The sequence below is a fragment of the Scyliorhinus canicula genome, chromosome 9, assembly GCF_902713615.1.
Source record: "Scyliorhinus canicula chromosome 9, sScyCan1.1, whole genome shotgun sequence".
NCBI lineage: Eukaryota > Metazoa > Chordata > Chondrichthyes > Carcharhiniformes > Scyliorhinidae > Scyliorhinus > Scyliorhinus canicula.
The window spans coordinates 80,769,625-80,841,713 of NC_052154.1; the positions used below are offsets into that span (position 1 = coordinate 80,769,625).

The 72,089-nt window shown below is 46.0% G+C and overlaps 2 protein-coding genes across 2 annotated transcripts; both read left to right on the forward strand.

The window, feature by feature from the left end:
- Positions 1-3,732: 3,732 nt before the first annotated feature.
- On the forward strand, positions 3,733-40,513 carry LOC119970895 (tyrosine-protein phosphatase non-receptor type substrate 1-like). Its single transcript, XM_038806004.1, has 5 exons — positions 3,733-3,856; positions 36,527-36,847; positions 37,869-38,180; positions 38,867-38,979; positions 40,470-40,513. The coding sequence occupies exons 1-4, from the start codon at positions 3,733-3,735 to the stop codon at positions 38,971-38,973; spliced, it is 864 nt and encodes a 287-aa protein (XP_038661932.1). The 3' UTR covers positions 38,974-38,979; positions 40,470-40,513.
- A 17,869-nt stretch (positions 40,514-58,382) lies between these two features.
- LOC119971472 (tyrosine-protein phosphatase non-receptor type substrate 1-like) lies at positions 58,383-65,970 on the forward strand. The gene is made up of 7 exons (XM_038807042.1): positions 58,383-58,565; positions 58,758-59,078; positions 59,804-60,115; positions 61,662-61,772; positions 63,403-63,446; positions 64,043-64,150; positions 65,146-65,970. Exons 1-7 carry the CDS (start codon positions 58,505-58,507, stop codon positions 65,173-65,175), a joined length of 987 nt encoding a protein of 328 aa, XP_038662970.1. The 5' UTR covers positions 58,383-58,504; the 3' UTR covers positions 65,176-65,970.
- Positions 65,971-72,089: the final 6,119 nt, after the last annotated feature.

Genomic DNA, 72,089 nt, shown 5'->3' on the forward strand with positions numbered 1-72,089 from the left:
TTTAAAGACACTCAGTGATTTGACCTCCACAGCCTTCTGCGGCAAAGAGTTCCACAGATTCACCACCCACTGGCTGAAGAAATTCCTCCTCATCTCTGTTTTAAAGGATTGTCCCTTTAGTCTGAGATTGTGTCCTCTGCTTCTAGTTTTTCCTACAAGTGGAAACATTCTCTCCAAGTCCACTCTATCCAGGTCATGCAGTATCCTGTAAGTTTCAATAAGATCCACCCTCACCCTTTTAAACTCCAACAAGTACAGACCCAAAGTCCTCCACCGTTCCTCATACGACAAGTTCTTCATTCCAGTGATCATTTTTGTGAACCTCCTCGGGACCCTTTCCAAGGCCAGCACGTAGGAGAGTCATATTCGGCTGCAACCTGTTTCCCTCTCCACAGCTGCTGTCTGACCTGCTGAATTTTCCAGCAATTTATATTTTTATTGCACGTTTCCAGCATCCGCAGCATGTGATTTTAATTGAAATGGCAGAAGTATATCCGGGATCGTTTAAATAAATAATTTCGTGTACAGGTGGGATGTTGTTTCGGATCAGGTAAACGAAAGTGAACAATCAGGGAAGAAATTCTAACGATTTCTATTCTTTTTTGTTAATATACAGTCCACGTAATGGACAACTCAGGAAAACGAACTTCTTTCTATTGCCTCTGAACATTAACTGGGGGTTCCTCAGGCCATTAACTTTGTACCCGAGGACGGATCGAATAAGGATAAAGTAAACGATGACCGTATGCACAGAACAAGACAATTGTCACCACAGATATGTATTCAATTGCTATTTTGTTCAGGATAAGCCTCATTACAAGTTCACCTTCATGATTGTTCAAGTCGCATCTTGTGTTCCTGCCGTATACTGTCTTCTGCATCGCAGTTACCGTGTTTGGACTAGAGATCCTGCAATGAAAAGGACTAGCTCGAATTACTGGAAATCTTATTGCGATCTCAAAATTAATTAATTGTTGAAAAATAAAGCAGATTCTTACATGTTCAGCAAAACCTGTGAATCTATTTGAAAAACAAAATAGTGGTACTGTCCAAAAGAAAACCTCACACAACGTTCGCTATTTATTGGACTAGCCTTGAGAAATCGATACTGTCAGGTATCTCAGGTGTTAACCCAGGGCGCTACGATTCGACTGCTTTTCAAATTGCGCAGGTGTCTGTAAACCAAAGTAAATACATTATAGAAAAAAAGACCGGCTTTAACAAAACATGTATACTGTGCTGATATAAAAATACAAATGATAGTTATTTTCTTAAACAAAGCTTATCTTTCACGAGCATTAGATCAATGGTTGTTATTTTTATGGTTGCGAATTGCAAAGTGAACAAGCGAACTTGCACAATACTTTATCTCATTCAACTTGTTGCAGTGTCGGGGCGATTGTTTTACGGTCTGTTCAATTTAATTAGATACTTGAGTTATTTCTGTTCAGTAAAACGTATCCCAAAATAATGCCTATGTAATTAACCTTCTCTCCGTAAACAAAATAGGTTCATTTGGATTGGTCTGCCGGGTTGCGAGCATGAACTTTACGAAGAGCGACATTGTGTTACCCGCAGAATACGAACCTGCCGCTATCTGAGCGAGGAGTTTTAATAGATATGGTAGCGTTGTGGTTTATATTGTAAGCAGCTTTCAAAGCAGCTTGAGATGGGGAAATTAGGTTAAATATAAACCCCATTAATTAGAGAGCATGCACTTACATTGCTGTGCAAAACAAAAAGTTTCAGTTAATTCTAATAATATGACTGACGGTGTGCAAACTCGGAATAGCAGCTTACTTTCTCACTCATTCTTCTTTCTCTGCAAAGTGAACTTTAACTGACACCACTGCAGCACCATTGATCGAAATGACCATTCTTCATGCGACGATCCCAATGCGGATTCGGAGGCAGGATTCGGAGGCAGGGCTAGTTCTTAGAAAGACTTTGACATACCTTGTAGCAGAAGCTACGAGTGTATAGTAGATAGAGGTGAGAAAATAAACGTGAGCCCTGCCTCCTGGATAATCCTACTCTCCGGGCGGAGGATCCAAATATTTCCGAAATTGGTTCAGGGAATTCGCATAGCTGCTCATCTATCTGAATGTTCCTTCCATATGTTGACAATCACTGTGTGAAGATAACTCTTCCGGATATTAGTTTTAAAATATCTTGTACTCGTTTGCACTCGTCTCAAATTGCGCTACAGTCACCGTTGAACCACCAGTATTATTACGTTTATCATACAGTTGAATACATAAAGCCTCATTTCGGTTGACTGCTCGAGATGTGTGTCAGACGTTGGCGCAATTATATAATTAATAAAGCTTAATTTATCAAATCATACTGAACATTAGCTTAGTGATGAAACTTCTCAATTGGTATGTACTGTTGGGATAATTCGTGAATTTTTGTTAAGAAGTCTTAGAAGTCATAGAATCCCTACAGTGCAGATGGAGGCCATTCGGCTCATCGAGTCTGCACCGACCCTCTTAAAGAGTTCCAACCCCCCATCCTATCCTCCTCAGCCTACCTAACCTTTGGACACTAAGGGGCAATTTTATCATGGCCAATCCATCCAGCCTGCACATTTTTGGGCTGTGGGAGGAAACTGGAGAACCCGGAGGAAACCCACACAGACACGAGGAGAATGTGCAAACACCACCCAAGGCCGGAATTGAACCCGCGTCCCTGGTGCTGTGAGGTAGCCTTGCCTCGTTTAAAGTGGGCATTTAGCTTTAAGAGCAAAAATACCTGAAGTAATGGTGAGGAAGGTGGTCAAAGCTACAGGTGTTCCAGGATTTCCTGTCAAAAAGATATACTTTGTAGTTCGTGTTTAGAAGGGACACAAGGGTTGGGAAGCTGATTGATTCAAAGAAGGTGGGGAAGCTAGTTCCTATTGGTTAAGAGTTGCAAATGTTTGGTTCCAAGTTGTTAGTTGTGTTGACACATGGGGCTATGTATTGCAATACGATACGTAAAAAGGGCATAGAAAGAGGAGTGTATCACTTCATACTTCACACCACTCCACACTTGCCATGGGATAACATTCATCTAACGACCCTTCTGAGGGCGGGGACAATGCATTTGTCGGGAGAATCAAAGTTAGAAGTAAGGCAATACTGTACCAGGAAAATAAAAGCACATTACTGCGGATTCTGTAATATGAGACAAAAACAGAAAATGCTGGACAATCTCAGCAGGTCTGTCAGCATTTGTGGAGGGAAAAAGGAGCAAACGTTTCGAATCTGGATGACTTTGTCAAAGAGTACCAGGAACGTTGATCCAAATGACCAAATTTCATGAGACAATCCCAATGCTGATCGAAGGTAGAACTGGAGACAGAAATAATTTTTGGAGTCTTTGACATGCACTCATACATTGGAGCAGGGAGTTAGCAATTGCATAGCAATTACCCAGTTAATGGGTAATTGACATAGACTGACGGATTGCCATAAAACCCAAGTGACTAAAGTAATTGTCACAGATTTATGGTTGACATAATCATTGTCGGGATCAGTTAAGTACAGTTTTAGACATTTTGGGAAAGCTGGTTTTTGTTCGAAAGAGGGAGAGAGAGAGAGACTCAGCAGCAGGCAGCGGTTAAACGTGTCATTAGAGTGAATTAGATGATTCAGCAGTTAAGGTTGACTTGGAAACTAGGATAGGAATGTTAGAGCTGCGATTTAAAAAAAATATATGTCAAAGATAAGTCGACTAAGTTAAATATCAATGGGTGTCGTTAGTCGAGATCAGTTTCAAGGAACCAAGAAGACCCCCGCGTCCCAGGATCCACAACAGGACAGTCTGACACATGTTGAACTGATGTATCATGCCACGCCTCTGTCAATGGAATGTAAGTATCAGTATTTGTTGAATGAACCTTTTTAGTTTGCATTCTAAATCAGTGATTGCCTTTTTTAAAATAATGTTATTCCTCGACAAGAATTTTCTTACTCTGACGTTTAGTATGGAGCCAATATCGCAACATGTGGATAATGTGTCAAACTTAGTTGATGACTATTCTCCCCAGTGCAGAGAACTTAGTTTAATTGTGCTAATAATCTCATTGCTCTCTCGAAAATCTCATTGAGTAAAATAAGCCAAGCCGATACAATACCCTAAGACCATAAGAAAAAGTAGCAGAGCAGATCATTTGGTCCATCGAGCTTTCCACCATTCAGTTGGATCAGGAGTTCTCAACCTTTTTTAACCCATGGACCCCTTTTCCTCTTAATTTTTTTTGTGGACCCCCATAGCCATTCCACAGAAAAAAAAGCTTCTTATATGCGTGGTAAACTAATCCTAAAGTCCATCTACCTTACCGTGAGGGTTGGAAACGGATTAGCGGTATTTTCGTACGTTGCCAAACTTATTCTAATATGAAAAGTAATGAAAAAAACATTTACTGACTAAATTGAATTAAATTACTCTAAAAATAACCAATTCATATCAAATATACACAGTTGCTAGTGATTACTGTGTTAAATCATTCATTTTTTTTATATAAATGTTTTTTTATTGAGTTTTCATATTTTATATATGACAAATTACAAGTTATTAGAGAGAGAGAAAAAAAAAAGGAAAACACAAAAATTTAACATGAATATTTACAGGTAAGCATCTTCATAACAATAATTGTGGCCGCCCCCTTTAGCCAGCATACATATTTTACATTCCCCAATATGGCCGAGGCACATGTTTATAGGCATTTATTTATAGTTTGGTTTTGGGCCTTGGCTTGCCATCAAACCCCCATACCGAGCCCGTAGCCCCCCCCCCCCTCCCCCCGGCTACCTTCCCCCGATTCCCGCCCATTTTCCCCTGGTTCTTGGCCACCCGACTATTCTTCCTCATGTACGTTGGCCACAAACAGGTCCCGGAACAGTTGCATGAATGGCTCCCACGTTCTGTGGAAGCCGTCGTCCGACCCTTGGATGGCGAATTTGATTTTCTCCATTTGGAGAGATTCCGAGAGGTCGGACAGCCAGTCTGCAGCTCTGGGTGGTGCTGCTGACCGCCAGCCAAACAGGATTCTACGGCGGGCAATCAGGGAGGCAAAGGCAAGGGCGTCCGCCCTCCTCCCCAGGAATAGATCTGGCTGGTCTGAAACGCCGAAGACCGCCACTATCGGGCATGGCTCCACCCTCACCCCCACCACTTTGGACATAGCCTCGAAGAAGGCTGTCCAGTACTCCACAAGTCTGGGGCAAGACCAGAACATGTGGGCGTGGTTTGCCGGGCCTCTCTGGCACCGCTCACATTTGTCCTCCACCTCCGGGAAGAACCTACTCATACGGTTTCTCGTTAAGTGGGCTCTCTGTACAACTTTTAGTTGCGTCAGGCTGAGCCTTGCGCACGTGGAGGTGGAGTTGACCCTATGCAGTGCTTCGCTCCAGAGTCCCCACCCTATCTCCATCCCCAGGTCGTCCTCCCATTTCCTTCTTGTTGCGTCCAGTACGGTGTCGTCCCTGTCTACCAGTCGGTCATACATGTCACTACAGTTCCCTTTCTCTAGGATACTTGCGTCCAGTAGGTCTTCCAATAATGTCTGTCGTGGCGGTTGTGGGTACGTCCTTGTCTCCTTTCGTAGGAAGTTTTTGAGCTGCAGGTACCGTAGCTCGTTCCCCCCAGCTAGCTGAAATTTCTCTGTCAGTTCATCCAGTGTTGCGATCCTGTCGTCCGTGTATAGGTCCCTGACTGTCAGTGTCCCCCCGTCCTGCCTCCACCTTTTGAAGGTGGCGTCGGTCAGTGCTGGTTTGAACCTATGGTTGTTGCAGATGGGAGCCTTGTCCGACATTTTGTACAGGCCAAATTGCTGCCGCAGTTGGTTCCAGGATTGGAGGGTGGCTGTCACCACTGGGCTGGTGGAGTGTTTTTTGGGTGGGGATGGGAGTGCTGCCGTGGCGAGGGCCCGGAGGGAGGTTCCCACGCAGGAGGCCTCCTCCGCATGCACCCACTCGGCTTCTGGCTCCTGGATCCATCCCCTTACTCGCTCGGCTGTTGCCGCCCAGTGGTAGAATTGTAGATTCGGGAGGGCTAGCCCCCCCCTGGATTTTGTTTTTTGTATGACCTTCTTTGGGATCCTAGCATTTTTACCCCCCCCATACGAATGCCATGATATGTTTGTCCAGCGCTTTGAAAAAGGCCTTGGGGATGTAGATCGGAATGGATCTAAACAGGAAAAGGAACCTGGGCAGTACGTTCATTTTGATCGTCTGGACTCTCCCCGCGAGGGAGAGCGGTAGTGTGTTCCATCTTTGCAGGTCCTTTTTAACTTCCTCCGTCAGGCTGGTGAGGTTCCATTTGTGGATCCCTTTCCAGTCATGGGCTATTTGGATCCCCAGGTAGCGGAATTTATTTCGGGCTTGTTTGAACGGCAGGCCCTTTAGTGCTGCCCCCCCCCCCCCCCCCCCTTGCGGGTGTACTGGGAAGATCTCACTTTTGCTCATGTTGAGTTTGTAGCCCGAGAAGGCTCCAAACTCTTTCAGGACCGCGAGGATTCCGTCCATGCTGCTTTGTGGGTCCGAGATATAGAGGAGCAGATCATCCGCATAGAGTGAGACTCTGTCCTCTCTACCTCCCCTTCGAATCCCCCTCCAATTTTTTGCTGCCCTGAGCGCGATTGCTAGCGGTTCGATTGCTAGTGCGAACAGCAGCGGGGACAGTGGGCATCCTTGTCTGGTGCCCCTGTGCAGCTGGAAGTATTGGGAGTTGGTATTGTTGGTCCGTACACTCGCCATGGGAGCGTTGTATAGGAGCTTTACCCAAGCGGTGAACCCTGTTCCAAGCCCGAACCGCTCCAGTACCTCTATGAGGTATTTCCATTCGACTCTGTCGAAGGCCTTTTCTGCGTCCAGGGAGACGATCACCTCTTGTGTTCTCTCCCCGGAGGGGGTCATTATCACGTTCAGCAGGCGCCTGATGTTCGCGGTAAGCTGTCTACCTTTGACGAAGCCCGTCTGGTCCTCTGTGACCACCTCAGGTACACAGTCTTCTAGCCTTTTGGCTAGGATTTTGGCCAGTATTTTGGCGTCTGCGTTCAGCAGAGATATGGGTCTGTATGACCCACATTCAGTTGGGTCTTTGTCTTTCTTAGGTATCAGCGAGATTGAGGCCTGTGCTAACGTGGGTGGCAGTGTGCCCCTAGCTAGCGAGTCTGTGTTAAATCATTCATTAAACTTGTCAAGGAGAAACGTGGCATAAGCGTCAGGTCCACCGAGGGTATTTAATAAGTACAATAAACCCATTTGTCATCAACTGGTATGGATTTTTTTTTCTCAGAATACAGTACCACAAAACTAAACACAGCAAATGCACCTTTTTGGTTCTGAGCCCCTTCAGCCCTCAAGGTAAATTAGATAGATTATAATCTCTCTTTGACCTTTGTCAGTGCGAGAGAGAGAGAGAGAAAGGTGAATATTCATCATGAAAACAAACATTGTTTTCTTCTACTTGATTCTCAGTAATAACAATTGTTCTGAAGTAGAATTGCTCGATGGACCACTAAAATATCACCGTGGACCCCCAATTCGATATTTTTTTTGTGTGGACCCACAGTAATGTTACATGGACCCCCAGGGTCCATGTGGACCCCGGTTGAGAACCACTGAGTTAGATCATGGTTGATTTGACTTAACTTCACATCCATACAAAAAAATAATAAGGCATTTATAAATAAACATCAAACGCAATCACAGCTAAGGTCAAGAAAGAAATCAAACAGGAGATCACATCATAACTAAATAAGTAACCAACAACCACAACCCGCCCTCTCTGCCATGCACCCCTCTCTTCCTCCACCGTTATTTGTTAGCCCCAACCCCCCCTCCCCCCGCTCAACACCCTGCTGACTTAGCTGTCCTGGAAGAAGTCAATGAATAGTTTGCATCTCCAGGTGAACCCTTCCATCGACCCCTTTAAGGCAAACTTAATTTTCTCCAGCCTAAGGAAATCTGCGTGGTCACTCACCCACACCCCTGGGTTCGGTGGCTCCGAGTCCCCCCACCCCAACAGTATCTGACTCCAGGCTACCAGAGAGGCAAATGCGAGAATATCGGCCTCTCTCGCCCCCTGGACTCCCGGGTCAGGCCCTTCCGCACACTGCCCACAACCATCCTCCACCCCCTCAAAGAACCTGCTCATTCTAGCCACCATCATATGCGCTCTGTGGACTACTTTAAATTGACTGAGACTCAGCCTGGCACATGAAGAGTGCGCATTGACCCTCCTCATAGACTCCTCGCAGCCTCCAACTCACCCCGAGCTCTTCCCCCAATTCCACTTAACTACTCCTAATGGGGCACCCTCCCAATCTATTAATTCTTTATATATATATCTCTGACACTCTGCCCTCACTAACCCCTGTTTTCGACAGCACCTTGTCCTGAAATCCCAGGGACGGCAGATCAGGAAAGGATGGCACCCGTTTTCTCACATAAAACCTGTACGTATCGGAACCCGTTTCTGCTGGCCAACTCATACTCCTCTACCAGTCCCTCCAAGCTCTGGAAGCTGCCACCGATGAATACATCCCCAAACTGCTCAATCCCCACCCACTGCAACCCTTAAACCCCGCGACAAGCCTCACACCCCCCCAGAACAAACCTGTGATTACCACAGATAGGAGCCCACACCGAGGCCCCTTCACCCTCTCCTTCCCTCTCGCCAAATTGGGAGACCTCATTCTTTCCCATGTTTAATTTGTACCCCGAAAACCAGCCAAATTCCACCAGTATTTCCATAATATCCCCTGTTTTCCAATGGGTCCGATATATACAGCAACAGGTTGTCAGCTTATAGCATAACCCTATCCCGCCCCCCCACCCCCCCCCCCCCACCCCGCAATATCCATTTCCAACCCCTTGATGCTCTAAGCATCATAAGCAGTGGCTCTATCACCAAGGTGAAGAGCAATGGCGAGAGTGGGCATCCCTACCTCATCCCAGAATACAGCCTAAAGTACTCGAAACTCACTCGATTCATTATTACACTCGCTACTGGCCCCGGTACAACAACCAAATCCAATCCACAAACCTTTGCCCAAACCCAAACTTCCCCAATATCTCCCACTATTTCTCCCACTCTACCCTATTAAAGGCCTGCTCTGCATCCATTGCGACCTCCGCCTCCACATTCCATCCCTCCCGGGGCAACATTACGACATTTAGTAGACGCCTGATGTTAGCCGGCATATGTCTCCCTTTTGGAAAATGCCGCATTTCCTCCCCCCCCCCCGGTCGGGGGATCTGATTCATAAAGCCTCCTGTAGAATTTCTCAAATGCCCCATTCACCCCCACTGGATCCAATACCACTCCACCCTTGCCATCCTTCACCCTACCAATCTCCCTCGTCCTACCAACCTTCTCCCTGAACTCATGCACTACCCCCTTGGCCCTTCGCAACTGCCCTACTGCCTTCCTTCTGGACACCAGCCCAAACTCCATCTGGCACTTCTGCTTCTCCTTCAACAATCCCAGCCCTGGGGTCTCTGGGTACCTCCTATCCACCAACCTTGCCATCTCTGCTCCCCCTTCCCCCTGTGCACCTGAATCGATATAAACTCCCCCCCTAATCACTGCCTTGTGTTCCTCCCACTGTGTGGCGGACGAGACCTCACCCGTGTTTCTTAGTTCCACGTATCTCTGGATGGCGGCCTCCACCGCCAACAATCCTCTTCATCCAGCCTCCACTATGGGCTCCACCCCTCCCCCCCCCCCCGGCGATGGGACCCCACCCTCCCGGGCGATGGGACCCCCCCACCTCAATTCACTTGCAAATACACTTAATGCGGCGTGTGGTCTGATACCAGGATCGCCGAGTATCCCGAACCCATCACCCACCAGCAATGACTTACCCAGCACAAAAAAATCAATCCGAGCGTACACCCTACAAAAATTATGAAAACTCTTTCACCCTCAGCCTCCCAAACCTTCACGGGTCCACTCCCCCCATGTGCTACATAAACCTCGTCAGCTCCTTCGCCACCACCAATGCCCTCTCCAACCTTGGGCTCGACCGGTCCAACCCCAGATCAATGTGTTAAAGTCCCCACCCATAATCAGCTGGGGCCAGTCCAGGTCCGGGATCTTCTCCAATACTCACTGCATAAATTCCACATCGTCCCAGTTTGGGGCATAAACATTTACCAGGACCTCAGGCATCCCCTCCAATTTTCCACTTACCATCACGAACCTCACCCTGAATCTGCTACTATATTCCCAACCTCAAACACCACATGCTTATTCACCAGCACCGCCACCCCCGCGCCTTCATATCTAACACCGAATGGAAAACGTGCCCTACACCCTTTCCTTAGCCTTGTCTGGTCCCCGATCCTCAAATGTGTCTCTTGTAGAAAGGCCACATCTGCCTTCAAACTCACCAAGTGCGTGAAAACACATAACCGTTTGACTGGCCCATTCAGCCCCCTAACGTTCCATGTGACCAGCCTAGTTGCAGGGCGGGGTGGGGGTACCCTGCCCCCTCCCCTGCCATTCAGCCATATCCATTCTTAGGCCAGTCCCCGGCCCATGCCACGCGACCCTCCAGGTCCACCCCTGGATGCCTACCATTGCCACTCCCTCCATAGAAGGCCACAGCAACAACACCTTTGTCAGCAGGACCCCTCCTCCATTCCTCTTGCCCTAAACAAAACAATCCTATCCCCCTCTACTTCACTAACCATCTGCTCACCCCCCACAGTGCTCCCATTAACTAGCCCGCCCAGCTAGTCTGGCAGCATCTGCCCAATGTGCCTAAACCTCCTACCCCACATTGATTCCCCTCCGCCCCTCTTGCACACCTCACAACAAACAGTGCAACAATAAAAAGCAAATGAGAAAGAAAACCCAAAAACACAAAAGGTGCACTCGCCCCCTCATTGCCTCGCAACATCTCAGAGGAGAAAAGTTCCCCAACCGCCAATAGAACAACATCAGGGACCAAAAAACAGGAAAAAAGACCCTACATTCATCTCTAGACCCTCCCCCACAGTTCAATGTCCACCTGAAACCTACCAGTCCATTGTCTCTCAAAAATTCCATCAATTCTCAAGCTCTACCTCTGGGAGCGGTTCTCAAGGTCCTCTACCTTCTCCTGCAGCCACCACTGGTTATCTAGCATTACTCCCACATCGGCCGCCAACAAAGCCAACTGCTCCTTACGCTCCCCCACCGCCTCCTCCACTTTCAGGGTAGCTTGGCCCTGGGACTCCAGCCTCTGCTCCACTCAATCGATTCCCAACTTCAGCAGATCTACAGCCTTGGCTAGGTCCTCATTGGCCTCTCTCCTCTGCTGTCTCAACTTCTATTTCAAGAATTCCACCAGTTGATCCATCGACCATTGGGTAGGCAGCACAGGACCTTTATCCTCCGTCATCTTGAGCTGCGAAGATTCTCCTGCTGCATCTGCTCCCGTCTCCTCGACCCACTTCTGGTCCATGGACTCATCCACCAGTCCCACCAGTGGAGTCAGACATTCCTCTGGCCAGCCGTACACCTTCTTGAACCACATATCCACCCTCTGAACGGGGAAGAGGTTCGAAAGTAACAACCTCGAGCGGGAGCTGCCAAATGTGCGACCGCTCACACCATGGCGGCCACCGGAATTCCCCACATTCATTTTTAAAAAACAAATTTAAAGTACCCAATTATTTTTTTCGAATTAAGGGGCAATTTAGCATGGCCAATCCACCTACCTGCACGTCTTTGGGTTGTGGGGGTGAGATCCGCACAGACACAGGGAGAATGTGCAAATTCCACACACCCAGTGATCCGGGGCCGGGTTTGAACCCGGGTCCTCGATGCTATGAGGCAGCATTGCTAACCACTGCACCACCATGCCTCCCATAACTGCACATTTGTAGCATCGCACCTCCCCCACATACCCCTCACTCAGCCTTGTAGATGCGTAGTCATCCAGCCTCCACTGATTACTGGGAAAGAGAATCCCAGATTAACCACCCAATAAGGGAAACAAATCTTCCTCCCCTAGAATCATCGAGTCATCCAGTACAGAAGGGGCCTTTCGACCCACCGAGTCTGCACCAACAAAACTACACTATATCTACACTTATCCCACTCTACAGAACGTGGCCCACAGCCTTGAATGTTATTACTTTCCAAATGCGTTTCCACATACTTTTTAAAGATTGTGATGTTTCCCACCTCTACTACTCTCTCAGGCTGTGCATTCCAGACTTCCACCATACTCTGCCCTCAAGACCGATCTAAACATCCTTCCTCCACCTTAAAATTATGCCCTCTCGTTATTCATCCTTCAACTAAGGGAAACAACTGCTCCCTATCCACCCTGTCCATACTCAAAATCTTATACACCTCAATCAGGTCCCACTCAGCATTTTCTCTTCTAAAGAAATAGAGCCTATCCAGCATCTCTTCTGCAGCTCAACCAAGTTGCATGATGGGAAATTTGTTTGAGTAAAGAAATGTTCTGACTCAAGCTAAAAACACAAAATGCACAATGATGAAAACCACAGGCTTCCCAGCACAAGGCCTGCCGTGGTAAACCACAAGGAAGGTTATGAACAAAACAGGAGTTAGTAGCGAACAGTGGGAAGGGACATTGGAACCAGACAGCCACAGACATTTGCAGACCCCGAGAAAGAGGGCCTATTGGCCTTTATGTTTGCAAAGGTTATTAAGATGGAAATCTGCTTGGGGAACAATTAAACAGATGTGTCCTATTTACCAGACTCTTTGGAAGGATAACCACAACCACATGGGAGTCTTACACATACATCATTGAACATTCCAGAAGGGGAACAAATGGAATAAAGGCACATGAGATCAATGCCTCAGGAGTGACAACTCTGGAGCGAAAACCCTAGGAACAACCATTGCAGAAGAAGACGCCGAGTTAGTGACTTGGAGATCAGTGAAGTACCAACTGGAAGTGCATGACCAGGTATTCTGCTAGGGTAATACTTGAGTTCGATTCATGAGTTGACTAATGGATATTAGTGCATTGAGTTATAGAGTCTGTGTGACATATATTGAGTTAAAGCGTCTGTGTGACATTCATTGAGTTAAAGAGTCTGTGTGACTTTTATCAAGTATACAGTCTATGTGACATATTAGTACAAATAATGATAGTATTAAGTGAATACTATCAGTCTTGCTGAGTTTGTATGTTGTGTCAGTTGAATTCCTTCGAGGAGTAGGGGTGTAGCACTTCATAGCTCAAATGCTCCTTTCTGGGTAACATCCTGGAGAATGACCTCTGGACTCTCTCATATTTCCTATAGTGAGGGCCCAGAACTTCACACAAAACAAAACAGGAGTTAGTAGCGAACATTGGGAAGGGGCATTGGAACCAGACAGCAACAGACATGTACAACAAAATGTTGTACAGCTGCAACATAACCTCCCTACTCTTATTATTAATATCACAGCTGATAAAGGCAAAGGTCCCGTATGTCTTCATAACTACCCTATTAACCTGTCGTGCTGCCATCAGAGATCCAAGGATAAGCACCCAAGATCCGTCTGTTTCTCTGAGCTCTCACGGGTTCTGTCACTCAATTAGTACTCCATTATTTCATTCCTCTTTCAAAGTGCATCAGCTCGCCTTTTTAGGGTCAAATTCCATCTGCCACTGAGCTGCTGATCTGACCAACCCGTCTAAACCTTACTACAACCTAAGACCTTCAGCGCACTATGAACCAATATGCTAAGCTTCATGTCATCCAGAAATATACGTATCATCGCCCCTCACATTCTCATCTATGACATTTATATCGTAAATGGAAGAAACCTTATTCTTGTTCTAGATTCCACCATGACAGTTAAATATCTTTTCGGCATCCTTCCCTGTCAAGGAACACCAAGTCAAACAGCGTCCCCCCTCCCCACCCCCCCCCCCCCCCCACCACCGCGAAATCGTACGCTGTTCCATAAGATCACATGCCAAAATCCATTGTGTCTAGGCCCAACCTGCTCAACCTTTCCTCATTATCAGGCCCTTTAATTCCAGAAATCAGTTTGATAAACTTTCTCTGAATTGCTTCAATGCAATAGAGCTCAATCCCTCCCCTCTGCCCCTATCTTACCGAAGATGACCATAGCTGCACACAATACTTGAGGTCCAGTCTCACCAATGCTCCCTACCGTTGGAACAAGACATTGCCATTTGTATACCTCATCCGTCTTGCAATAAAAAAACATTCCATTAGGCTAACTACTTGCTGTGCCTGCATTGGAACTTCTTGGGATTCATGTACATGGACAGTCAGATCCATCTGCACTTCAGCGCTATGCAGACTCCCCCCATTAAAATACAATTCTGCATTTCTATTCTTACAATAATTATGGACAATCACATTTCGTATATTATACTCCAGCTCCAAAGTGTTTGCCCAGTTACATTTTTTATTATTAATTCAAGGGATAAGGATTTTGACCAGCATTTATTGTCCACCTCTAATTGTCCTCGAGAAGGTGGTGCTGTACTTCTGGTGGTGGCATGTGAAGGAGAGGTCGCTCATTATGTAGCAACAAGGGTTCACGTTTTTTAGGTCTTTTTCCCGATTTGTCGGGAGACATTTGCAGGAAAACACTTTGGACCAGTACTACAGGGTTCCCGCACCGAACACATGCCAAAAAGAAAAGGGAAATGAATCAAAAACCCCAGAGTGAATAATTCTGCGGTCGTCTTGGAAGCTTCACGCTGTTCCTCAGCCGAGAAAATGGTGGCAGCAGCATTGCTGATGAAAGCCACTCCGATAACAGAAGACATGCTCTCGGGTCCAGCAACTCAAAACAGCCCATGAGGGGCTGTGGGCCATCAGCAGTGGCAGAATTGTATTCATCTGCAATCTGCAACCTCATGGCCCGACATACCATACGCTACCATTACCGTCAAGTCAGGGGATCAACCTTGGTTCATTGAGGAGTGCAGGCTAGCATGCCAGGTGCAATGCCAGGTACACCATAAATGAGGTGTCGACCTGGTGAAGCTACAACACAGGACTATTCGTCTGCGAAACAGCATAAGCAGCAAGTAATTGGCAGAGTTAAGTGATTCCACAACTAATGCATCAGATCTAAGCATTGCAATCCTGCCACATTCAGTCATCAATGGTGGTGGACTATTCAACAACTCACTGGTGGAAGAGGCTCCACAAATATCCCCATCCTCAATGATGGAGGAGCCCAGCACACATGTGCAAAAGGCAAGGCTGAGGCATTCACAGCAATCTTCAACCAGAAGTGCCGAGTGGATGATCCATCTCGGTCTCCTCCAGAAGTCCCCAGCATCACAGATGTCAGTCTTCGGCCAATGCAGTTCACTCAACGTGACATCAAGAAACGGCTGAAGGCACTGGATGCTGCAAAGGCTATGGGCCCTGACAATATTCCGGCCATAGTACTGAAGACTTGTGCTCCAGAACTTGCCGCACTCCTAGCCATGCTGTTCCAGTACAGCAACAACACTGACATCTACCCGGCAATGTGGAAAATTGCCCAGGTGCGTTGTGTACACAAGAAACAGGACAAATCCAACCCAGGCAATTACTGCCCTATCAGTCTACTATCCATCATCAGCAAAGTGATGGAAGGAGTCATCAACAGTGCTATCAAGTGACATTTTATCTGCAATAACCTGCTCATGGACACTCAGTTTTTGTTCTGCCAGGGTCACTCAGCTCCTGACCTCATTACAGCCTTGGTTCAAACATGGCCAAAAACGCTGAATGCCAGAGGTGAGGTAAAAGTGACTGCACTTGACATCAAGTCAACATTTGGCCGACTGTGAAATCAAGGAGCCCTAGCTAAACTGGAGTCAATGGGAAACAGGGGGGAAACTCTCTGCTGGTTGGAGTCACACCTGGCACAAAGGAAGATGGTTGTGGTGGGCGGAGGTTAATTATCTTGGTGCAAGACATCACTGCAAGGGTTGTTCAGGGTAGTGACCTAGACCCAAACGTCTTCAGTTGATTCATTAATGACCTACCTTCCATCATAAGGCCAGACGTGGGGATGTTTGTGGATGACTGCACAATGTTCAGCATCATTCATAACTCCTCAGATTATGAAGCAGTCCATGTCCAAATGCAGCAAGACGTGGACAATATCCAGGCTTCGGCTGACAAGTGGTAAGTTACATTTGTGCCACACAGATGACAATCTCCTACAAGAGAGGATCTAACCATCGCCCCTAATGGTAACCCCTAGGATGTTGATAATGGGGAATACAGCGATGGTAATGGCATTTAATGTCACAGGGTGATGGCTAGATTCTCTCTTGCAGGCAACGGTCATTGCCTGACACTTGTGTGGTGTGAATGTTACTTGCCAATTGTCAGCCAAGCCTGGGTATTGTCCAGGACCTGCTGCATTTGGACATCAGAAAACACAAATGGCGTTGAATCTTTGGCGATCACTCGGTACAAGTATGATTGTCCACTTAAAAAACTTGGTGTTCCTGATCATGGGTTCTGTGTGTGCTTTTGCATGGCTGATGGGCATGATCCAAGAGTCACATCTTTGACCGCATACTTGACAGGCGTTCCTGGGAGGTAGGATCGGTCCTTGTGTTGAATATTGTGCAAACATCAATGAACATCCCCACTTTTAATCTTCTGATGGAAGGAAGGCCATTGATGAAGCTACTGAAGATGGTTAGGCCTAGAACTCTATTTTGAGGAATTTCTGCCATGATGTCCTGGAGCTGAGATGACTGACCTCCAAAAACAGCAACCATCTTCCCAGGTGCTAGGTACTGTTCCAACCAGAGGAGAGTTTTCCACCTGATTCACGTTGGCTCCAGTTTTGCTTGGGCTCCTTGATGTCACCTCACCTCTGGAGTTCAGCTCTTTTGTCACTGTTTGAACCAAGGCGATAATGAGGTCAGGAACTACGTGGCCTGATTGAACCAAAACTGAGAGTCAGTGATAGATAATTGCTAAGCTTGTTAGCTGTGTTGACACCCTTTTCGTCACTTCATTGATGATTGAGAATAGCTTTATTGATAGTAGTTAGCCGGGCTGGATTGGTCTTGCTTTTGTGTGCAGGGCATACCTGGACAATATTTCAGACTGCTGCGTAGATGCCAGTGTTCTAGCTTGACCAGATAGTTGGTCAGTTCTAGAGAAGAAGTCTTCAGTACTATTGCCGAAATATTGTCAGGGTCCATAGCCTCGACCAATCCATATCCCTGTACAAATTCTGTGCCTTCGTTGCAATTTGTCTTCCTACCTATATTTATCTCAGCAGCACATCTGGCTCTATTACAAGTTACTACTATAGAGTATAAGTAGTTGAGGGCCTAGCACTGAACCCTGTGGCACGCCACGAGTTGCAGTTTGCCAACCTGAGAATTACCCATTTATGCTGATTTTTGTTTACTTTTAAATAACAAATCCGATATCCATGCTTATATACTACTCCCAACAGTATCAGAAGTAACATTGCAATCTAAAGCAATTAATTGAATGAGTTTGATGGCAGAATTAATGTACACTGAATGTCCATATGTAACTCAAACACACATAGATATTGTTTGTTTCGAGGCCACTCCTAATGGTGTGCTGTTAAATTGTGATTGACATTGCAACAATTTGTTAGATCAGCATATGTAAATTCAGGTAATCTGAAAACTCCGATCAGTCAGCGGATGGTGGGATTCTCAATCGCACCCAAAAGACGTTCATAGGAAACAGGATCGTAAGGTTAATAAGTGAGGTCAGCCAATAAATCCATCTGACATGTAACGATCATATCCCAATCAGATTTGCACAACCATGGACCAAACAGGCTCTTATACATATAGCAGTTTGTGTTTCACTGGGTCTTGATATATGCATTTAACGTTTTTAAGATGGCAAACTCAATTAGTTAGCACATGGTTCACCGGCACTCATTACATACGCTTGGTTTTTTTCATTACACTGATCACGATGTTCTGTTGGTAAATGCGGAACCAAATCCATTAGGCAAATCAATAACACTTTATCATCGCAAAAACAGAATGGGACAGTTACAGTCCAGTGTTGTGCCCAGACCGATGTGCAACGTCGCCATTTATGAACAAGTAGAGGTCATTTAGCGTCTCTAGCAGGTTTTCTGGTCAGTGAGCGCATGTCTAATCCATCAGCTAACTCCATATACCCGTGTCTGCCAATATCATTTCACATTGTTGATAGAAAAAGTCTATCAATATCAGATTTAAAATTAGCAATTGATCTAGTTCAAAAAAGCAAAATACTACCGATACTGGGTAGCTGAAATAAAAACAAAATGTGCAATGTTCTCCCCATGTCTAAGTGGGTTTCCTCCGGGTGCTCCGGTTTCCTCCCACAGTCCAAAGGTGTGCAGGTTAGGTGGATTGGCCATAATAAATTGCTCTTAGTGTCCAAAAAGGTTAAGTGGGGGTTACTGGGTTACGGGGACAGGGTGGGGGAGGGGTTTGAGTACGGTTCTTTTCCAAGGGCCGGTGCAGACTCGATGGGCCGAATGGCCTCCTTCAGCATTCTCGGATTCTATGCTTTCCTTCACCAGCTGGTTCAAAAGCTGCCACTGAAACCGGGCATTAAACTCTTCTAACCCAGAGCCTCGAGCAGGAGCCACGAAACGTGCTACATGCCATCACCTACATGCCGTCACCGGAAATCTTCACCCAACACTAGGTTTTGATCTTTACTGATTGTTTGTTGCAGCCTCATTATCAACTTCTCTGTCCTGTGTTTTCACCGATTTCCTTGGAACCAAAATAATAGTATTTCACACGTGAATGACGGGCTATTTTCTATTAAAATTTCCCCCCGACATTGAGTGTATCTTTGCTGTCCGTTTCCGTAACATTACAATTCTTTATTTTTAACCTTAACGTTTGGGAAGCTAATGGAATCGCGATCTTTCTCATTGGTCGGGATTTTCTGATAATCCTGGTGCCGACAGACATTCTTCTGGAGTACAAAGTCAACTTCTGCTAATGATGAAATGGCGAATAATTAATTCAAGAAATCGCCATTAAAATAGTTATTTGCTTCACCAATTTCCCCCAGGCCTCGCGGCTCCATTGCAGAATTCAGGAAGTCATCCGAAAGGTTCAAGTGACAACCACGCCAATGACGTTGAGCTATCGTCATTCGTCATTGAATATATTAATTACAGATGCAATCATGAGCTGGAACGTTAAATGCAATCCATACAAAGTCAAAGGTCGTCTAAAACAATTAGATTGTTGGCAATTCCTGGGCTGGAGGGGATTATTAAGTCAGTGCCACCGTATCAGTACTACGTGGTTCGACTTGTCTGGCGAGTAATTCAAAATCTTGGCAGTAATAGCACCGATAATATCGACCAAATGTCGATCCCCAGAAGGGATCTGAATGAGCTGTGTATAGAATATGTGGAATATGCGTAAAGGACAGAGGCTGCACTTTCGAATGGTACTCGGATAAGCAAATTGGCCGAATGTAAATCAGAATCGTGTTAACATAGAACAGTACAGCACAGAACAGGCCCTCCGGCCCTCGATGTTGTGCCGAGCAATGATCACCCTACTTAAACCCACGTAACCCGTATACCCGTAACCCAACAATCCCCCCATTAACCTTACACTACGGGCAATTTAGCATGGCCAATCCACCTAACCCGCACATCTTTGGACTGTGGGAGGAAACCGGAGCACCCGGAGGAAACCCACGCACACAGGGGGAGGACGTGCAGACTCCACACAGACAGTGACCCAGCCGGGAATCAAACCTGGGACCCTGGAGCTGTGAAGCATTGATGCTAACCACCATGCTACCGTGAGGCCCCTAAACTTATCTCAATAGTGCATAGTAACTAATCTCTAACAACTGTTATCAAAAGACCCAGAGAACCCATTTCCTCAATAATTCCCAGCTTACCTTCCGTTTGCACCATTCTGACCCCTCCTACATCGTACAATTTCATATTGTGATGAAGGTTATCTCTGTGTGTCTTGCAGCTCCGCTCTATTGCTTCATCCTCGTCCCGTCTCCTACAGCCCCAGGTCTCCTCACTGCGGCGACATTGGTCTCAGTCCTGTTAAGGTGCAACCCTTACGCTGAAGGAATAAAGACAGCTAAAAAGGAAATAAATTAATTATGAAAAAAAAACCAATTTTGCAGTACATTTACGGCAATTTAGTGTCTCACCTGAAATTCAATCTCCGACAGTTCTGCATTCCCTCAGGATACTACCGGGTTAGCTATCTAGATTATATATTTAAGTGGCTTGTGTTCTACATGAACTCACAATCGATTGAGATGAAAGAATACTACCAGTGAGAACGAAGGAGACCTAACAGCACTCTGGTTGAAGGTTGCAGTCTCAAATATGCTTCGCCTATTAGCCTTCTCCGCGTCCATCTACCTCCTGGCACTCCGAGGACATCATAATAACGTTAAGTAAAGTTAATCATCATCATGATCGATTGGGAAAAATATGTCGTGCTCCTCTAGTAGCGTGAGGAAGCTCTTGCTGATCTGAGTGCCCATGTACAGAAGCGGGATGACCACTACAAAGACTTTCATGAGGTCAAAGGAAGACTTGAAGGGCCTGGATAAAATGGCTCCGGACAACTGTCTTTCCTTCCCAAAACATGTCTGATCCTCTCCTGTCACCCCTGGCACATAGTCCCTAAGCCTTGACTGGGCTAAATCGCTGGCATTTAAAGCAGACCAAGGCAGGCCAGCAGCATGGTTCAATTCCCGTACCAGCCTCCCCGAACAGGCGCCGGAATGTGGTGACTAGGGGCTTTTCACAGTAAATTCATTGAAGCCTACTCGTGACAATAAGCGATTTTCATTTCATTTTCATTGCAAGTACCTTCGCCAAGAGCTTTCGATTGCGATATCAGGCAGTATGATCCACACTATTTCGGGTCCTAATCATTCTTTCAAATCAGGGAGATGGAAGCCTGTGACAGTGTGGGGGGGGGGGGGGGGGGAGATCCCCCCCCTTCCTTTCCTCATTGTACATCCTCACCAGCAGTGGTACCAGCTCTGCCCCAAACATTTTATAAAACTCTACTGGAACCCATCCGGCCCTGGAGCCTTCCCTGCCTGCATCGCACCCATTCCATCCATCACCTCGCTCTTCCCAATTGGGGCCCGTAGACCAACAACCTGTCCCTCCCTCATTTTGGGAAACCCCAACACATCCAGGAATCTCTCCATCCCTCCTTCACCTGTTGTGGGCTACGACTCATACAGCCTGCGATAAAAGATCTCAGATGCCCAATTCACCCCCTCTGGATCCATCACCTCCTTGTCCCTCTCATCGCTCACCTTACCAATCTCTCTCGCTGCTGCTTGCTTCCTTAGCTCATGGTCCAGCATCCTACTCACCTTCTCCCCATACTCATACGCTGCCCCTCTGGTCCACCACAACTGCCTGACCACCTTCCCCATAGGCACTAACACAAACTCCATCTTGAGCCTCTGCCTCTCCTTCAACATCACCTCTTCCAGAGCCACTGGGTACCACCGATCCACCCTCAGAATCTTGTCTACCGGTCTTTCCCTCCCCTCCTGCTCCTTGTGTGCCCAAATCAAATTAAACTCCTGCCCAACTAAAGCCTTGAGTGCCTCCCAAAGCATGGCAGCTTTGGCCTCTCCCATGTCATTTAATTTCACATAGCCGCGAAAGGCAGCCCTTACCCACTCACACACACCCTCATTCACCAACAACCCTACATTCAGCCTCCACTGCGGCCTTGGGCCTCCACCTGAACTATCCACAACTGCACCCAATGCGGCATGTGATGAGAAAACATAATCGGCAAGTATTCTGAGTCAGCCACCCCTGCCAGCAGCACCTTGTCCATCATGATAAAAATCAATCCGGGAATACCCCGCTGCATATGGAAGAAGTATAAAATCTCCTTCATCCTCGGCCTGTTAAACCACCACACGTCAGCTCTCCCCATGCGCGCCATGAACCCCTTCAGCTCTCTCGCTGCTGCCGATACCCTCAATGGCTTCGGACTCGAACGGTCCAGACCCGGGTTCAGACCATACGACAATACCCCAAATAATCAGCCAGGAATCTGTCCCAACATCCGCCTCAAAATATCCACATCACTCCAGTTCAGGGCATAAACGTTTTCCAGGACTACTGTTATCCCCTCGAGCTTCCCACTGACCATCACGTACCTACACCCAGGTTTGGTCACAGCGCTCCCCACCTCGAACATCACACTCTTATTAACCAACACCGCCATCCTGCTCATCTTCATATCCAGCCCCGAGTGGAACACGTGCTTGCCCGACTCAAACTTCCTCAGGCTCGTAACATCCCCCAAATTCTGCTGCGATCTTGTAAAAACACCACATCCACCTTCAGGCTCCTCAAATGTGACCGTTTAACCAGCCCATTCAACCCTCACACGTTCTACGTGACCAGACGGCTCAGGGAACTCCTGCACACCTAACCTGCCAATCAGCCATACCTCTTTTTGAGCCCCCCCCCTCCCGTCACGCGCCTCTCCAGGCCTGCCCTCAGATGTCCGCCTCCATCTCTCCCTTCCCAACTGCACCACACCAACCACTCCCATGTCAGCAAACCTCCCCCCTCACCTCCCCCCTCCACCCCCAAATAAAGAACCAACCCCTCCCCACGCCTTCATCCTGGAAACCCCCCACATCACTCTCATTTACTAGCCCGCCCAGCTAGCATGGTGGTCCCCACCCAAGGCCTCGAACTTCCACTCACCCCTCCAGCCCACCCCTCCCCCACCCAACCACCAAACAAATAAAGAAAACAAATGGCACACTCACCATCGCTGCTCCCTGTCGAAACCCACCACAGACTACCCACCCCATACACTTTACAATTAACACAAAATTCCTCTCCAAAGTTCAATGTCCTCATGCTCCTCCCAGTCCACAGTTCCTCATAAAGTTCATCACCTCCTCTGGCGAGTCAAAATCATACTCCTGTTTCTGATGTGTCACCCAGGAGTGGGCAGGGTATAAAAAAACAAACACCATCATTGTCATAAAGACGGCAGCCTATATCTGGCTGAACCCGGCCCTCTTATTTTCCAGCTCTGCACCCAATTCCTGGTTGACCCGCAGCTCACTTCCTTCCGAGGTGCATTTCCAGGCCTGTCTCGCCCATTTCAAGATCTTTTCTTTGTCAAAGAATTGATGCAACCACACCACCTTCGCCCTCAGCGGCTCCCCAACTGCAGCCTCCTGCTGTGCATTGGATCCAATTCAGGGGGTCGGTCGAAGGCCCCACTCCCCACAACATCTCCAGCATACTCGCCACATACCTGGTGGCCTCCACTCTCTCAATGTCCTCAGGCATCCTGACAATCCTCATGTTCCCAGATCCTCCAATTTCTCTCTCAGTCTTTTCTGGCTGTCCAAAACCAACTCCAACACTGTTTCCAATGAGACCACCTGCTGCTCATGCTCCCCCACTCTCTCCTCCACCTTCTGAATCGCCAGGCCCTGAGCCTCTCGTCTCTGCTCCACTCTCTCAGTCACAGCTCTGAGCAGCTGCATCATCTTAGCTCTGTTCCAAAGCCTCTCTCCTCTGTTGCTGGAATTTGCCATTGAAAAACTCCACTAGCTGTTCTGTCGCCTCTGGGTGGACAATGCTGCCCCCTTGCCCTCCGCCATCTTGACATGTGGCGCACCACAAAACCTTTCCTGTTCCAGCTGCACTCTATTTCTCGTAGCACTTCACATCCTCTGATCCATGCATCAGACTCACCAGAGTAGTATTACCTTCCCTGGACATTCGCACACCTTTTGACCTCAGAAAGCCCACTATACGGGTGTGGAAGGACGAACAAAATCCACCTTCACTGGGAGCCACCAAATGTTCTACCACTCACTCCATGGTCGCCACCGGAAGTCCCGAGGGTGCAGAATTCTTAAACCGCATCCTGAAGATCCACCTTAATTTAAGACAGTAAGGTGCAAACGCCAAATAGAAAATGGTAGATTTGGAATTAATTTTATGAAATAAATCGGGCAGGTGAAATGAATGTCAGTGGGTGAAAGGTTTGGCAGTGGTAACCACAATTAGATTTGGGTCGTTATGGAAAAGGTGCAAGATCGACCAAGAGTGAAAGCTTCACATCTGGGAAAGGCCCATTTGAAAAAGGTGGACTGGAAACAGCTTACTGAATGTAAATAGGTGTTTGAGCTGTAGGATGCATTCACGGAGGAGTTACAAATGATTCAAAACAACTACATTCCCATTAAAAAAATGACTCCCAGATGTAGGTCTCCCACATCATCCCGTTCTCCCGATGTCAAAGAGCACACAGTGCAGGATAAGGCGAAATAAGTGATGTCACTTATGGAAAGGTCTGTACTGCAGAAAGCCGGGAAGAGTGTGGATAATGCCTGAGTGAAAGATAAAAGGAAATTAAATAAGTAATAAGAGGGCATGCAAAATATTGACGCGTATTATTTAGGAAACCCGAAAAAGGCGTTATGAACACACAGATAACTTCGGAATGAGACAGACAAGAGAACAAAAACAGTGTTGTGGCCGAAGACCAGAACATGAGTCTCAATTAATATTTTTCAGTTGTCTTTACAAAAGGTAGGGTTTATATCGACGTGTAGTTAAGGAGGAAGAGTGCGAAATATTGGATGCTATAAGCAGTGTTATCTTTGAAAGTGGATAGATAGCTAAGCCCGGAAGAAATGTATGCCGGACTGCTCAGAGAATCAAGGTTGGAAATAATGCGAACTCCGGGTATCACCTTCAACTCTATTTGGTTACAGCCCTGGTGCCAGCGGACTACTAAAATTGTCTCATTGTTTAAAAAGGGGGAAGGATAGAGCTAGTAATTACAGACAAGACAGACTAACCGTGGCTGGAGTGGGGGGGGGGGGGGGGTAATTTACTGAAAAAAATCTGACAATTGTATAAATCTTCAATAAAAAATGCCCTTAATAATCAATGAGAACCCCGTGACATACAAAAGGAAGGATGTGCCTGACTAAACTGATTGGTTCTCCTTGCTACCTCCTCAAATAAATCAATGAGGGTGACACGTTTAATCTAGTCGACATGGATTTTAGCAAGGCCTTTGGCAGACTGGTCAGTAAAATAAGAGCCCCTGAGGATCCAAGGGCAAGTAGCAAGTTGGGGCCAAAATTAGATTAGTAGGAAAGAGTAATTGGTAACAAGTGACTTTTGTGTGTTTTGCAGACGGATTCCACAGGGTCCCTTGCTTTTTGTGGTAAATGTCAATAATCAAGTGTTTTTCAGGCATGATAATAGGTTTTCCGATTACATAAATAGTTTCTCGTGTTGGTCGCAAGAAAGGGCACTGTAGGCGTCAGGAATATATCAGTGGATTGGTTAGGTGGGAGAAAGGTCGTATGAGGAACGTTTGAGGACTCTGGGTCTGTACTCGTTGAGTGGACATGGAGAGGATGTTTCCATTTGTAGGAAAAACAAGAAGCAGAGGACACAATCTCAGGCTAAAGGGACGATCCTTTAAAACAGAGATGAGGGGGAATTTCTTCAGCAGAGGGTGGTGAATCTGTGGAACTATTTGCCGCAGAAGGCTGTGGAGGCCAATTTACTGAATATCATTAAGACAGAGATAGATAGGTTCTTGATTACTAAGGGGATCAGGGGTTATGGGGAGAAGGCAGGAGAATGGAGATGGGAAAATATCAGCCATGATTGAATGGCGGAGCAGACTCAATGGGCCAAGTGGCCTAATTCTGCTCCTATGTCTTATATTCTAAAGGTGACAGATGGCATTCAGTCTGGAGATATATGCGTTAATGTATTTGGGGAGGGGGAGACAAGGCAAGGGAATACAGAATAAATGATAGGACATTGAGAGGTGTAAACGAATAATCGAATGCGTGTCCACGGATTGGTAAAAGTAGCAGGTTGGGTAGATAAAGTAGTTAAGATGTATATGGGATACTTTGCTTTGTTAGGCCAGGAAGCAAGTACAAGGATAAGGAGGTAATGTTAGAACTGTACTAAACACTAGTTAGGCCTAAGTCAGAGTTCTGGTTAATACATACACCAAGGATGCGATCTAGTAAAGAAGATGCAGTGGCGATTTACTTAAGTGTTATCAGGAATTGAGAATTTCAACTGTGATGAAAACCAGGCTGGTGTTGGTTTCTTAGTAACGGATGAGACTGAGTTACATTTCGATTGATATGTGGAAAATTATGAGGGCTTTTTTCGAATGTATATGAAGGAGCTATTTCCCCGAGCAGATAAGTCAATCAGCACGGTGCATAGATTCAAAGTATTGGCACTGCTCGAAAAGGCAATACATACAACAAAAAACAATCTCAGTTCAAAAAGCACTTGGATATACATTTAAAACATTGTAACCCGCGGGGTTACGGACCAAGAGCTCCAACGTGAGCTTCGGCGTGATGGCTCATTTTCGGACGGCACATATAAATGAATAGCCTTAGTGTGTCTTCGATGTTTCATGTTTATTTGCCATGAACTTACGGTATCTTTACCTGGAACCATGATGCACCATCTCTTTCTCTTGTTCTCAACCTCTCTGTAACCTTTACTAAGGCCAACCGAATCAGTTTTCTCCTACACTTCCCCCCTCATTATCCAGCATGCTTTGACTGCAGTTACCTGGCAGGTGCCAGGGTCCGAGATGTCTCGGATCGTGGCTTTGGGATCCTTAACGGGGAGAGGGAGCAGCCCCAAGTCGTGGTCCACATAGGTACCAACGACATAGGAAGGAAAAGGGATAGGGATGTAAGGCAGGAATTCAGGGAGCTAGGGTGGAAACTTAGATCTAGGACAAACAGAGTTATTATCTCTGGGTTGTTACCCGTGCCACGTGCTGACGAGACGAGGAATAGGGAGAGAGAGCACATGAACACATGGCTACAGGGATGGTACAGGAAGAAGGGTTTCAGATTCCTGGATAATTGGGGCTCATTCTGGGGTAGGTGGGAACTCTACAAACGGGATGGTCCACACCTGGACCAGAGGGGTACTAATGTCCTGGGGGGGGGGGGGGGGGGAGGTTTGCTAATGCTCTTCGGGAGGGTTTAAACTAGTTAAGCAGGGGATTGGGAACCTGAATTGTAGCTCCAGCATACAGGAGGTTGAGAGTAGTGAGGTCATGAGTAAGGTTTCAAAGTTGCAGGAGTGTACAGACAGGAAGGAAGATGGTTTAAAGTGCGTCTACTTCAATGCCAGGAGCATCCGGAATAAGGTGGGCGAACGTGCGGCATGGCTTGGTACCTGGGACTTCGATGTTATGGCCATTTTGGAGACATGGATAGAGCAGGGACAGGAATGGTTGTTGCAGGTGCCGGGGTTTAGATATTTCAGGAAGCTCAGGGAAGGTGGTAAGAGAGGGGGAGTAGTGGCATTGTTAGCCAAGGACAGTATTACGGTGGCAGAAAGGACGTTTGATGAGGACTCTTTGATGAGGTCTTTCCCTCCCCTCCTGCTCCTTGTGTGCCCAAATCAAATTAAACTCCTGCCCAACTAAAGCCTTGAGTGCCTCCCAAAGCATGGCAGCTTTGGCCTCTCCCATGTCATTTAATTTCACATAGCCGCGAAAGGCAGCCCTTACCCACTCACACACACCCTCATTCACCAACAACCCTACATTCAGCCTCCACTGCGGCCTTGGGCCTCCACCTGAACTATCCACAACTGCACCCAATGCGGCATGTGATGAGAAAACATAATCGGCAAGTATTCTGAGTCAGCCACCCCTGCCAGCAGCACCTTGTCCATCATGATAAAAATCAATCCGGGAATACCCCGCTGCATATGGAAGAAGTATAAAATCTCCTTCATCCTCGGCCTGTTAAACCACCACACGTCAGCTCTCCCCATGCGCGCCATGAACCCCTTCAGCTCTCTCGCTGCTGCCGATACCCTCAATGGCTTCGGACTCGAACGGTCCAGACCCGGGTTCAGACCATACGACAATACCCCAAATAATCAGCCAGGAATCTGTCCCAACATCCGCCTCAAAATATCCACATCACTCCAGTTCAGGGCATAAACGTTTTCCAGGACTACTGTTATCCCCTCGAGCTTCCCACTGACCATCACGTACCTACACCCAGGTTTGGTCACAGCGCTCCCCACCTCGAACATCACACTCTTATTAACCAACACCGCCATCCTGCTCATCTTCATATCCAGCCCCGAGTGGAACACGTGCTTGCCCGACTCAAACTTCCTCAGGCTCGTAACATCCCCCAAATTCTGCTGCGATCTTGTAAAAACACCACATCCACCTTCAGGCTCCTCAAATGTGACCGTTTAACCAGCCCATTCAACCCTCACACGTTCTACGTGACCAGACGGCTCAGGGAACTCCTGCACACCTAACCTGCCAATCAGCCATACCTCTTTTTGAGCCCCCCCCCTCCCGTCACGCGCCTCTCCAGGCCTGCCCTCAGATGTCCGCCTCCATCTCTCCCTTCCCAACTGCACCACACCAACCACTCCCATGTCAGCAAACCTCCCCCCTCACCTCCCCCCTCCACCCCCAAATAAAGAACCAACCCCTCCCCACGCCTTCATCCTGGAAACCCCCCACATCACTCTCATTTACTAGCCCGCCCAGCTAGCATGGTGGTCCCCACCCAAGGCCTCGAACTTCCACTCACCCCTCCAGCCCACCCCTCCCCCACCCAACCACCAAACAAATAAAGAAAACAAATGGCACACTCACCATCGCTGCTCCCTGTCGAAACCCACCACAGACTACCCACCCCATACACTTTACAATTAACACAAAATTCCTCTCCAAAGTTCAATGTCCTCATGCTCCTCCCAGTCCACAGTTCCTCATAAAGTTCATCACCTCCTCTGGCGAGTCAAAATCATACTCCTGTTTCTGATGTGTCACCCAGGAGTGGGCAGGGTATAAAAAAACAAACACCATCATTGTCATAAAGACGGCAGCCTATATCTGGCTGAACCCGGCCCTCTTATTTTCCAGCTCTGCACCCAATTCCTGGTTGACCCGCAGCTCACTTCCTTCCGAGGTGCATTTCCAGGCCTGTCTCGCCCATTTCAAGATCTTTTCTTTGTCAAAGAATTGATGCAACCACACCACCTTCGCCCTCAGCGGCTCCCCAACTGCAGCCTCCTGCTGTGCATTGGATCCAATTCAGGGGGTCGGTCGAAGGCCCCACTCCCCACAACATCTCCAGCATACTCGCCACATACCTGGTGGCCTCCACTCTCTCAATGTCCTCAGGCATCCTGACAATCCTCATGTTCCCAGATCCTCCAATTTCTCTCTCAGTCTTTTCTGGCTGTCCAAAACCAACTCCAACACTGTTTCCAATGAGACCACCTGCTGCTCATGCTCCCCCACTCTCTCCTCCACCTTCTGAATCGCCAGGCCCTGAGCCTCTCGTCTCTGCTCCACTCTCTCAGTCACAGCTCTGAGCAGCTGCATCATCTTAGCTCTGTTCCAAAGCCTCTCTCCTCTGTTGCTGGAATTTGCCATTGAAAAACTCCACTAGCTGTTCTGTCGCCTCTGGGTGGACAATGCTGCCCCCTTGCCCTCCGCCATCTTGACATGTGGCGCACCACAAAACCTTTCCTGTTCCAGCTGCACTCTATTTCTCGTAGCACTTCACATCCTCTGATCCATGCATCAGACTCACCAGAGTAGTATTACCTTCCCTGGACATTCGCACACCTTTTGACCTCAGAAAGCCCACTATACGGGTGTGGAAGGACGAACAAAATCCACCTTCACTGGGAGCCACCAAATGTTCTACCACTCACTCCATGGTCGCCACCGGAAGTCCCGAGGGTGCAGAATTCTTAAACCGCATCCTGAAGATCCACCTTAATTTAAGACAGTAAGGTGCAAACGCCAAATAGAAAATGGTAGATTTGGAATTAATTTTATGAAATAAATCGGGCAGGTGAAATGAATGTCAGTGGGTGAAAGGTTTGGCAGTGGTAACCACAATTAGATTTGGGTCGTTATGGAAAAGGTGCAAGATCGACCAAGAGTGAAAGCTTCACATCTGGGAAAGGCCCATTTGAAAAAGGTGGACTGGAAACAGCTTACTGAATGTAAATAGGTGTTTGAGCTGTAGGATGCATTCACGGAGGAGTTACAAATGATTCAAAACAACTACATTCCCATTAAAAAAATGACTCCCAGATGTAGGTCTCCCACATCATCCCGTTCTCCCGATGTCAAAGAGCACACAGTGCAGGATAAGGCGAAATAAGTGATGTCACTTATGGAAAGGTCTGTACTGCAGAAAGCCGGGAAGAGTGTGGATAATGCCTGAGTGAAAGATAAAAGGAAATTAAATAAGTAATAAGAGGGCATGCAAAATATTGACGCGTATTATTTAGGAAACCCGAAAAAGGCGTTATGAACACACAGATAACTTCGGAATGAGACAGACAAGAGAACAAAAACAGTGTTGTGGCCGAAGACCAGAACATGAGTCTCAATTAATATTTTTCAGTTGTCTTTACAAAAGGTAGGGTTTATATCGACGTGTAGTTAAGGAGGAAGAGTGCGAAATATTGGATGCTATAAGCAGTGTTATCTTTGAAAGTGGATAGATAGCTAAGCCCGGAAGAAATGTATGCCGGACTGCTCAGAGAATCAAGGTTGGAAATAATGCGAACTCCGGGTATCACCTTCAACTCTATTTGGTTACAGCCCTGGTGCCAGCGGACTACTAAAATTGTCTCATTGTTTAAAAAGGGGGAAGGATAGAGCTAGTAATTACAGACAAGACAGACTAACCGTGGCTGGAGTGGGGGGGGGGGGGGGGGGGTAATTTACTGAAAAAAATCTGACAATTGTATAAATCTTCAATAAAAAATGCCCTTAATAATCAATGAGAACCCCGTGACATACAAAAGGAAGGATGTGCCTGACTAAACTGATTGGTTCTCCTTGCTACCTCCTCAAATAAATCAATGAGGGTGACACGTTTAATCTAGTCGACATGGATTTTAGCAAGGCCTTTGGCAGACTGGTCAGTAAAATAAGAGCCCCTGAGGATCCAAGGGCAAGTAGCAAGTTGGGGCCAAAATTAGATTAGTAGGAAAGAGTAATTGGTAACAAGTGACTTTTGTGTGTTTTGCAGACGGATTCCACAGGGTCCCTTGCTTTTTGTGGTAAATGTCAATAATCAAGTGTTTTTCAGGCATGATAATAGGTTTTCCGATTACATAAATAGTTTCTCGTGTTGGTCGCAAGAAAGGGCACTGTAGGCGTCAGGAATATATCAGTGGATTGGTTAGGTGGGAGAAAGGTCGTATGAGGAACGTTTGAGGACTCTGGGTCTGTACTCGTTGAGTGGACATGGAGAGGATGTTTCCATTTGTAGGAAAAACAAGAAGCAGAGGACACAATCTCAGGCTAAAGGGACGATCCTTTAAAACAGAGATGAGGGGGAATTTCTTCAGCAGAGGGTGGTGAATCTGTGGAACTATTTGCCGCAGAAGGCTGTGGAGGCCAATTTACTGAATATCATTAAGACAGAGATAGATAGGTTCTTGATTACTAAGGGGATCAGGGGTTATGGGGAGAAGGCAGGAGAATGGAGATGGGAAAATATCAGCCATGATTGAATGGCGGAGCAGACTCAATGGGCCAAGTGGCCTAATTCTGCTCCTATGTCTTATATTCTAAAGGTGACAGATGGCATTCAGTCTGGAGATATATGCGTTAATGTATTTGGGGAGGGGGAGACAAGGCAAGGGAATACAGAATAAATGATAGGACATTGAGAGGTGTAAACGAATAATCGAATGCGTGTCCACGGATTGGTAAAAGTAGCAGGTTGGGTAGATAAAGTAGTTAAGATGTATATGGGATACTTTGCTTTGTTAGGCCAGGAAGCAAGTACAAGGATAAGGAGGTAATGTTAGAACTGTACTAAACACTAGTTAGGCCTAAGTCAGAGTTCTGGTTAATACATACACCAAGGATGCGATCTAGTAAAGAAGATGCAGTGGCGATTTACTTAAGTGTTATCAGGAATTGAGAATTTCAACTGTGATGAAAACCAGGCTGGTGTTGGTTTCTTAGTAACGGATGAGACTGAGTTACATTTCGATTGATATGTGGAAAATTATGAGGGCTTTTTTCGAATGTATATGAAGGAGCTATTTCCCCGAGCAGATAAGTCAATCAGCACGGTGCATAGATTCAAAGTATTGGCACTGCTCGAAAAGGCAATACATACAACAAAAAACAATCTCAGTTCAAAAAGCACTTGGATATACATTTAAAACATTGTAACCCGCGGGGTTACGGACCAAGAGCTCCAACGTGAGCTTCGGCGTGATGGCTCATTTTCGGACGGCACATATAAATGAATAGCCTTAGTGTGTCTTCGATGTTTCATGTTTATTTGCCATGAACTTACGGTATCTTTACCTGGAACCATGATGCACCATCTCTTTCTCTTGTTCTCAACCTCTCTGTAACCTTTACTAAGGCCAACCGAATCAGTTTTCTCCTACACTTCCCCCCTCATTATCCAGCATGCTTTGACTGCAGTTACCTGGCAGGTGCCAGGGTCCGAGATGTCTCGGATCGTGGCTTTGGGATCCTTAACGGGGAGAGGGAGCAGCCCCAAGTCGTGGTCCACATAGGTACCAACGACATAGGAAGGAAAAGGGATAGGGATGTAAGGCAGGAATTCAGGGAGCTAGGGTGGAAACTTAGATCTAGGACAAACAGAGTTATTATCTCTGGGTTGTTACCCGTGCCACGTGCTGACGAGACGAGGAATAGGGAGAGAGAGCACATGAACACATGGCTACAGGGATGGTACAGGAAGAAGGGTTTCAGATTCCTGGATAATTGGGGCTCATTCTGGGGTAGGTGGGAACTCTACAAACGGGATGGTCCACACCTGGACCAGAGGGGTACTAATGTCCTGGGGGGGAGGGGGGGGGGGGGAGGTTTGCTAATGCTCTTCGGGAGGGTTTAAACTAGTTAAGCAGGGGATTGGGAACCTGAATTGTAGCTCCAGCATACAGGAGGTTGAGAGTAGTGAGGTCATGAGTAAGGTTTCAAAGTTGCAGGAGTGTACAGACAGGAAGGAAGATGGTTTAAAGTGCGTCTACTTCAATGCCAGGAGCATCCGGAATAAGGTGGGCGAACGTGCGGCATGGCTTGGTACCTGGGACTTCGATGTTATGGCCATTTTGGAGACATGGATAGAGCAGGGACAGGAATGGTTGTTGCAGGTGCCGGGGTTTAGATATTTCAGGAAGCTCAGGGAAGGTGGTAAGAGAGGGGGAGTAGTGGCATTGTTAGCCAAGGACAGTATTACGGTGGCAGAAAGGACGTTTGATGAGGACTCGTCTACTGAGGTAGTATGGGCTGAGGTTAGAAACAGGAAAGGAGAGGTCACCCTGTTAGGGGTTTTCTATAGGCCTCCGAAAAGTTTCAGAGATGTAGAGGAAAGGATTGCAAAGATGATTCTGGATAGGAGCGAAAGTAATAGGGTAGTTGTTAAAGGGGACTTTAACTTTCCAAATGTTGACTGGAAACACTATAGTTCGAGTACTTTAGATGGGTCAGCTTTTATCCAATGTGTGCAGGAGGGTTTCCTGACGCAATATGTAGATAGGCCAACGAGAGGCGAGGCCGTATTGGATTTGGTACTGGGTAATGAACGAGGACAGGTTTTAGATTTGGAGGTAGGTGAGCACTTTGGTGATAGTGACCACAATTCGATTATGTTTACTTTAGTGATGGAAAGGGATAGGTATATACCGCAGGGCAAGAGTTATATCTTGGGGAAAGGCAATTATGATGCGATGAGGCAAGACTTAGGATGCATCGGATGAAGAGGAACACTGCAGGGGGATGGGCACAATGGAAATGTGGAGCATGTTCAAGGAACAGCTACTGCGTGTCCTTGATAAGTATGACCTGTCAGGCAGGGAGGAAGTAGTCGAGCAAGGGAACCATGGTTTACTAAAGCAGTTGAAACACTTGTCAAGAGGAAGAAGGAGGCTTATGTAAAGATGAGATGTGAAGGTTCAGTTAGGGCGCTCGAGAGTTACATGTTAGCTAGGAAGGATCTAAAGAGAGAGCTAAGAAGAGCCAGGAGGGGACATGAGAAGTCTTTGGCAGGTAGAATTAAGGATAACCCTAAATCTTTCTATAGATATGTCAGGAATAAAAGAATGACTAGGGTAAGAGTAGGGCCAGTCAAGGACAGTAGTGGGAAGTTGTGCGTGGAGTCCGAGGAGATAGGAGAGGTGCTAAATGAATACTTTTCGTCAGTATTCACACAGGAAAAAGACAATGTTGTCGAGGAGAATTGTCGAGGAGAATACTGAGATACAGGCTACTAGACTAGAAGGGCTTGAGGTTCGTAAGGAGGCGGTGTTAGCGATTCTGGAAAGTGTTAAAGTAGATAAGACCCCTGGGCCGGATGGGATTTATCCTAGGATTCTCTGGGAAGCTAGGGAGGGGATTGCTGAGCCTTTGGCTTTGATCTTTAAGTCATCTTTGTCTACAGGAATAGTGCCAGAAGACTGGAGGATAGCAAATGTTATCCCCTTGTTCAAGAAGGGGAGTAGAGACAACCCCGGTAACTATAGACCAGCGAGCCTTACTTCTGTTGTGGGAAAAGTATTGGAAAGGTTTATAAGATATAAGATGTACAATCACCTGGAAAGGAATAATTTGATTAGAGATAGTCAACATGGTTTTGTGAAGGATAGGTCGTGCCTCACAAACCTTATTGAGTTCTTTGAGAAAGTGACCAAACAGGTGGATGAGGGTAAAGTAGTTGATGTTGTATATGGATTTCAGTAAAGCGTTTGATAAGGTTCCCCACGGTAGGCTATTGCAGAAAATACGGAGGCATGGGATTCAGGGTGATTTAGCAGTTTGGATCAGAAATTGGCAAGCTGGAAGAAGACAAAGGGTGTTGGTTGATGGGAAATGTTCAGACTTGAGTCCAGTTACTAGTGGTGTACCACAAGGATCTGTTTTGGGGCCACTGCTGTTTGTCATTTTTATAAATGACTTGGAGGAGGGCGTAGAAGGTTGGGTGAGTAAATTTGCAGATGCCACTAAAGTCGGTGGAGTTGTGGACAGTGCAGAAGGATGTTACAAGTTACAGAGGGACATAGATAAGCTGCAGCGCTTGGCTGACAGGTGGAAAATGGAGTTTAATGCAGAAAAGTGTGAGGTGATTCATTTTGGAAGGAATAGCAGGAAGACAGAGTTCTGGGCTAATGGTAAGATTCTTGTTAGTGTGGATGAGCAGAGAGATCTCGGTGTCCATGTACATAGATCCCTGAAAGTTGCCATCCAGGTTGAGAGGGTTGTTAAGAAGGTGTATGGCGTGTTAGCTTTTATTGGTAGAGGAATTGAGTTTCGGAGCCATGAGGTCATGTTGCAGTTGTACAAAACTCTGGTGCGGCCGCATTTGGAGTATTGCATGCAGTTCTGGTTGCTGCATTATAGGAAGGATGTGGACGTGGAGAAGGAAGGGGGCTGGTTTAGCTCACCAGACTAAATCGCTGGCTTTTAAAGCAGACCAAGCAGGCCAGCAGCACGGTTCGATTCCCGTACCAGCCTCCCCGGACAGGCGCCGGAATGTGGCGACTAGGGTCTTTTCACAGTAACTTCATTGAGGCCTACTCGTGACAATAAGCGATTTTCATTTCATGGAAGCATTGGAAAGGGTGCAGAGAAGATTTACCAGGATGTTGCCTGGTATGGAGGGACGAACTTATGAGGAAAGACTGAGGGACGTAAGGCTGTTTTCGTTAGAGGGAAGAAGGTTAAGAGGTTACTTAATTGCGGCATACAAGATGATCAAAGGATTAGATAGGGTGGAGAGTGAGAGCCTTTTTCCTCGGATGGTGATGTCCAGCACGAGGGGACATAGCTTTAAATTGAGGGGAGATAGATATAGGACAGATATCAGAGGTAGGTTCTTTACTCAGAGAGTAGTAAGGGCATGTAATGCCCTGCCTGCAACTGCAGTGGACTCGCCAACACGAAGGGCATTCAGATGGTCATTGGATAGACATATGGACGAGAAGGGAATAGTGTAGATGGGCTTTGGCGTGGTTTCACAGGTCGGCGCAACATCGAGGGCCGAAGGACCTGTACTGCGCTGTAATGTTCTATGTTCTATGTTCTGGCAGGAAACAATACTGTTCACTTGTCACGTCTGTCCATGAAAATCAAACCTTCTGCTTACTCTTTTTGTCCGAACAGACGACGCTTAATTTCTGAACCCGTAGTCACAGGACGGCAAACGTCATTAGAATCTAACGCGGAAAATAAACCGCAAACTATTCATAAGAGTTGCACAACTGACAGCTAATGTCGAGTCATCAGTTGGATCAGTTGCTAAGAATGACAGCGAGTATGTTTTTTCTGTGTCTGATCCTCCGAGGGATTATTCACACAGGTAGCAGCTCGTTCATTTTCCCAATTTCATGATTTAGCAAACGTTACTTCCTCTGGATTATGTTTTAATCATCCACCTTCATGCTCATGCGATTAACCAGTATTTGTCTATATTTCTGACAGCTGCGGACCGCGTTTCTTTCAGTGTGTCTCAAGCACCAGAAGAAGTGACTATATCCAGAGGGGGGAACGTCACCTTCTACTGCATATTCCCCATTTTTAAAGAACAATCCTGGGTCCGGATATTATGGTGGAAGCATGGTGAGAATGAATACCTTCGTTCAAGCGCAGACAGGAGAAAACGGTTTGGTCAGGAAGGTAAAGTGAGCGGGTTCTTTCAGTTGCTGGGCGCGACATTGGGAGACGCTGGAATCTATCACTGCTCTGTGATCCGTCATGGACTACTTGGAAGAAATGGAACCGGATCGCATCTAATTGTGCATGGTAAATATCAAATACATTTTTCAGATGTACACGGAATCTTTTGACTGTTTTACCGTACCGATTTTGAATTGCTATTTAAACATACAATGTCAAGCGCATAGTGCTGCTGCCGAAGGTGGGGTTACTGGGTTACGAGGAAAGGGTGGAGCTGTGGCCTTAAATTGAGTGTTCTTTCCGAGGGCCGGTGCAGACTCGATGGGCCGAATGGCCTCCTTCTGCACTGTAAATTCTATGATTCTATGAATCAATGAAGGCAATCTGTACGACAATTGAAGGATAGTGGCCACACATAATAGTTGACAGCATGCAACTGAATAAAAATCGGTTTATGTTAATACGCATCTTTCAATAAGTACACTATTCATGCTCATTTCAAATTTATTTTCTGCCCCTATCACTGTCTTGGCGGTTCAATATTCCTGAAGTTAAATCCACACAATGATCTCCTTGCGGGTTTCAATGCCATTGTGCAGCTCAGCGCGAAGGAACGGGTACATTCAACAAGCTAAAGTTCGAATCACCTCACTAACCTCCAATTAAAGCAGATCTGTGTTGCTGAAAGCTCCTGAAGTTCAATTGTCAGTAATTTATTTCACTTATTTTCATGCTTCACTTGTGGGTTATTCTGGTACTGATGAAGCCCCTCATTTTATCATCAAGAGCGCGTCTATTATTCCTCACTGTCTCTGCGTATCAGGATCCGCAAACCACCTTGCTCCCAGGGCACACTTGCTTAATTCTTTGGAGTATGAAAACTAAACACCGATTAATAAATCAGTCCGACTTGCTTGCCGAGAAATTCAAAGTCTTGGCGTCAATAGCACAGATAGCATTGACCGCATGTCAAAGCTCATGAGAGATATGGATGAGGTGTGTATAGCATATGTGGAATATTAAAATGACAGAAGGCTGAGCTTCTGACTGATGCTATTGTAAGAAAATGGATCGAACGTAAATCAGAATCATGTATTTTTTCCAAATCGCCCAGAATAACTCGACTTTGTCCATTTGTGTTCCGCAGTGGCCCCGACACCATTGAAGCTGGTCTCCAAGACATCTGAATGGGATTCATCTGTGCCTCTGATCCTAGTTTGTGAAACAGCTGCGTTTTCCCCGGAAAATTTCACCCTCACTTGGTATAAGAATGGCGTCAAAGCAGCATCCGGAATAATCACCAGAACAGTGCAGAACAGTGAGGGACTGTATGAAGTTTGTAGCTCTTTGTCTGAGATGCGGCCTGTCCTGAGCGACGCCAGTTATACATGTTCCGTATCTCATGTCTCCCTCAAGACCCCAGCTATTGCCACCCTTAATACTTCTGACTCCAAGCAAGGTACGACGACAGGAATCCAAAAAATATTGAATTCGTGGAGGGATGTAATGTACAGTTTGCACATATAAGTAATCGTGGCGCTAGTTCGTGGAAATCCAATGGGAAATATCAACGGAAACATTAGATTTAAATTAATAATATATTTCAACCTAATGTTGTGTAAAACCGGGTTATGGCAGTCGCCACACAAATATGTTCAGTTAAGCCTTGTCTATTGACAAATTCCTCTCTTACATGTATAAAATATATACAACAGGACATAGGAAATAAATGCACGGGTTCGCCATAGGGACTGCTGAACCTGTTTGGTCATCCAGTAAGATCATTATTAACTTTCGAGATCAAATCCACTTTCCAATCCATACCAACCGACTGCAGCCTTGAATATGCTCAGAGACTCAGCATTCATAGACCTCTGGGGTAGAGAATTCCTAAGATTCGGACCCCGTGAATGAAAAAATCCCTCCTGATCTCAGCCTTTTATTGTGACCTTTATCCGCAGTTCTTGACTTGCAGCCAGGAACATCAGTCTTGACGATCCACTTTATGCAAATAAATCCTATGTTGTCCGTTCTTTATTGTGGAGCTACTCCAAGCACTGTGAGTTTAACGAATAACCTGCCCCATTTACAAAAACAAACTGCAATTTTGCTTAACCTATATCTGTGCTCATATTAATTTTACAGATTATGTGGGTATGTCCCGTTACTACTCGGGTTTCAGATACACGGTAGGCGGACTGGCGTTTCTACTGCTCCTGATTATCGCTGGGGCGCGCTACAAGAGCAGATAAAGAGCGGTAAGATCTGATGTATGCGTTTGATTTTAATTCAAAACATAAGAGAGAGAGAGAGCGTGTGTGTCTCCCATGAATACAGGGAAAGGGCGGTTCTATTGTAGTCATTGTTTTCTGGTCACAGGTTTCCCCAAACAATTATAAATTATTTATTCAAGACACAATAATTATCGTAAAATCATATCACAAATAGATCGGATTAAGTGTGTATCTGCTACTGAAATGTTTCACTTTGCGGCAAGTGCGAAAAGAAATGTGTCCTTCCGCGCAGTTTTCAATCAGCCTGTTGTGAGACCCCAATTAGTTTGTGTGAAGCCTTATAAAAGCTCAGGCCCGAAATGGTTACAAGTCACTGTTGCTCTCTACGGGGGCTGCATTTCCAACTTCTGTGGAGAAATCAGATATAGAAATGCATGTTCGATTGCGTGCCTCCGTGAGTAAGGACTTTGCAACAATTGACATTCAAACTAAGTGAATACTTTAAAAACTCATATCTAAATTGGAGCAATTCATATGAACAACGGCAGCACCTTGAAGGACTGAGACATTCATTCGTGCATCTCGGGAAAAGTTTGCACTGGGGAAAGAAGTGTTGCCGTAATGAGCAATTATCTATTGATGGGAATATTTGTCCACGAGAAATAAATCACACCGGGAGCTTGGGAATTAAACCGTTTTTCCGAAAACAAAATCGGGCGTGTGATAAACTGGTTGCTGATTCGCTCTTGTCATCCACCGCGCTATCGTCGAAGACCAATTCCTCCTCCAGTGTGTTCGTGCTAAAAATCGATACAGAGCAGAAAACAAAACTGACGGTTTTGTTGAAATCTAGGTAATCATTTGTGTATAGCTTTACCTACATTTGGAAATAAAAGCCTATCGAATCTGTGTTCTAGCACAGCTGGAACTTGACGAATTTGTGTAACTGTGCTGTAGCGAAGAAATCGACATGTTTAAATATTAGTAACAATTGCTACTTGTAATTAACCACCCGTCAGATTTCTATTTACTTAAAATTATTCAGCCTGGTTTCTGCGCCTTCCATCTAGCCATCCTGCCTAGTATTTCAGCAATAGTATTTAAAATAATTAGGGGCAAAGAAATAGGCACGCAACAATTGTTTGACAATATGTAAGACACAGAGGCTGAAATCGCTAATATGCTGCAGCACATTTAAGCGGAACGATGTAAACTCCATAATTTATACTTGAAACGGAGAGGCCCGGGCACCCCCAGTCGGCGTGGAGAACTGAATCAGCGATCACCACTGGAGCACTAATATTCAGGTGTTAGCGAACACTAAATAAAAGATTGGCCGTCCGCTAGCATAGAATGTTACAGTGCAAAAATGGCCTTTCGGCCCATCGAGACTGATCATACATTGTAACTCCGGTTCTCTGCGGTTTTTTTCCCACCTGAGGAATGCTTTGTGTAGAAGCCAATAAAACTGATAAAATTACCAATTAATAATATTTCTAAACATCAATTTGCAGACCAGCAAGACACCTGCGCGACTCTAGAACTGTCAAGCTCCAAAAAAATGATGAAGAAAATGTAAAATAACAACTGAGACCGGAGTAATGCATGACATTATTATCTCATTGAATATATAGTGTAAGTGTTTGGTTTTGCTTAACCATTTGTGGGAATTCCTCTGAATTGCCAATGATAGAACCTCCTTGTTTACTTTGGCGAATCGGTAATATTTCACGGTCGAATAGGCTATAGATCTCGCTTTTATTAATTAAGCATTCTTATTTTTGTGAGTAAAATTGCAGAGCCTGGTCTTTGAAATCCGCCTTGCGTATTCTGACCCCAAGAGCCGATGCTTCTTTAGACAGGGACTCTGCAATCCATGGGCTCATGGGCAAAAGCCCCTGAACACCGTCATTTAATTGATCAGGAGGTGCATCGCTCTAAATTCCCAAATGACTTTACATTTCCATTCGAAACAATGCGTCCAAAAAATACAAATCTCCTGTAAACGGAAGACCTGTGAATTCTGCTTATTGGGGTTTGTCTTCACAACGAACACATTTTAAAGACTTCTCAATAATGATGAATCTTGATAAATGCTGACGTTATGAAAAATAATTCCTCCAGAGTTGAAGACCTTTTTTTATTAGAGATTAAGTCCTATTTGTACCGTGGCTGCGCCGTGAGATTAAAGAAAGCTACTAATTATCGTGGTTACATGATGAGTTATTTAGGATGTACCTCACTTGGATTACAGCTTCTCAGCCTTAACACTGAACTTGAAGATGACACACGACAAAATGATTCCGCATTCTTCTAACTATTCTGGTTTGATGATTGTGTCCATTAACAAACATTGGGAGCCTTGAATTTTGCAGTATCAGATTCAGGTCGGACGTATTAAATAGTCTATACTCTACTCTCAATAGAGGTCACTTAGAGGTCACTTAATTCTGTCTTATTTTCCAAAGAAGTAATTCTTTCTAAAATAATTTGTGGTTTTCATTCAACAACATTTTGCAGCAAAGACCACCAATTTATTTTTTAGCCAGCTTCTGTGGTAAGAACATCCCCCCCCCCCCCCCCCCCCCCTCAATGCACATTTATGTTTTGCGATAACGTTAACGTTCTCCTGGGCGGTGGAAATATTTTGCCGCTTTTCACTTTCTATAACACCCATATGTTTGAAAACCTCTTGTCTTGGCACTGTTTAATCTTTTTAACACCAATGTGGGAGGGGGCACTGCTCGCAAATAATAACCTTCAATTCTTTGCCAATTATGTGGCTCCTTTTAATTTATTCTCGCTATCTTCCACAGTTTGCGCAAGTTCTTACATCTTCTGAATATTACTTCCGTGTTACTGTACGTGATGCTTCTAAATATTAAACGAAGGTCATTCCTTTGCACTTTTTAAAAGATTAATTTATGGGATGTGTGCATCGCAGGCTGGGCCAGCATTTGTTGTCCATCCCTCTTTGCCCTCCTTTTCAGAGATCATTTGAGAGTCAACCGCATTACTGTGAATCTGGAGTCACCTGTAGGTGAGGCCAGATTTCTTTCCCGAAAGAAGATCAGTGAACCAGATGGGTTGTTAGAACAATCGACAATGGTTTTATAGTCATCATTAGACTTTACTTAAATTCCAAAAGTCAAATTTCACCATCTGTTGTGGATTTGAATCCAGTTTCCCAGATCTTGCTCTAAGAATGTGGATTACTGGTCCAAAGACACTACCACTGTGCCACCACAGGGTAATGGAATTTTGTCACTCAGGTCCCTCTGCTCCTCGGCACTGCTAAAACTCCTACTATTCAAGAAGCATTTCCTGGTTATATTTTGCCTGGCAAAACACAATCTTTTCTCGTTCTCTGCCTGCTGCATCAAGCTGTTCTCTGTCCTTGGAACTGCCACTGTCGTCTGCAGCATTTCACCATCAACATCAGAATTGCTTTCACAGCTTCCCGTTTCACCTTCAGTTTGTGAAGATGCTGTCTCAATTTCCTGGAAAAGATTATTGATCTTTCGAGAAAATAGCAGTAGCCGAGTACGGAATGTGTAACATGATTCGGCACATCCAACCATTCTGAGACGCAATTATTTTCCTCCTTAAATTTTTGTTTGTATCCATCGGGGCACGTTGCTCTTAGTGTAATGTATCCATATTGTAAGTGGTTCTAGATCAGATGTACTTGGATGTACGCATAAACTGCACCTACTGCATTTAATTAATTTATTCTCTCCGCGATTTCCTCGGTGCATTTGTTAAGACAATCTGTTTTTCTGTAAATTTGACCAGGTTTGAGTAACTCACGATTCTTTGTTTAAGAGATGACTAGTTTATTGCAGAGGCTTGGAGTGATATAAGTTAAAGCACAACTAATATCTTATCGTTATGTTGCAAGCAATGTCACGTTTTATTTTCTCACCTAAAAATAACATTTGGCTTCGAGATTAAGTTTAAGTGAACATGTTGTAAACGTTTGATAATTCGGTATTGAAAAGTAAAACAAAATTTAAAAAAATGAACATTTGGTGTTTGATCATTGCTGGTTCTGGAAAATATGTCGGATATCAACAAGATGTAAAGCAATCTATTTTAAATATCTGAAATATTTTGCTGAATATTGACACATGCGTATAGCTTTCCTGAATTGAGTAAACAACAAAGTTACGTTTTAAGTTTAAAACACTTAATGTTCAAAATTTTAATCCCGTTGAATGACGTCCATTTCAGAACACCTTGTTTCAGATTTGACAGATTTAATTTGCCATTATAACATCTCCCCCTCGCCAGTTATACAGTCTTCATCACTTAATCTATTTACGGCGCCTATATTACTCAGTTGTTTTTATTTTTATATTATACATTAAACGTCAAGCAAGCAGTAGCAATTAGATGCGATTTTTTCATTGAGCGCATTGATTGGCAAATTTCCGCTCTGCATACGATTTGACTAAGATACAAATACTGCTAAATAATTCTCATGCCATTTAATCGCCCCACCTTGAATAAATATTCAGGAGATAGGTACAAATTCAGTTGCAAACAAATTCTAATGCTCTACCTGTGAAACTAAGTTCCTCAGATCAATTCTGAACTTGTTAAAAAGCTGCAAATTTTATTTATTCAGCGATGTGCAGCTTCAATTAATCGGTATTGGTTCAACGGCGAACTTGATATCAATGTTCGTTTGGCTCAGTGATGCTATATTGATAGCATCAGGTCAGAAAGTTGTACCTTCTGGAGAAGTTTATAAAACCTAACATTTTTTTATTCGTTCATGTGATGCGCAGGCCGCTGCGAAGGGCAGCATTTGTTCACCGTGCCTAATTGCCCTTGAAGTAAGTGGCTCACTCGGTCATTTCAGAGGGCAGTTAAGAATCTCGCTCTGGAGTCACATGTAGGCCAGTCCGGGGAAGGGGATATATTTCTTATATAAAAGGGCAACTTGGTCATGGTTTATGGTCACCTTTATTTCGTTCAATTTCAATTCCACTAGCAGCCGTGGCTGAAATTTCAATCCAGGTCCCCAAAGCATTAGCGTGTATCTCTGGATTACTCGCCCAGTGACATTACCACTCCGCGAACATTTCTCCCATTCTGGCAGCGCGACCAGCAAAGCACAAAGTGCCAATTTATGCATTACTGAGCGAACTTTGTTGGCCTTGAACATTTGCCAAGTATTTGCAACGTTTTCGGGAAAACACGGTGTTTTACGCATTAGAAATAACAATTGGAGCTACCAAAGGGTATAGTTTCAAAGGACTGCAGCATTAAACTGTCCAGCTTCAACCATCCCAGGACCAGAGGAAAGAGGGGGAAACCACTGCAAATTTTTATCAGGGACAGTCAGCGTGGCTTTGTTTGTGTGGGTGTGTGTGTTTGGGGAGGGGGGGGGGGGGGGCGGTCATGCCTAAATAACTTGATTGACTCTTTTGAGGAGGTGACGAGGTGTGTAAATGAGGGCAGCGCAGTTGACGTAGTTCATATGGATTTCAGCAAAGCCTTTGACAATTTCCACATGGGAGACTGAGAAAGAAGGTAAAAGCACATGGGATCCAGGGTGACGTGCAAGTTGGATCCAAAATTGGCTTAGTGATAGGAGACAGACGGTGGTGATAGGAGGCTGTTTGTGGGACTGAAGACTTGTTTCCAGTGGCAACAGGATCAGTGGCGAGTCCCTTACTGTTGTGATATATATGAACGATATATGAGGAAATGTGGGTTGGGGGGGAGGGAGAGGGACAGGGATGGCAGTTGACACGAATATTGGCAGCGTGGTTGCACGTGAAGAAGAAGGTCTTGGGTTACAGGAGGATATGGACGGATTGACCAGATGGGCAGACCAGTGACAGATAGAAGTTGACCTTGATAAGTGTGAGGTGATGCACATTTGAAGGAGTAACACGACATGGGATTAATCAATGAATGGCGGGACACTAGTAAGCTGAGAGGAACAGAGTGATCTTCGAGAGATTGTCCACAGATCCCTAAAACCTGCCAGACAGGTTAGTTGGGTACTTAAGAGGGCATGTGGGATACTTGCCTTTATCAGTCGTGGCATAGATCGTAAGAGCCGGGAGGTTCTGTTGGCACTGTACAGGACTTTGGTTCGGCCACAGCTGGAGTACTGTATTCAGTTCTGGTCACTGCACTATAGGAATAATGTGATTGCACGAGAGAGCGTGTAGTAGATTCGTCAGAATGTTGCATGGGATGGAGCATTTTAGCTATGTAGAGAAGCTGGACGAGCTTGGATTGTTTTCTTTGGAGCAGTGAAGGCTCAGAGGGGACTTCATTGAAGTGTATAAAATTGACTGATATGGAGAGGGTGTATAAAAACAGTTGTTCCTTTTAGTTGAACAGTCAATAACAAGTTGGAATAATTCTAAGGCGAAAAGTGTGAGATTTAGAGATATTTCAAAGTCTTTTTCACCCAGACGGTTATAACAATCTGTAGTGTACTGTCTCAAGGGTAGTTGAGGCACGAAACTTCACAATATGAACACTTGAAACGTCATTATATTCTAGGCTATGGGCCAAGTGCTGAGAACTGGGATTAGTGTACAAAGGAGTATTTCTTGTCGTCGATCCAGGCTTGATGGATCGAAGGGCCTCTTCTGTACATTTTCTGATTCTGTGATTCTATTTCCTGCAAGGAAATAGATTTAATGCAAGGATGTTTGAAGCTTTACATTCGGCTGTGAAGGAGGCAATTTAAAATAAAGGTGCAGAAGCAGAAGGTCAAGGCGTACATGTGGGCAAATCTTTGAAGGTGACAAGGCAGGTTCAGAAAGTGGTTCATGAAATATACAGGATCCTGGGCTGTAATAATTGGGGCCTAGAGCACATGCACCAGGAAGTAAGAACAAATCTGTACGCAATTACCGGCTGCAGCGATGCGGTGAGCAATTGCGTGCAAGGTGTCTCCCATTCAGCGACACACTTTTGGTCCTTATCACCGGATTTACGGGTGTAATTTTAAAAAAGCAAGCAAATTTGCACTTACTGGTCTCTCCTCCGAGGCGGGACGACTGCAGGGGTAAAACCTGGCAGAAGACTCGTCGACGTTCCACATCTGATTCCGCAGTAACTGGTGGTGAGGGGAAAAAAACGTGGCGGATCACCCGAGATCGTCAAGTCCTTCCCTGGAGCCAACAGATAAAGTGATGGAATTCCTTGCGGAGCAGTTCCATAAGCAGAGGTAGTTGATGATGGAAATTCTTTCAAAGCAATCGAGGGAGTGGTGGCCCCTCCTTCGGTTAACTTGGGAGAGGTAGAGCAGCAGATGGAGGTACAAGCCATGAAGATCCCTGAGATGGAAGGGGCGGTCTCGTATCATTGTGACCGGATTGCCTCTTTGGGCCCTGAGGTTTTTGTTGATGGTGAGACCCATAAGGTTTTAAGAGCCAAGTTTGAAGACCAAGGGAGCAGGTCCAGCGACCAGAATCTGGGCTACCACATGACCTCCCGAGGTTGACTGGGCCCACCGGTCACTGTGGCATAAGTTGAAATCCAGGGAAGCACCGCTGATGGCCATAGTCCACCTTCATAGATTTCTCCGTAAAGAGTGGGTCTTGAAATGGGCGAAAGTCACAACGGAAAGTTATCGGGGAGGGCACCGTATTCGTGTTTACCAGGACATCGGTGTCGAACTGGCAAAGCGCTGAGCTGGGGACAACAAGGCAAAGGCAAAAATGAGGTGCAAGTTGGAATCGTGTAAGCAGTTCGACTGTGGGTCATGTTTAAAACAAGAACACTGGGCAGGATTGCCCTTTCTTTCCCCATGCTCGCTGGAAGACAGGCGAGAATCACTGTGGACTTTTTCCTCGAGGCCCGGGGTGATTTCAAGTGGGCTAGCAGGGCCCCGATGTGCATCCCGCAACTCTGGCTGCCTGAGGGGCCCCACAGGTATGCCCAGGCGGCCACGCATGCGCATGGCGGCTGGCCGCGGGTCCGCACATTCGCGTGGCAGCCACGTTCGTGCCGGCACCCACGCAACATGGCAAAGCCCTACAGGGACCCGGCGCGGAGGAACATAGCACCCCGGAATGATCGGTAGCCCCAGACCGTGGGCATGGCCATTGTGGAGGCCCCCCTGGAGTTGGATCCCCTCTGCCCCCCACAAGGATGGCCCCCGCAACCAGAACGCCGAGGTCCCACCGGGTGGGACCACATGTGAATCACGTCGGTGGGACTCAGCGGCCACTCAGCCCAACGAGCGAGGAGATTCGCTGCGAGGGCCACTTTCAACGGCACCTGACTGGTGGCGCATCACTCGCACATGTGTTCCTGGCGGGTCAACGGAGAATCGCGGAGCGCAGTCACGCTGGGCAAAATTCTCTGCAAATGCGGAGAGTCATATAGGCTGCCGTGAAACTAGCTGTGTTTCACGGCAGCCTTCATGCCCGTTCCCGGGACCCGATTCTCCACCCCCCCAATCGGGGCTAGGAGCGGGACCCCGGGAATCACGGCGTTGCGGCCTTAACGACCATGCGCGGGTGATGTCATCACACCATTGACGGAACCCGCGCATGCGCGGTTCCGCATTTCTCCACCACCGCCCGACAAGATGTGGCGGCTTGATCTTGTCGGGCGGCGGAGGGGAAATAGTGCATCCCTTTTGGACGCAGGCCTGACGATTGGTGGGCACCGATCACGGGCATGTCCCCTCCTGAGCACAATGGTGGTGCTCCCACCCCAAACGGGCCTCTGGATGCCCCAAACGGGCATGCAGTGCCCGTTTGTACGACGGCAGCAAGCAAGTATGTTTGCTGCTGTGAAAAAACGGGCGTAATGACCGGCCGCTCGGCCCATCGGCCGCGAAGAATCGTGTCGTGGATCGGGCGGGGGGGGGGGGGGAGAATAGCGGGAGGGCGCAAAAAATGCCGGGATGTCCTCCCGCTATTCTCTCAACCAGCGTGGGGGGCGGAGAATCGCGCCCAGGATTTCCGGCATGAATGGCTATTCTCTCCCCCCACACTGGGCGAGATTCCAGCGCAGAGGCTCGGAGAATCCCGCCCCATTACCTTAAAATGCTGGAGAAGGCGAATGACTTCATGAGGAGGAGTGGACGAGGAGAGATATGATTGTGATTTATTTTGGAGATTTTCGAATTTTGCCCGTTCATGATTATAGTTCCTGTCACTGTTTCCTGTTTTAGCTATTTGGGGTTCCGTTTGCTTCTTCTTGTGTATAGGCAGCACGGTAGCATTGTGGATAGCACAATTGCTTCACAGCTCCAGGGTCCCAGGTTTAATTCTGGCTTGGTCACTGTCTGTGCGGAGTCTGCACATCCTCCCGGTGTGTGCGTGGGTTTCCTCCGGGTGCTCCGGTTTCCTCCCACAGTCCAAAGATGTGCAGATTAGATGGATTGTCCATGATAAATTTCCCTTAGTGTTGGGTGGGGTTGCTGGGTTCTGGGGATTGGGTGGAGGTGTTGACCTTGGGTAGGGTGCTCTTTCCAAGAGCCAGTGCAGACTCGAATGGCCTCCTTCTGTACTGTCAATTCTATGATAAACTATGATGATAGTATGAAATAGTTTCATTTGTCAATGAACGGTGTGGACACTCTTTTTTGCCTAATGTGCACTTTTGTTTTGGTTTGGATAAAGGACTGGAGTAAGTGGATGTCTGTCTCTTTCTGGTTGGGATTTGACACTTGCTTTCTCTCTTTCTGACTTGCTGGATGATAGCCGCTTGACTAATAGTTTTGCTAGTTAATGGAAGCAACGTGGGGTGGGGGCTGCGGCTAGATGCTTGGGGTGGGAACGGTTTCTGTTTTGTTTGTTGGCTGAGGTAATGGGTTTAGGTTGGTTGGGGTTTCTGTGTGGGAGGTGGAAGGAGGAATGAGTGGGTGCCTATTGGAGCTGAGAGGGATAGGTATCAGATGTCTGGAGGGTGAGGGTTGGAAGGGTGTTTGCTGGATGTGGGCGGGGGGTCAGAAGAGGCGGTAGGTATAATGCTGGCAACGAGGGTATTTTTCTGTATTTGCTTATGTTAGGTTGGAGGCAGTATCCATCTTAGATGAGTCTGGATTCGAGGTAGGTTGAGGCCCAGTTGGAGGTCCTCATGGAGGGAATATGGTTGACTCTACTCGAAGGAGGTTCCAAGGCCCCCACTGGATTGATGATGTGGAAGTGTAGCCACCAAAGTTGGCCATTCCCTGAATACAAAATGGAGGAATGCAAAGCATATAGGATAAAATGGACAATGTTTGCAGCGCCAGCAGGCTGCACCTAGCAGGTATGGATTCTGTCTGCTAAGAAAGCAGACAGCACCGAAACGAACATTCCGCATACTAATGAGGCAATCACCGGGATAATTAGCATGTTAATGGAACGATTCCAGATACAATGGACACAATTGGGGAAGCAACTGCAACATTGTAAAGGGTACCAGACACTCAGGCACCAGCAAGGTTCGAAAACAAAGAGCCTGGAAGCCCGCCCAGTAGCTAAGGGACAGCCTCAGTATTGGGGTGATTCAAACATATCGATTGGGAAGAGACCCAATCGATTCCAAGCAGGTAAGGGAGTCTGCCCAAAGGGGCACGGATCCCTGGGACCTATGAAAGACAGGTCCCACACATGCTTCAGTCTTCTCCTCCAGCCCTCCTCTCTCTTTGACTAGCACTCCTCCATGGACCAGCACCTCGACCAGCTTTTGCCAAGAAGACCTTGAACGAGAGAGAGGAGAGGGTTCGGACAGCAGCTGCCAGCAAATAAGTGCCTCACAATGATCGCTACCAGAGATAGACACTCCTGGCCCCTTTTAACTTATATCAACTTGAAGTCTGCAGAGCGGGGGCGAAATTCTCCGACGCCCAGCAGGGTCGGAGAATTGCCTGGGGGCACCTAAAATCCCGCCCCCGCCGTGGCAGAGATTCTCCGCCACCCGGGAAGTGGCGGAGGCAGGAATCTCGCCCCGCCGATCGGAGAGGCCCCTGCGGCGATTCTCCGGCCCAGATGGGCCGAGGTTCCGCCGCTGGGAGGCCTCTCCCGCCGCCGAGGTTTAAACCACCTCTGGAACGGCGGGCCCAGCGGCGCGAGCAGGCCCCTGGGGTCCTGGGGGGGTGGGGGGCGATCGGACCCCGGGGGGGTGCCCCCACGGTGGCCTGCCCGCGATCGGGGCCCCCCGATCAGGGGCCGGGCCAGTGCCCTGGGTGCACTATGTTCCTCCGCGACCGCCATGGCGGAGGCGGAAGGGAACACCACATCGCGCCTGCGCCGGCAGTGACATCAGCGGCCAGCCCCGCTGCCGGGGGCGCCGGGTGTTTGCGCCGGTCTTCTGGTGCAAACCGCTCCGGCGCGGGGTGCGACCCCTGAGTGGTTGGCGCCACTCCCCTACTCCGGCACCCTCCGTCACGCCGGGTAGGGGAGAATGCCGCCCCAGAGCAGAGCAAGAGGCCTTGTTCCCTCGAGATAAGTATTAGTTTATTTAGCGGTAGGAATAAGTTTAATCCTTTTAGCGTGTGCATGGGTAGTTATTATAATTGTATTATAATAAACTCAGTTGATTGGACTTACTAATTGATGTATGGTTTTATTGCTTTGAACTTCACCTTGAACTTGTGGCGGTGTCTTAACGATACCAGGCGACTCCAGAGCTAAGTAAAGAAACAGAGCCAAATTGAGTGTTATGCACACTCACCCAGAACGGCCAACAGTTGGGGCCCAGTTGGAGGTCCTCATGGAGGGAATATGGCTGACTCTACTCGAAGGAGGTTCCAAGGCCCCTACTGGATTGGTGATGTGGAATGTATGGGGACTTAATTGACCGGTTAAAAGATCCCGGATATTTCCTAGTTTGAGGACTTTGAATGCAGAAATACTCTTCTTGCAGGAGACACATTTGGAAATTAGTGATCCGATGAACAGAGGAAAATGTGAGTGGGGCAGGTATTGCACTTGAATCTTGATTCCAGGTTGGTAGATCCGTGGAGAATTAGTCACTCAAGTGAGCGGAAGTTTTTCTTCTTCTCTCACTGTGCCAGGTCTACTCCACAATAGATTACTTAATTGTGGGAAAGGTGTTCCTCCTGGGTATGGTCAGAGCTGGGTATTTGACAATTGTAAAATCGGAACATGCTTCACACTATGTGGATGTGCGATTCGAGATGGGCCGAGCTCAGTGCCCACCATGGAGATTGGACACGTGACTTTTCGCAAATGAGGGGTTTTGTGAAGTATTGCTTCGGCCATAGAGAATTATGTAGATTCCAGCCAGAATGGAGAGGTCTCGCCTTCCACGTTCTCGGAAGAGTTGAAGGTGGTGATCAGAAGAGAAATAATATTGTCCAAGGCGCACAAGAATGAGGCTGGCAGGGCTAAAAGGCAGAGCTTGGCGGACTTAATCTTAGAGGTACATCGACAGAATTCCACAGCCGCTACTGAAGAGTTGTTGGCAGAGAGAAAGGGACTATAAATTATGGTTGAGCTTGAATCGATGGGGAATGCGGTGAGCTAGATTCACCATTTGCGAGGGCCATTTTATGAGCATGGGGATAAAGCCAGAGGAGTGTTGGCTCACCAATTGAGACGGCAGACAGCCACACGGGTGTCCAGGTTAACATCAGGGGGCTGAGCTTGTTATTGCCCTGGACAAGGTTAATGGAGTTTTTTAGTTTATTTATCGAGGACTGTACAAGTCTGAACTGCCGGAGGATGGCTCAAAGATGGAACAATCTTTGAACGGATTGGATGTCCCGATGATAGAAAGGATGAAGAGGGAAGGATCGGAGGCATGGTTGAGGTTGGAGCAAGTTACCGACAGTATTGCTTCCATGCAATTGGGTAAAGCACCAGGGCTGGATGGTTTTCCTGTAGAATGTTACAAACAGTTTGCGGCACTGTTGGCACCGCAGTTACTTGGAATGTTCAATCACTCTCTGCTGAGGTGGGGGGGGGGGGGGGGGGGGGGGGGGGGGGGGGCGGTTTGCTGTCAGCCGCGATGATGCAGGCCCAACTTCTTTAATCCAGAGCAAGGCCAAATATTCTCTTGAGTGTGGGTCTTATGGCCTATTTAGCTATCAATTTCAAAAATGAAAATACTAGCTACGGTTCTGGTGAAATGTTTGGAGGGGGGTTTACCAGGAGTCATCTCTGAGGACCAGACAGGGTTTATAAGGGGCATACAGTTGTCGTCCAATATTAGGTGGCTTTTGTATGTGGCCATGTCGTCCTCCGTGTAGCATGTGCCCGAGGTAATCATCTCCATGAATGCAGAGAAAGTGTTTGCCTGTATGGAGTGCAACTACCTCTTCGAGTTCTTGGAGAGATTTGGGTTTGGTCGTACTTTTATTTCATGGGTGAAACTATTATATAATGCCTTACAGCTAGTGCCCGGACCAATGCTGTGAACTCAAGATATTTCTGACAGCAAAGGGGCACAAGACAGGAATGACCGCTGTCTCCAATATTTTTTGCACTAGTGATGGAACCATTGGCTATTGCACTTAGATTGTTAGGGGGAATGAAAAGGAATTGAGATTGGGGGTGGGGGTGAAACACATAGCATGTCCCTTTATGCAGACAATTTGTGATCCTCTCACAGGACTGGGAGAAATTATGGCACTGTTGAAACATTTGGATCCTTTTCAAGGTACAGATTGAATATAATCAAGAGCGAAATATTCTCAGTAAGTTCCCTGGGGAAGAGGACAGATCTGTGGAGGCGAGGAACTGTTTCATCCCCGAGTCCCTTGGTGTGGGTTCCGAGGTGTACAGTCCCTGGTAAAAGGCCTCGAAGGTTTAGTTGACATTTTCTGGGTCTGTCTCCAATGTGCCTCTGTTGTCTCTAATTTGCGCGATCTCTCTAGTACCTTCCTGCTTTCTTAGCTGGTCTGCCAGCAGGCAGCTGGCTTTGTCTCCGTGTTTGTATAGGGTCCCCCGTGCCTGGTAGAGTTGGTGCATTGCTTTCCTCATGGAGAGTAGGTCAAAGTCCATTTGTAGCTTTTTCCTCTTCGGCGTGGGCTCTACGGTGAGGACCTCAGAATATTTATGATCTACCTCCAGTATGGAGTCGACCAACTGCTGCCTAGCAGCCCTTTCCTGCCTGTCTCTTTGCTCTTTGTAGGCGCTAAGTTACTCTCTAATCATGACCTTTAGTGCCTCCCAGAACAACCCCATTTACCCTCAGCTGTGGCCTGTGATACCCTCTCGCTGAAAGCCATGTCAGCTAGTGGGGCAGTGTCCAACCTTAATGTGGGGTGTTGGGCCTTGTCCGTCTCCAACCTCACATCTATATAATGTGGAGTGTGGGCAGAGATTACGATTACGGAGTATTCCGCTTCGACCAGCCCTGGAAGAACCAATTTCCCCATCACAAAGAGGTTGATCCTAGAGCATACGTAGTGCACTGGGGAGAAGAAGGAGAACTCTTTCTCCCCTGGGTGGGTGAACCTCCATGGGCCCACTGTCCCCGTCTGCTTCATAATCCGACCGAGTTTATTTGCCATATTTGAAGTCGTCCCCGTTCTGGGGTTCGATCTGTCTGCTCATGAGTCCTGTACACAGTTAAAGTCCCCCCCCCCCTCATGCACCCTCCCCACCCCCCATGATCAATCAGTGCGTGTCTCTATGTCGGGGATTTCTGCCATGATCTTTTTAATGAATTTTGCGTCGCCTCAGTTGGGAGTGTACATTTTGACGAGTCCTACCGGTGCCCCATCTATGGCCCCGCTGACAATGGCGTACTGTGCCCCTGGGTCCGTAACCATCTTTGTCGCCTGAAACATCCTCTTACTGATCAGTATTGCCACCCTCTTGGCCGTCGTCCTGTAACAGGAACGGCAGGTCTGTCTCGCCCAGCCATTCCTTACCTGCAGTCGGTCCTGCTCTCTCAGGTGTGACTCTTGAAGGAAGATTATGTCAGCTTTCATGTTTCTTAAGTGGGTGAAGACTCTGGATCTTTTCGCTGGGCCATTGAGTCCCCTGACGTTCCAGGTGACTTTCCTGGTGGACTGTTTTTGTCCCGCTGCTCCTGTGGGATTAACCATACTTTTCTCGTGAACGTGTCGCTGCACTCTGGGGTTTGCCTTTTTTAGGGGGCCATCCAAGACGGCCACAGTTACTGCTCTCCTCCATGCGGTCAGGTCCCTGTGTGCTGGGGTTTCCCTTTGTCCAGGAGGCATGCAACCTGGCCGCCAACTGTGCGTCTGCCATGTGGATCTGCCCCTGCACTCTGGGGTTTCCCTTTTTGCAGGGTGTGCCAGACATGACGGCCAACTGTGCATCCACCATGTGGGTAGGTTCTTGTACTCTGGGGTCTCCCTTCGCTCAGAGACCGTACTGGGTGGTTGCTTGCAATGCTTCCTTCCTCTGGGCCCCTGGTTGTGGCCCTTTGTAGCCATCTTGCTGAGCTCACTGTGCTCCTATTTTACCCCCTATCCTTATGCCCCCCATCTCCCCTTCCCCCCTTATCTCCCTTTTCTCTGCGTCCACCTTGGCAGGAGCTCTAAAGAAGTTCCTTGCCATCATATGTGACCCAGAGCATTGCTGGGTACAGCATACCAAAGTGTACGCCGTTCTTGTACAGAGCTGCTTTTGCCCTGTTGAATTCCACCCCTCTCCTGGGCAGGTTAGCCCCAATGTTCTGATATAGCCTTATTCTATGTCCTCACCAGCTACAGTTCTTGGACTGCCTGGCCCAGCGCAGGATTCTTTACTGGTCCTGATACCGGTGTAGTTTGCCTATTACTGCCCTTGGTTGTTCCCCAGCTTTGGGTTTTGGGCACAGCGACCAATGTTCCCTGTCTATTTCTGGTGGGTTCGGAAAAGTGTCAACTGGGCAGTCCAGGAAGAGCAAGCACGCTGTGCAGGAGTCCCATGGGATCCCGCTCACAAATCGTAATTCCATTTTGGAAGACGATGAGGGCACTGGTATCTCAGAGGAGTGCAGTCAGAGCCTGAGTTCTGGCACCACAAAGCGGCTTGACTGTGCAAGGGTGAGGGGGAGGGGGAGGTGGAGGAAGAGGAAAGGAAGTACAATAGTAATAGGGGATTCATTAGTCAGGGGAGTTTAACGTGCGTTTCTGTGGCCAGAAACGTGACTCCAGGATAGCGTGTTGCCTCCCTGGTGCCAGAGTTAGGGATATCACTGAACGGTTGCAGGGCATCCTAAAGTGTGCATATGTGTGGGGTTGGGGGGGGGGGGGGGGGTTGAAAAGCCAGAGGTCGGGGTACATGTTGATACCAGCAATACAGGTAGAATGCAGGATGAGATTTTGCATCAAGAATTCTGGGAGGTAGAGATTAGATTAAAAAGCAGGACCTCTGAGGTTGTAATTTCTGGATTACTCCTGTTGCCAGGTGCTAGTGAGTATAGAAATTGGAAAATAGGGCAGAAGAACGCATGGCTCAAGAGTTTGTGCAGAACGAAGGGTTTGACATTATTTGATTCCTGGGACCATTTCTCGTGAAGGAGCGACATGCACAAGAGGTACGTCTGCACCTGAACAACATTGGGACCAATATCCTTGCAGATAGGTTTGCTAGTGCTGTTGGGAAGAGTTTAGTTGGGCAGGGGGAAAGGACACAGAATATTATTAAAATAGAGACACATCATGCTATAGTAAAGGAAGCAAGTCAGAGTGCATTCAGCTATGTTGAATGTCAAGAGAGTAAATCAAGACTGGATGGTCTTTACTTTAAATCTATGAGTGCAATAGGTAAGGCAGATGAGTTAAGCATGTGGATTGACACATGGAATTGTGACAAAGTTGCCATCACAGAGACATAGTTAAGGAAAGGCCAGGACTGGCAATTTAACATTCTGTGCTTGAAGATCTTTAGGTGAGACCGAGGAGGGTGTAATTATACGAGAGGATTTCAACTTCCACAACATAACAGAATTGCTGGATCTGGTTCTGGGAACGAAGCCGTACAAGTCCACCATGGCAGCGGGGAAGCTTTTTAGTGATAGGGTCCACAATATGGTATGGTTCAAGTTTGTTATGGATTACAAAAAAGGTGACCTTCAAAGATGCCTTTGGAGGGGCAAGGCAGATTTTACTAAAATAAGGCATTTTCTGGCCAACGTTGACTTTGAACAGCTTCTTTACGGAAAATCTACAGCGGAGCAGGGGAGGGCTTTCGAAAATGAAAGGGGGTGATTACAGTTCCAAATGTTCCCCAAAGGTGGAAAGGTAAGAGTAATACGTTCAGGGAATCGTGCGTGTCTAGAACAACCCGGAACTGATGCAGATATATGGTCAGAATGTCACCCAGCATTCAAGCATAACATCAAGTTTGCAAACAATCTGGCTCACTACAGGCAGTTGCCTAAGAGAGGCGTGGAGTATACGCTTAGGGATTAATTTTGATACAGAGACGTGTTTTCCGCTGACAGAGTGGTATGTGTGGAAAGCATTCACATAGTTAAACCCGGGCTTCATATAGAGGTGCAAGTTTTCATTGGAAGCTGTTCTCAGTTTCCAATGAAAACCGGAAAAAAATCTATTTGTATCAATCGCGATGGTTTTCAGCCCTTTATGGGGTTTGGTGTTTCGAAAGGTTCCGTGATGCTCGCTGGAGCATTTTATTGCGTGAAAGGCACGATATAAATACTGTACAAGCTAATATTGTACAGAAACCTTTGGAAAATATTTTTAAACCCTTGTTTTTTGTTGGCCATGCTGCAGTTGAGTTCAAAAGCTGCCGAACGTTCACAACGAAACCTATTTTGGAACAAACGGACACAGGATGTCAAACGTCATTGCGCTGGTTTTCAGATTAAATATTCAGCAGACACTTAACATAGCGGCAAACTCACGGCCAGTGCGGTCAGACATCAGCTGAACCTTTATCCGGGAATGATGTCGCGTGTGGCCCCTGTGTTCATATTCCTGTGTCTCCCGAGGATCATTTCAACAGGTATCTGGATATTCTCTACCCTAGATGTCTTATTAAAAAATAAATATTTCGGAGTTCTCACGGCAATTGAACCAAATATAGTTCGTCCGTCAAAATCTCTTTTGCATTTCCATGCATTATTATGTTCTAAAGTCTCTAGTTTCGCATTGAATACAATTAATTAATAAAAACCTTAAATATATTTGATAACAGGCGCTCCAGCAACTTCGATCAGTGTGTCTCAAAGTCCCAAACAGGTATCTATATTAAGGGGGACAAACATCACCTTCTACTGCATAATCCCACTTTCTCATGATAATGTCGGTGTCGAAGTGCGTTGGTGGAAACAAGGTGAGAATAAATACCTCGCAAATGGAGTCGATGGAAGAAAACGATTTGATCTCAAAAGCAAAGGAGGTGGTGTATTTGAGCTGCGAAACGCTACTCTCCAGGACTCAGGAACCTATCACTGCGGAGTGATCCGTGACGGAAAATATAGTGGAAATGGGACAGGATCCAGTTTAACTGTTTGGGGTAAGTGAGCGGAATGGCGGGGAACATCAGACACTCTATGGTGTCATGTTCTTTTGTACCGCATTTGATGTTATAAAACATGGTGCACAACGTCAAGTTATGCAGCAGAACGTGATATTTAATTCGCTGTGTTATTCCAAACTGCTGGAAATACTGAGCAATTCAGGGAATGTCTGTGGAGAGGGAGACAATGTTAAAGCCTCAGGCCTGTGACCTTTTCAGTGGTATATTACCGAATTCATTCAAAAGGCAATGTTTACATTAGATTTAATAGTTTGTGGGTGCTCCACCATAGATACCCCAGCCAGAGGAACCAACCTCGCCGTGTCTACCCTGGCAATCTTGTACATTCCAAAGAAATCACACCTCCGATTCTTCGAAATTCCTCACTCTCCACTTGTGGAAGCTTCCAGAAATTACTATAACTTTGCTCTTCTTATCAGTAAAAAGTCTTATAATACCAGGTTAAAGTCCAACAGGTCTGTTTCGAATCACTAGCTTTCGGAGCACAGCTCCTTCCTCAGATGTTGAAAAGGTGATCGTGGACTGATGCAGATATATGGTCAGAATGTCACCCAGCATTCAAGCATAACATCAAGTTTGCAAACAATCTGGCTCACTACAGGCAGTTGCCTAAGAGAGGCGTGGAGTCTACGCTTAGGGATGAATTTTGATACAGAGACGTGTTTTCCGCTGACAGAGTGGTATGTGTGGAAACCATTCACATAGTTAAACCCGGGCTTCATATAGAGGTGCAAGTTTTCATTGGAAGCTGTTCTCAGTTTCCAATGAAAACCGGAAAAAAATCTATTTGTATCAATCGCGATGATTTTCAGCCCTTTATGGGGTTTGGTGTTTCGAAAGGTTCCGTGATGCTCGCTGGAGCATTTTATTGCGTGAAAGGCACGATATAAATACTGTACAAGCTAATATTGTACAGAAACCTTTGGAAAATATTTTTAAACCCTTGTTTTTTGTTGGTCATGCTGCAGTTGAGTTCAAAAGCTGCCGAACGTTCACAACGAAACCTATTTTGGAACAAACGGACACAGGATGTCAAACGTCATTGCGCTGGTTTTCAGATTAAATATTCAGCAGACACTTAACATAGCGGCAAACTCACGGCCAGTGCGGTCAGACATCAGCTGAACCTTTATCCGGGAATGTTGTCGCGTGTGACCCCTGTGTTCATATTCCTGTTTCTCCCGAGGATCATTTCAACAGGTATCTGGATATTCTCTACCCTAGATGTCTTATTAAAAAATAAATATTTCGGAGTTCTCACGGCAATTGAACCAAATATAGTTCGTCCGTCAAAATCTCTTTTGCATTTCCATGCATTATTATGTTCTAAAGTCTCTAGTTTCTCATTGAATACAATTAATTAATAAAAACCTTAAATATATTTGATAACAGGCGCTCCAGCAACTTCGATCAGCGTGTCTCAAAGTCCCAAACAGGTATCTATATTAAGGGGGACAAACATCACCTTCTACTGCATAATCCCACTTTCTCATGATAATGTCGGGGTCGAAGTGCGTTGGTGGAAACAAGGTGAGAATAAATATCTCGCAAATGGAGTCGATGGAAGAAAACGATTTGATCTCAAAAGCAAAGGAGGTGGTTTATTTGAGCTGCGAAACGCTACTCTCCAGGACTCAGGAACCTATCACTGCGGAGTGATCCGTGACGGAAAATATAGTGGAAATGGGACAGGATCCAGTTTAACTGTTTGGGGTAAGTGAGCGGAATGGCGGGGAACATCAGACACTCTATGGTGTCATGTTCTTTTGTACCGCATTTGATGTTATAAAACATGGTGCACAACGTCAAGTTATGCAGCAGAACGTGATATTTAATTCGCTGTGTTATTCCAAACTGCTGGAAATACTGAGCAATTCAGGGAATGTCTGTGGAGAGGGAGACAATGTTAAAGCCTCAGGCCTGTGACCTTTTCAGTGGTATATTACCGAATTCATTCAAAAGGCAATGTTTACATCAGATTTAATAGTTTGTGGGTGCTCCACCATAGACACCCCAGCCAGAGGAACCAACCTCGCCGTGTCTACCCTGGCAATCTTGTACATTCCAAAGAAATCACACCTCCGATTCTTCGAAATTCCTCACTCTCCACTTGTGGAAGCTTCCAGAAATTACTATAACTTTGCTCTTCTTATCAGTAAGAAGTCTTACAATACCAGGTTAAAGTCCAACAGGTTTGATAGGACTTTAACCTGGTGTTGTAAGACTTCTTACTGTGCTCACCCCAGTCCAACGCCGGCATCTCCACATCATGGCTTCTTATCAGTGTCAGACAGGTTGTTTGCTTCTCTCTGGGGGATACTGCTGACGGACCTTTTGTTACTCACAGAATGGGAAAGGAATGCGGATACCATTCTCCTCTCAATCCTTACGCGTAACGTCTCTCCACTGACCTGATTTTCCACATTTTCTGTTCGCAGTTGCACCAACACCGTTAAAGATTCTCCTGAAGCCTCTCGCAAGTAAGCCATCTACGTCTCTGACTCTTGTGTGTCAAACTGCTGCGTTTTACCCGGATGATTTGACCCTCCTTTGGTATAAAGATGGCACCAATATCACAGCTGAGATGAATCCAATTAAACAGCGGAACAAGGAAGGACTCTACGAAGTTTCCAGTTCTTTGGAGGAGCCGCAGCCTGTGCGGGACGACGCTGTTTACATCTGTTTGGTAACTCACATCTCCCTCCCGACTCCCGCCATTGCCATCCACACTGTTACCAACTCCTGCCCAGGTATGAGGCCAGCAGATCAATAATTGAGTTTAGAAGTTAGTAAAAATCTAAAAAGGATATTTCTTACAGATTACTGACATCAATAATCATAAAGGTGGTTTTAAACCAAAGTACTGGAAATATAAAATCATAGGGAAAATGTAACCGTTTAATGTAAAATATTACTGACTCAAACCTGTTGTCAAATCGAACTAATGTACCACTATCCTTCTGCCTGTTGTAGCTTGGCAGGTTTCAAAGTGTTAAAAAGACAAAAGCATCACGCCAATTATACAATTATTTTACATATCCTATTCATTATTGAATGCTCATATGTGACGACTTCTCAAAGTGAGTTTATTTTTTCTACCGTCAGTTTTCTTCACATGAGCTGCAGAACTAAGAATAACAGTTTCTTTATTTGGCCCCACTGTGAATGGGTCGGCGTTAGCCTTATGGGCAGGCCGTAATGCCTCTGCGTTATCCAGCAGGTTGGAGAGGTAGTGCGTTTGAGATATTTCATTATATTAACAAATAACCTTGAGTTGGTTTCCGTTCCGTATTCAGGTACGGTCTTGCTTTAGTTAATTATCTGCACAACAGGCAATAGGCGTTTGCCTATTGATAGCATGGTAGCACATTGGTTAGCACAGTTGCTTCGCAGCTCCAGGGTCCAAAGTTCGATTCCCGACTTGGATCAGTGTCTGTGTTCCGCGTGGGTTTCCTCCGAGTGCTCCGGTTTCCTCCCATAGTCCAAAGATGTGCAGGTTAGGTGGATTGGCCATAGTAAATTTCCCTTAGTGTCCAAAAAGGTTAGGTGGAGTTATGGGGATAGGGTGGAGGTAGGATGCCGTTTCCAAGTGCCGGTGCAGACTCAATGGGCCGAATGGCCACCTTCTGCACTACAGATTATATAATACTATGATAGAATTAGTGCGGTCCATACTTTTAACAATGGCGAGTCACTTTTTAAAATTACTCCGACTTCATTAAATAATAGTGTAAGAGCAAAAGATTGATCAAGTACAAGAATACGTTTTTCGCTCCATCTAAATGTACTCAAAGGGAATTTTAATTCTAAAACGCCAATGTTTGGAACACCTCAATTGGCACTCTCCATCGAAGATTATTCTGATCTTGTGCCATCCTTTGTGAGAAGACAGTTAGAAGTCTTGGAACACCAGGTTAAAGTCCAACAGGTTTATTTGGAATCACTAACTTTCGGCGTGTAGCTCCTTCATCAGATCATCACTCACCTGAGGAAGGAGCTGAGCTCCGAAAGCTGGAGATTCGAAACAAACCTGTTGGACTTTAACCTGGTGTTGTAAGACTTCTTACTGTGCCCATCCTAGTCTAACGCTGGCATCTCCACATTATGAGAATCTGTTAGTTTGACTTCGTATCGAATGCGATAAGCTACAGACACTTTGAAATAACGCTGTCATCCAGATATATCACCCAGTTGTGGAAAACATGAGCAGCAGATGAACTAGCAAGTTAATTCGAGGTCTCTTTTTCGGCAGAAAAACGAAATAAATCAGAACTCGAAATAATTTTACTTTTGCAGAAGCTGATGGTAAATATCATTACATCTGGATTTCTGGATGTGCGGTGGGTGGATTGGCTTTTCTGACATTAATGATCATCATTGGGACGAGATTCTGCTTGAAGAATAAAGGTAGGGGTTACTTTAATCATTTTATTTCAACATGAATATTCAAGAGGACGGCGAGATCGTGCTCGGCGGCACTTTCTGCATAAGAAAACGCGGTTGATGCAATAAAAACCGAAATCGTGAGGTTCAAATGGACCTTATTTCAAAATCTTTTCATGTAGGAATTACCACAAAATTAAAATATAAAGAATCTGTTTGTATATTACCGAGGGTAATATCCACATAATGGGATATAACAATTGTTGTCATTGTCCATTCCCCAGCCGATTTGCACTCCTAGAAGTGACTTCGTGGATTCAGTTTTTTAAGAAAGTTCAGAAAATTTGAGCCCCCGAAGATGTGAGGATAAGAAGGCTACTTGTTCCAGCCAGAAGAGCAAAATGATTATTGCAAAATCCAAACTTTTGTTCAGCGTTCCGAGGAAGGGTAACTCGTTTGGTGCAAATGAAAGTTTCTTCTTGATACCTTTATTCTAGAGTCTCCCCACAAAATTCATAAAATTATTTTTTGTTTTCCGCTATTCAATGTTCAGCCTCTAAAGTTACATATATGGTACTTTGTGCGTACGGCACCATAGTACCTATGTTTCATGCACGAGTAATTCAAAGGTGTGGGTTAATAGTTCAGAGAAAATGGGGAAGACTTTAATTAACTTAAAAACATATTCAAATCTTTCATCAGCAAAAGACAATTAATCTGAGGGCTGTCACTAAATACCAAGTAAGTGATTAATATCCTTAGCGATTGATACGCGAATGTTCCACGTCGTCTTACCTATGTGTGACTCCAGTCCTTCACAAATGTGTTCAATTCCGAAATCGCCTCTGAAGTGGTCACTCAAGTCGTTTAGTGTTTCCAGCTAATGGTAGCTATAGGTGACAATAAATATGTGCTTGCAGCTCGAAGCTCCTGAGAATGAATGAAGCAAAATAGCAGTTCGATCTTTTTCTACACTCTTAGTATTCTCATTTATTTCCAGAAAGAAAGGACAAGCCGCCTCCTTGCAGGCTAAGGGGTCAAATTTATTCCGCGTGTCGACATAACACGCGGATAATCAAAAAGCTCTCTGAAGTTTGTTGGACAAACATTGGAGTTTTATCATTCGTGATGAACATTGGCTCCTCTATTCAATGGTCCGGTCGACTAGAGCAGCGGACAGTTTGATTGTTCTCTCGTATCTCGTACCACACTGTCTTGTCTGTATAGTTCAATATCCGACATTGAACATTGCTGTTCTGCCTTAAATGGACATACTTTGCGTTCTCTCAGCCAAATCTTTGGTCTCTCTCAGTTGCTCCCTCAGTTAGTTCAATGTAATCCATGGAACTGGTTTTTATTTAATCCCGGTTGTCGCATTGACCTTCCGTGTGTGTGGCATCGTTTTTGCGCTTTTCGTGTGAGATTTTCTTCGTGTGTTTCTGTCTGTGTTTCTTTTAAAAATAAATTTAGAGTACCCAATTCTTTTTCTTCCCCCAATTTTTCCAATCTGTGAGTTTCTGTATGTGTGCGAGTGTTTCTGTAAGTGCATGTGTGTCAAAACTTACTCAGATTCTATAATTACCTTTGAAAGCACAAACTTGGAGAATGACTATATCATAAGAATTGAAAATAATTAAGCTGCGTTACTTTCCAGGTAAACAAGACAGTATAACAATCGTGAAGCCTCATGACGAGCTGGTGAGTTCATGTTATTGTGTATATATATTGTTATAATGGGAATACTTCGTCACAACCTATTTAGCTACAGCATGTATCTCTAATTGATATGTACTTCGTCACAACCTATTTAGCTGTAAACATCCATCTCTTATTACTGTGTACTTCGTTGCAACGATAAATATTTAACGATAATATAAAGCCATAAATATTTCTGTCAAATTGATGTAATATTAAGATCGTATTTTGAAAATAATTTGGTGCTTTGTGGGCTATTGCTCAAGGCAGGTGATGAAGGAAATTGATCGCGTCAGTAAGGTACGGCTGTATAATAATCATAAGGTTGTTTGTGGGACCTTATGTTACACGTTTAGAATGCTGAAATTGACTCTTGTCTGAATGACACTATTGGATGAAAATCGGCAGGATGAAATGCCAGTTGCAATTGACAATTTACTTACCGGACCTAACGTCGACACGTCTTTAAATATATTCATGGCGCTTTCCGCATTTTATATACAGCCCATGTCCCATTTATGTTCAGTGTTTAATCAGAAATCTGAAAACTGATGTTGCCAATAAATTAACCAGATCACGAAATATTTTCGTTCCGTCAGGCGCAGAGAGCTGACGACAAGCTTGTGACATATGCTGCAGTGGATTTGAAAACATCCACTAAAACGCCTAGATATAAATGTGAAGAAGAGGTGACAGCCTACGCTCAGGTGGGTCTGGGACGTAAAGAATAGAAAAATAGAATACCTGTGAACAGCCAACAATAATGTAAAAGCAGACATTTTGACCTTTCTGTGACTTTGACTGTGTGTCGCCTGGTCCGCATGGAAGGGTGTTTGTAATAATAATATTTATTAATAAGAATTTTTATGATTGTCAGAAGTAGACACACATGAACACTGCAATAGTTATTGTGAAAATCCCCTAGTCGCCACATTCCGGCACCTTTTCGGGTACAGGGAGGGAGAATTCAGAATGTCCAAATTACATAACAAGCACGTCTTTCGGGATTTGCATTGCTATGACTGACTTCTTACGAGCTAATGACAGGAGAGTCAGAGCAGGCTACGATCGTTCATTCAAGCATATGCAGGGAGAGCTGGCCAACCAGTATCTGATCAGAACTCTGATGTTTACAGAGAAACTGCACATTTTTACACCGCGCTGCACGTACACAGATATGGTTTAAATATCGATCTGACATTGTATGTAGGCTTTAGCAAAAACAGACACATCTTGTATTAGTTATACAATTACAAGTACACCCTCTTGCAGGGGCTCCTAGCTTATCTCGGTATGACTACCGCCGCTAACTCTATCTGGTACTAAGAAAACAGTGCTTTCTACATGACTCCAGGACTACTTTATTGCCAAAGATGTCAGCTAATGCAGTCCTTGTGAGGTGCTAAGCGCACCTGGAGAGTCTGCTGACGCGTCTTTAAGCTTGACGAAAGTCAATTGTTGTTAAAATGCACGGTACCACCCTTTGCAGCAAATAAATATGCTGACTCTCTTTGTAACAAAGAGATATGTGACCCTTTCTACTATTTTCTTATTGATGCGTTACCTTACTATGTACTCATATTAAAACCTCAACCTTCATTATCTATTCCCCCTAATAGTATATTGTTCTAATGATGCTGACTTGAACTTTGAACTGGTACAGAAGGCCAATCTACGATGTATTTAAACATTGTTTTTTCAGATTAAACAAGGGAAAGCCTGGACAAAGTAACGCATATGGCTTTCGAACTGTCTATTTTTGACACAATGAGACAATGCAGAAATAACTAAAGAAGCACATAATATGGAGAGCTACAGCCGAAAACCCAAAGCGAGCAACAAAGGAGACTTACAGAGTAGCAGCACCCAAATGAAGTCACCATCTTGGGTGCAGAAAACAGTTATTGCCGTATATGTCCCCCCCATCTCTATCAATTTCACTGAAAATGAAATCTGGCCGCTGGAAAAGAGCCGGAGATCCAATACGACAGTTGACTGCTTAAGTAACAATAATAGCTTATTCTCACAAGTAGGCTTCATAATTTACTGTGAAAAGCCACATTCCACCGCCTGTTCGGGGAGGCTGGTATGGGAATTGAACCCGCGCTGCCTCTATTTGGCCATTGTTGTGTATTTGGCCATTGTTCTGTATTACAAGCCAGCCATTTAGCCTACTGTGCTAAACCAGCTACTCCATGTTACCTCCATGCGCGTGTATGTTCGTATTACGCACTCCTTGATATGTAACAGCGCAGTGCATAAAGCAACACATGTAGTTATTTCATTATTTGGAGATTATTAGTCAGTAATATAAATACATGTAATGAAAAACACTTTTCAAGTTGATTCTGTGTTATTTCTGTACTATTACGCATTACTGTAATTACAAGGGAGGCCTGTTGTCAGGCTATTAGAATGCACACAATCGGATTTCTTACATTCACTTTCATACGCTTCGGTACCCTTTAAACACGGCGTTCATGTCTCAGAAAATAATTACTATCTAATAAAGTCAAATACATCATTATCTCTGTCTGTGTTTCTATTTAAACCTCGAATCAAAAATTGACTCAAATAAGACCATGCAGAATTTTATGGTAACGCATTAAAGACTTACGTATCTACACAGCAAGTCTCTTCGCTTTTATCGCCAACTATGAACATCTTCAGAATTTTTTCACTTTCTACATTTGTTGTTTAACGTCCGAAACTCCAATGACTATTAGTGTTCCCCTGAAGGAATTCACATTCGCCATATTCTCCGTCTCATTAGATGGTAACGTCAAATTTGATTGTGGATCCCTGAATTCTGATGAACCGATTACTTACATGTCTCGTAAATTAGAGCAGCGCCAAATCAGGCGGCCGTATAACATCAGCCATAAAATATGTAATTTCTATAAGCTTGCTTTCACAATTGCTGAACTTCAGACCAGATTCAACTTACTCCCACGTGTGGACCATTTATTTCATGATTTCTTAACAAACGCCTTCGGAAAGCCCATATAAATCATATCCACAAACTTTCCTTCGCCTTTTCCCGTTATTATTTATCCAAACAAGTATCTAAGGTAAATAAAGCGTATTCTGGGCGCAATGAATGTAACTGAATGTTCAGCAACTGTTTCATTACGATAATGTTTCAAATTATTGTCGCATTGGCATTTTCCGCTAAATAGCAGCAGGAGCTTCAGCAGTCTTTTGAGAACTAGATAATGAATCATAATGCGTTCATATATACAGTGATCGTTCATATGATACAATGCACATGACGCAGTGGAAAAGTTAACGTGTGGAAGCGATTAGCTAACAGTTCCGCCTTGTGCTGTTATATTGACAAAAATTGCGAAACATTAATGCAGGCGTGTTGGTTTCCAAATGTATATTTGGTTCGATGGCTCACCTCCGCTGCAGATGTTCAAGTTTTAAATTTAGCTGTTAATTGCAACACTCGAAAAATGTATCCGGTGTTGCGTCGTAACGGTAATGCATCCCACTTTTCACTGTAATTGCAGAAACAGAAAATGTTGACATGAAGCTGAGACTATATTTGCTATTTTCCATTCGAAACGTTCCTAACTCATTGACAGCTTTAATTTATAATTACGTCTGGTTAAGGTGGAGAAATTGTTCCTTTTCTTGCAACTTTCTAATGTTAATGCGTCTGGTGGCGCTTCGACCTCTGAGCCAGAAGTTTCCGACTTGAGGCCCACTGCAGGATTTGAAGGTCATAACGTGGCGAAACAAAATGATTATGAACATGAAAATCCTGTCTCTGGCAAACATGAAAATCATGCCTGTGGCAAACGGCAAGAGCGGGAGAGTCACTTTGGCGGCCAGAATCGCATGGTAGCTGCTGCGCAACAGCGTCCTCACGTGAAAGCACTCCAAACGCAGGTTCCTGTCCCGGCCTGTGCTCCGTACCAAGTGTCCTCCTGGTTTTGAGTGGGGAACCGACACATGTTACCTGTAGAAGCATTTGCCTAAATAGTATTTCAGGTCGTTTATTCACCGGCATAGAGGTTTCAGCACGCTAAGTCTGTCTTTGCACCTGGCTGAATGCAGTGGTCTGCAATTCAGCAAAAACGGATGACTTGATATCCAGTTTGTAAATTGTGGACACATTTCTAAACTGTCAAACGGACTTGGTTAGTGGTGAATTTTTTATTTAATCGCCTTTTAATTATAACAATTTGAACAGCAGAGCTCCTAATTATTGTTGTCCATGGATCGTATTTTGTAAATAATTTCATATGGGATATGGTGGCGTAATGGTATTATGGCTAGAGACCCAATCTGGGCACCCCCGTTCGAATCCCACAACGGCAGGTGGTGGAATGTAAAAACAACTCAATTAAATATCTGGAATTAAAAGATTGTCGTTGAAAACCCATCTGGCTCACTATCGCCCTCGTAGGAAGGGCGTCTGCCCTACTGACCTTCTCCGGTCTGCATGCGACTCCAGGCCCACAGCAATGTGGTTGACTTTCAAAGCACTGTGAAATAGACCAGCAAACTACGAAAACACAAAAAAGAATGAAATGAGCCGAAAAGACAGCAGCAGACCCAGCCCTGTCGACTCTGCAAAGTTCTCCTTACGAACATCTGGGGGCTTGAGCCAATGTTGGGAGAGTTGGAAATGGTTTCCACTGGTGGACTCATACCTGCCACAATGGATGATGGCTGGAGCTCAATCATCTCAGGAGTCCTTCGGGGTATTTCCCTAGACTTCAAGCATCTTCAGCTGCTTCATCACCTTCCATCATCAGGTGGAGTGTTTGCGGATGGCTGAATAATGTTTGCAACTCCTCAGATCAGTCACTGTCCAAAGCAGCAAGACCTGGACAATACCCAGGCTTGGGCTGGCAACTGACAAATTACGTTCATGCCACTCAAGTGCCAGGCAATGACCATTGTGTACAATAGAGGATCTAACCATCGCCCCTTGACATTCAATGGCATTTCTGTCACTGATTCTCCCATAATCAACATCCCGGGGGCTATCATTGGTCAGGAACTGAACTGGACTGACCATATTAATACTGTGGCTACCAGGGCAGCTCAAAGGTTAGGAATCCTACGGTGCGTAACTTACCGCTTGACACCCCCCCCCCCTATACCCCAAAAAGCCTGTCCACCATCTACATGTCAGGAATGTGATTGAATGATCTCCCGTTACCTGGATGAGTGCAACTCCAACAACACTCAAAAAGCTAAACACCATCCAGACAAAGCAGCCGACTTGATTGTTCCCCCTTCCACAACATTCAAACTCCCCCATCACCGTCGAACTGTGGCTGCCATGTGTCCCATCTACAAAATGCACTGAAGCAACTCATAAACGTTCCTTAGACAGCAGCTTACAAACCCATGACCACTACCATCTAGAAGGACAAGAGCAGCTGATAACCAGGACACCACCAGCTGGAGGTTCCCCCCCAAGTCACTCACCACCTTGGTTTGGAAATATATCACCGTTCCATTTATGTCGCTGGGGCAAAATCCTGGAACTCCCGCCGAAACAGCACAGTGAGTGTATCCACACCACAGGAACTACAGCAGTTCAAAACAGCAATTCACCACTACCTTCTGAAGGGCAACTAGGGATGGGCAATGGCCTAATGAGTGATGCACACATCACGTAAATGAATTTAAAAACCTTACTCTTCAGTATCATCTGCATCAAAAGCAGGGTTCGATCTCTGCTTTTTACCAAAGGTGAAATGGGTAGGTTGGAAGATTGAATTTTACCTTTACTGAGACGCTGCATTTCGTTCTATTGAAGAGAGTAGAAATGTTAGAGCTCACAAGCTAAAGCTCGAAAACTACCCAAAACAAAACATGGGACTTCAGGTGGTGGACATGGTGCGAGGTGTCACATACAGGGCAGCTCCTGTTTGAAGGCACAGGAAATAGCCCTTTTTACCCGATACTGGGTGAAATTTTGATGAAAAGGTGTAGCTAGAGGTTGGAGGGGTAGTTTCCCCAGGAGTGGTATGTCCGCTGGTTCCCAAACCCGACAGAAGCCACTGAGAAACCTGACCAAAGTGTTAGAGGAAACCTGTGCTGCAGTGGCTCGTGTAAGGCTGGCTGCTGGGGAAGGGCTGCTGCAAGGCTGAAGACCCAGTTGGAGCAGTTGATGGTTTTTAGTGAGGAGAAATTCTGCCAACAGAGGAAGGACATGCGGGAGGAACGCCCGAAGGCCATCGAAGGAGCTGCAGCATCCCTGAAGAGTTCATTAGAATGGCTGGAGATGTGCAGGGCTGGCAGATTCCGGAGATCGAAGGAGTGATCTCGGGCCACAGTGATCGTGTGTGCGTCTGGAGGCGGAGCTGGGGCTCCTGGGGGAACCTGTGTAAAATTTCTAGGGCAAAGATGGAGGGGCAGGAGGGGTCAAATACCTCGAGAGGGCGGAACCTGCAAATAGTGGGCCTGCCTGAAAGAGTGGAAGGTGTAAGTGTCACGAGGTACGTCTCGAACATGCTGGAGGGGCTGGTGACAGAAGAGGTGCTAGACAGGTCCCTGAGGCAGAAGCCTAGAGCTGGGGAGCCGCCATGGGCAGTGATCGTAAGACTCCACAAATTTGTGGAGAAAGAGGAGATTTTGCTTTGGGCCAGGGAGAAGCGTACCTACGACTGGGAGGTGAATAAGGACCAGATTTATCAGCACATCAGAGCTGAGTTCGCAAATCAGTGGGCAGGGTTCAACAAGGCCAAAGCGGTGCTGTAGTGGTGGCAGATCAGGTTCGGGGTGTTCTATCTGGCAAAATTATGGATGACGTTCGGAGGTCGGGAGTATTATTTTGAGAACCAGAAACAGCTGAAGACTTCATTGAGGAGCATAAACTGGGGAGAACTGAGTGGACAATGGGGTGCTGGCACTTCGTAATGGTTGGGAACATGTTCAAAGTGGGGATAGGGATTGGGGGATTTTTGGATTTGTTGTTTACTGTTGGGATTGTAAGGGATAAAATGTTTATGTAGCGATGGATGTTCCCATCCCCTCTCCTGTGTTATGGGACTACTGGTGTTCAGCATTTGATTGTTTGCTTTTGGGGGAGGCCTGGGATTCGGGTGAAGCCTTTGCTTGGGTAAGGGAGGGTACAGTCAGCAGGGAGACTTCTTCCTTGAGCTGAAGAGTGGGGGGGGGGGGTGTTTGGACAGGGGCTGTCATGCTAGTAGGTGATGCTGGTGAACGGAAGTGAGGTGGTGTGGGAGAAGGCTGAGAGGGGTGGCGAGGGGGTGGGGGGCGGTGGGTGGAGGGGGAATTGGGGGAGGGCGAGGTTATTGCAACATGACAGGGCATGAGAGATGACATGGCCAGGGCGGAGAAGGGGGACATCTGGGATGGGCTAGGTACAGGGTGGAATTAAGTGGGCGGGAGTGAAGTGAGGAAGATTGTAGAGGTGATTGGAGGTGGAACCCTCCAGTAAGGCTGGTAATGTGGAATGTGCGCTGGTTAAAGTCGCAGGTGTCCGCCCACCTCAGGAGCTTGAAAGAGGGGGTGGTCTTCTGCAGGAGACGCACCTCCTTGTGAAGGACCAGGTTAGGTTAAGGAAGGGGTAAGTCGGGGAGGTTTTTTACTCGGGGTTTGATTAGAAATTGAGGGGAGTGGCGATTTTAATGAGCAAAAAAATGGGATTTGTGAGTGCAAAGGAGGTTAGGGATCCAGGTGGGAGATATGTGACTGTGACTGGGGTATTGGAAGGGCAGCTGGTGGTGTTGGTTAAATATATGACCCAAATTCGGATGATGTGTGTTTTGTGACGGGGTTGCTGGCAGAGATTCTGGATTTAGCCACGCACCAGTTGATCATGGAAGGGGATTTTACTTGTGTCTTAGAGCCAAGGGTGGATAGGTCGAGCTCCATGGCGATGGGTAGGGTATGAATGGCAAGGAAGCTGGGGGGGGGGGAGGGATCATGGAAAGGATGGGTATGGTGGATCCATGGCGTTTTCAGAACTCAGGGAGCTCAGGGGGAAGGGTGTATTCCTTTTTTTCACACGTCTATAATGTGTATTCGAGGATTGATTACTTTGTAGTGGGTTGGGAGATTTTGCTTGGGGTGGAGGGCGCAGAATATGTGGGGATAGTTATCTCGGACCATGCTCCCCAATGGCTGGAGATTCAGTTTAGATCGGGATGACGCCGGGGCAGAGATTTGATTCATGGTTGTTAATGGTTTTCGTGATAAGGTGCGGGGGCAATTAAGAAGTATGTAGAGTTGAATCAGAATGCGGAGGTGTGGGCCTCCATATTGTGGGGCGCCCTGGAGCCAGGGGTTAATGGGGAAATTAGTTTGTTTAAGGGTCATGCAGATAGGGAAAGGAGGGAGGAAAATAACCGTCTAGTGAGCGAGATAGTGGAGGTGGACAGGCAGTATTCGAGGGTGCGGAGGGATTTGCGAGGAGGAAAACGTTGCAGGGACAGTTTGACAGGCTGACAATGGGTAAGGAAGTAGAGCAACTGCATAGGGCAAGAGGGGTGCAATGGGGAGATGGCTGGTGCAGCAGCTGTGGAGGCAGACTGCATCCAGAGAAACATTGCAGATACAGACTTGGGCTGGAGATGTGGTGTCAGAGTCGAGGAATATAAACAAGGCGTTTAGGGAATAGTACAAGGGGCTGTACGAGGCGGACACAGGGGA

What these genes read in the sequence shown, in the direction of transcription:
- LOC119970895 (XM_038806004.1), top strand. Translation starts at nt 3,733, where the DNA reads ATGGGTGTCGTTAGTCGAGATCAGTTTCAAGGAACCAAGAAGACCCCC. An exon ending in CACGCCTCTGTCAATGGAAT is followed by an intron (nt 3,857 to 36,526) that starts GTAAGTATCAGT and finishes TATTTCTGACAG; the next exon opens with CTGCGGACCGCGTTTCTTTC. An exon ending in TACTTCTGACTCCAAGCAAG is followed by an intron (nt 38,181 to 38,866) that starts GTACGACGACAG and finishes TTAATTTTACAG; the next exon opens with ATTATGTGGGTATGTCCCGT.
- LOC119971472 (XM_038807042.1), top strand. Translation starts at nt 58,505, where the DNA reads ATGTTGTCGCGTGTGACCCCTGTGTTCATATTCCTGTTTCTCCCGAGG. An exon ending in ATTCTGCTTGAAGAATAAAG is followed by an intron (nt 61,773 to 63,402) that starts GTAGGGGTTACT and finishes GTTACTTTCCAG; the next exon opens with GTAAACAAGACAGTATAACA. An exon ending in TGAAGCCTCATGACGAGCTG is followed by an intron (nt 63,447 to 64,042) that starts GTGAGTTCATGT and finishes TCGTTCCGTCAG; the next exon opens with GCGCAGAGAGCTGACGACAA.